At 48.2% G+C, this 62,337-nt stretch overlaps 3 protein-coding genes across 5 annotated transcripts; all 3 read left to right on the forward strand.

The window, feature by feature from the left end:
• The first annotated feature begins 14,504 nt into the window (after positions 1–14,504).
• On the forward strand, positions 14,505–22,862 carry LOC123623630 (plasma membrane calcium-transporting ATPase 2-like). Its single transcript, XM_045530960.1, is given in 8 exon segments — positions 14,505–14,639; positions 17,184–17,289; positions 17,292–17,396; positions 19,133–19,344; positions 19,457–19,564; positions 21,431–21,509; positions 22,349–22,407; positions 22,677–22,862. Coding segments are annotated over 8 exon segments (990 nt in total).
• On the forward strand, positions 22,792–43,847 carry SEC13 (SEC13 homolog, nuclear pore and COPII coat complex component). Of its 2 annotated transcripts, XM_045529725.1 has the most exons (9): positions 22,792–22,928; positions 26,092–26,136; positions 28,611–28,726; positions 31,180–31,331; positions 31,827–31,960; positions 39,040–39,173; positions 39,586–39,709; positions 40,962–41,108; positions 43,390–43,847. In XM_045529725.1, exons 1-9 carry the CDS (start codon positions 22,926–22,928, stop codon positions 43,501–43,503), a joined length of 969 nt encoding a protein of 322 aa, XP_045385681.1. In that variant the 5' UTR covers positions 22,792–22,925; the 3' UTR covers positions 43,504–43,847. The 2 variants fall into 2 exon arrangements, with proteins under 2 accessions (XP_045385681.1, XP_045385682.1); XM_045529726.1 differs by lacking the exon at positions 22,792–22,928 and having other exon boundaries at positions 28,577–28,726.
• Positions 43,848–52,561: 8,714 nt separating this feature from the next.
• GHRL (ghrelin and obestatin prepropeptide) lies at positions 52,562–60,496 on the forward strand. 2 transcript variants are annotated; one of them, XM_045529731.1, is made up of 6 exons: positions 52,562–53,707; positions 55,084–55,217; positions 55,736–55,872; positions 56,080–56,196; positions 59,435–59,543; positions 60,343–60,496. In XM_045529731.1, the coding sequence occupies exons 3-6, from the start codon at positions 55,765–55,767 to the stop codon at positions 60,360–60,362; spliced, it is 354 nt and encodes a 117-aa protein (XP_045385687.1). In that variant the 5' UTR covers positions 52,562–53,707; positions 55,084–55,217; positions 55,736–55,764; the 3' UTR covers positions 60,363–60,496. The 2 variants fall into 2 exon arrangements, with proteins under 2 accessions (XP_045385687.1, XP_045385688.1); XM_045529732.1 differs by lacking the exon at positions 52,562–53,707 and having other exon boundaries at positions 54,307–55,217.
• The last annotated feature ends 1,841 nt before the right edge of the window (positions 60,497–62,337 follow it).

Here is a 62,337-nt window from a genome sequence, read left to right on the forward strand (position 1 = left end):
AAGTTGTCAAAATCTGTGGGACATAGCTAAAGCCCTCTTGAGGGGAAAACTTATAACTGCCCACATCCAAAAGACAGAAAGATCACAGATCAACAATCTGATGAATCATCTCAAAGAACTAGAAGAGGATGAGCAAAGCAACCCCAAACCCAGCAGAAGAAAAGAAATAACAGATCAGAGCAGAACTAAATGAAATCAATAACAAGAAAAACTGTATGGAAGATTAATAAAAACAGAGGGTTGAGTCTTTGAAAAGATAAACAAAATTGACAGCCTCTCACTAGATTATTGAGAAGCAGAAAAGAAAGGATTCTAATCTCAATCAGAAATGAGAAAGGATAAATTACAACTATTGTCAAAGAAATACAAAATATCATCTATGAATACTATAAAAACCTCTATGCACATAAACTTGAAAATCTGTAGGAAATAGACAAACTGTTAGAAACACACAGCCTCCCTGGGTTCAATCAGGAAGAAATAGAATTCCTGAACAGACCAATATCAAGTATCCAAATGGAAGCAGCAATAGTAAACCTTCCTAAAAAGAAAATTCCTGGACCAGATGGTTTCACGCCCGAATTGTACCAGACCTACAGAAAAGAACTGGTGCCAATCCTACAGAAATTATTGCACAACATCAAGAAGGAAGGAATCCTCCCCAACATGTTTTCTGAAGCCAACATCACCCTGATACCAAAGCAAGGAAACAACTCAACAAAAGAAGAAAACTACAGATCAATATCTGTTATGAATATATATGCAAAAATTCCACAATAAGATCCTAGGAAATCAAATTCAGCTCATTAAAAAAATAATCCATCACATACAAATGGGCTTCATCCCACAGAAGCAGGTATGGTTCAACATACACAAATATAGAAATGTAAGTCACCACATAAATAGAAGTAAAAACAAAGACCGTACGATTCTCTCAATAGATGCAGAGAAAGCATTCAACAAAATTCAGCACCATTTTTTGATGAGAACGCTTAACAAAATAGGCATAGACAGAACCTACCTAAAAATGATAAAGGCAATATATAACAAACCCATAGCCAACATCATGCTGAGCTGGAAAAATTGAAAGCATTCCCACTTAGAACTGGAACCAGACAAAGTTGCTATCTATCACCACTTCTCTTCAACACTGTGCTGGAAGTCCTAGCCAGAGCAATCAGACAAGAGAAGGAAATCAATGGCATCCAAGTGGGGACACAAGAGGTCAAACTATCGCTCTTTGCTGATGATATGATCTTATATCTAGAAAACCCCAAAGATTCTGCCATGAGACTACAGGAATTGATAAATCAGCAAAATCTCAGGTTCAAAATCAATGGACAGGAATCAGTAGCATTCCTATACGCAAACAATAGTCAAACTGAGAACCAAATCAAAGACTCAAAATGCTTCACAACAGCAACAAAGAAAATAAAATATCTAGGAATATATATAACTAACAAGATAAAGGACCTCTACAAGGAGAACTACAAACACTGAGGAAGGTAATAACAGAGGATGTGAACAGGTGGAAAACCATACTCATGGGTCAGTAGAATCAACATTGTTAAAATGTCTATACTTCCCAAAGTGATCTACAGATTCAATGCAATCCCTATTAAAATACCAAGATCATTTTTCTCAGATATAGAAAAAATAATTCTATGCTTTGTATGGAACCAGAGAAGATCCTGTATAGGAAAAGCAATATTAATCAAAAAGAACAAATTGGGAGGCATCAATTTCCCAGACTTCAAGCTATACTACAAGGCTATAGTAACTAAAACAGCATGGTACTGGCACAAGAACAGAGACATAGATCAATGGAACAGAAGTGAGAACCCAGATATAAAACCACCATCATATAGCCATCTAATCTTTGACAAAGCAGACAAAAACATACACTGGGGAAAAGAATCCTTATTCAATAAATGGTGCTGGGAAAATTGGATAGCCACATGTAGAAGACTGAAACAGGATCTGCACCTCTCATCTCTCCCAAAAAACAACTCACAGTAGATAACAGACTTAAACCTAAGGAATGAAACTAAGAATTCCAGAAGAAAATGTTGGGAAAATTCATATGGACATTGGCCTAGGGAAAGAATTTATGAAGAAGACCCCAAAGGCAATCACAGCAACAACAGAAATAAATAAATGGGACCTGATCAAATTAAAAAGCTTCTGCACAGCCGAGGAAACTGTCATGAGGGAAAACTGACAATACACAGAATGGGACAAAATATTCCCGTGCTACACAGGTGATAAAGGGCTGGTAACTAGAATCTATATAGAACTCAGGAAAACCAGAAACAATGAAAACAATCAAGCAAGCCCTTTTATAAGTGGGGAAAGGATATGAACAGAAACTTTTTAAAAGAAGACAGAATAATGGTCAGAAAACATATGAAATAAGGCTCAACATCTCTAATCATCAGGAAATGCAAAACAAAACCAAAATGAGGTCTCAACTCCAGTGAGAATGGATTTTATCAAAAACTCTCAAAACAATAAATGTTGGTGTGGATGCAGAGAGATAGGAATGCTCATACACTGCTGGTGGGACTGCAAACTAGTACAGCCTCTGTGGAAAGTAACACATAGATACGTCAAAGAGCTCAAAGTAGAACTATCATTTGATCCAGCAATCCCACTACTGGGCATCTACCCAAAGGAAAAAAGGCACTCTGTAAAACAGACACCTGCACTCGAATGTTTATAGCAGCACAATTCACAATTGAAAAGATGTGGAAACAACCCAAGTGCCCGTCAAAACATGACCAGATTAATACAGTGTGGTATATGCATACCATGGAGTCCTACTCAGCCAGAAAAAAACAATGGTGATCTAGTACCTCTTGTATTATCCTGGATAGAGCTGGAGCCCATTCTACTAAGTGAAGTATCACAAGAGTGGAAAAACAAGCACCATGTGTACTCACCATCAAATTGGCATTACCTGATCAACACTCTTGTGCACATATTCATTGGGTGTTGGACATGTGGGAGAAGGGAGGAGAAGATGAGTATATTCAGAACTTTCAGGCGCAGTGGGTATCATCTGGGTGAGGGACATGCTTGAAACTCTGACTCGGGCAGAGCAAAAGCAACATATGTAACCTAAACATTGGTACCCCCATGATATGCTGAAATTAAAAAAAAAAAAAAAAAACCTAAGAGGCCAGAAGTCTGTGGGTTGAAATATTCAAAGTCATGGAATGAAAAAAAAAAAAAGCCCTGCAACTGAGAACTCTATATCCAACAAACTGTGCTTCAAAAATGATGGAGAAATTAAGACTAAGATATTGGCAGATAACCAAAAGCTGAGTACCACCAGCCCTGCCTGCAATGAAGCAATCTTTCCATTTGAAAAGAAAGGACACTAGACAGGAACTCAAAGCGTTATGAAGAAATAAAAACCTCTGGTAAAGGTAAATACACAGAAACTCATAAAAGCTTGTACTGTTTTTGTTTTGTACATGATTTAATAGACTAATGTATCAAAAAACCCTATGATTAGTTGATGTTTTCGGACACACAATGCAAACGCATGTAATGTGGTGATGTCAACAACTGAAAGAGCAATTAGGCAAGAGAAAGAAATAAAAGGCTCTCAAATTGAAAAGCAAGATGTAAAGTTAACCAGTTTGCAGATGACATGATCCCATATGTACAAAACACTTGAGACTCCACAAAAGAACTGTAAGAACTAAAGCAAATTTAGCAAAGTATCAGGCATGTGGAACCTCAGAGGACCCCAGACAAAACAATCTTGAAATGGAACAAATTTGGAGGTCTTTACACTTCCTGTTTTCAAAACTCTACAAGCTCCAGTAATCAAAACAGGGTGACCCTGGCATGGAAAGCCTTACAGAGCAATGGAGCAGAACACTGAGCCCAGAAATAACCATCATGGAAGGTTAAATGCTTTCTGAGAAGGGTGCCAGGACCATCCAGTGGGGAAAGATCCAGTCTCTTTAGCAAATGGTGCTGGGACAAGTGAACATCCACATGCAAGATAATGAAGTTAGACTCTGACATGACACCATACACAAAAATTAACTCACAGCAAATTGAAGATCTAAAGGTTAAGGACTAAAACTATAAAACCTCTAGAAGAAAATATAGGAGGAAAGCTTTAGACAATGGGTTTGCCATTGATTTTTTGAATATAACCCCAAAAGCACAAGCTACAAATTAAAAGTAGGTAAACTGGACTACATCAAAATCTAAAAGTCCTGTTTATCAAAGGACACAGCAGAGCCAAAGGCAACCTATGGAATGAGAGAAAATAACTGCAAATCATACACCTGATAAGGGGTTGACATCCAGAATATGTAGAGAACTCCTACATGTTGACAATAATAAAACACATAACCCAATAAACAATGGGGAAAGGACTTGCACAGATATTTCTGCAAAGGTGATAGGCAAATGGCCACATGCTCATGAAAGATGCTCAGCATCACTAGTCATCAGAGTAACGCAATCAAACCACAATGGAAACAGTTTTCCACTCCTTAGGATGCTACCATCCAAACAACAGAAAACAGTAAATGTCGGTGGCCAGAGTGGTGGCTCCCGTCTGTAATCCTAGCACTCTGGGAAGCTACGGCTGGAGCATCTCTAGAGGTGAGGAGTTCAAGACCAGCCTGAGCAAGAATGAGACCCTATCTCTACCGAAAAATAGAAAAAAATATTATCCAGGCAATTAAAGAGAAACAAACAAAATCAGCCGAGCACATGTAGTCCCAGCTGCTTGGGAGGCTGAGGCAGAAGGATCGCTTGAGCCCAGGAGTTTGAGGTGAGCTAGGCTAATAATGCCAGGACACTCTAGCCCTGTCAACAGGGTGGGACTCTGTCTCAAAACAAAACAAAACAAAACAAAACAAAAAACAATAAGCGTCGGTGAAGATATGGAGAAATTGGAACTCTCATGCACTAGTGGAGGGAACGTACAATGGTGTCACTGCTACTGAAGATAGTATAGTCATGCCTGAGAAAATTAAATAGAATTACTCTGTGATCCAGCAATCCCACCTCTGGGTACATACCTAAAGGTATTGAAAGCAAAATCTCAAAGAGGTATTGATGCTGACATCCATGTGACCACCCACAAGGTTGGCATCCCAGGACGATGGGAGCGGCTTCTTGGTGAGCAGGGTGGCGAGCCCGATGGCCCGGGGCAGGGGGACAGAGACCAGGGAGCCGTGGCCAGACAAGAAGTGTGCCAGGGCAGGCTGGTGCCCGTCAGGAGCTCAGCTATCTGGGACTCCCCTTTGTCCAGAAGTAAAACGTAGGGCACTCTGTGAGCTCGCTGCTCTTCAGTCCTACACGGACACTCTGCGAGGCAGCAGGGAGAGGCTCAGGCCCCACAGCAGGGGAGTCTCAGTGCCAGGATGTGCGGCAGATCTTTCCAGCTCCAACACCTGAGCTACTTTATGCCCAGGTACATCCGAAATCCCCAACAGCTGAAAGTTAAATCTCTTTCCCCCAACGCATCTCAGCTGCTCCATGAAGCCTTGCTCGGGGCTTGTTGACTCTCACAGTACACACAATTTCAACTGACTCAGTTACTGGATTTCGGATTCGAAACTGCAGATCAGAAGGAGGGAGGGGTTGCGTCAGCAGTTGCGATGGGGCAGACATCCAGCATCAGTTTCCCTCTTCTTGGACTCAGGTTTGCGGCCATTTCAGTCCATGAGGCATCGGAACCACAGCCGTCACTGCCACCGCGACTGGCTTCCAGCTGTCCCAGCTCAGCACGGCCAGAGTGAAGCAGCAGGTGTCTCCCAGGCCCAGCGGCGGGAGAGGCCGTGGGCAAGGCCAGGAGATCTCCTGGTGCTGTCTGAATTCTGCCCAAATTCCACCTGGTGTCCAAGTGTCCTGGACACCCTCACTGGCCACAGCCCTCAGTCCCCAACGTGCTCCCTGAACTGGGAGTGTGCTCACTGCCTCGGATGTCCCCTGCCCCACACCCCTTCCGTGTGGGCTCCTGGAGGGACCCACTGAAAACTCAGACGGACCCTGTCACCTCTGGGCTCCAGCATGCTCCTAGTGGCCCTCAGACCTTCAGAAGGAAGCTGTCCCCACGCCCCTGCCTTACAGACCACCCAGTGTGCCCGTGGGGGTCACACCATCAACGCAAGGTCCCTGCTGCCGGGAACGCCCCCTCCCTCCTCTAACTCTCCCCCCCAGGTAACCCTTTGTCCTTCCAGTCCCAGCTAAGATGTCAGCCCTCCGGGGAGTGTCCCTAAGCCCTGGACGCAGACTGGCTTTCTGCCCCAGATCCCAGAGCCCTTGTGCCTCCTGCTGTCACAGCACAGAGACACCCCCCAAACACGCTACACACACTGTTGCCACCATCTGTGCACCCCGATCACCACCCACTGGCCCACCCCGCTCAGCCCCGGCATCTCATGGGGGCCCCGAGCAGGGGCGCTGCTAGTGGGGCCCAAATGGGTGCATCCGAGGTAGGAGTGGGAAGGGTTCCCCACGAACGGTCCTGCCTGGATGACAGCCACCCTGTGGTGGTGGGTGTCAGTGACCTTGTGTTTTGGACAAGGTAGAGGCAGCAGAGAATGGCTGGAAAGGGAACGTGCGGGGTGATCCCTGGGACCCTGAGTGCTAGGATGAGGAGCTTCAGTTGTCACCTGGCTAGACAACTTGGGAAAAGTCCGGGGCCCCAGTGGGGGCAGCACTGAGGAGGCTGGCCTGGAGGGAGTGGCCGCGGACGGGGCTCACCTGCGCCTGTCTCTGGTGGCTGGGCCTCTTCTTCATGCATGCCTGCGCCAGGAATCCCTTGGCCAGAGCAGGGGCCTCCTGGCCTCCTGGCTGGGCCTAGACGCCCTGACAGGATCCCTCCAGGGCCTTTGCACTCACTCTGTGCCCTGGGGGCTCCCTGTCACTGGCGTGGCTCAGGTGTTCCTCAGCTTGAGGTCTGTGCTCCCTCTCAGACCCCTCCTTGCCTGTGGCACTCCTAATGCACCCGGCACCTTCCTGTCCTTTGCTCACTCTTCCCTGAGGGCAGCTGCTGCCCCCCCCCCCAGTGCCTTGCACATGCCTGGTGCACAGTGGGTGCTCAGTTAATCCGACTGTGGGCGAGTCAGATCTAGGCCGGGTCAGACAGCCTCCCTCAAATGACACGTGGCAGGAAGCAGAGCCATGCAGTGTGCCCCCAAGGTAGTGAGGACGGTCCTTGTAGTCTTGGGAGCCAGCTGTGAGGACTCTTCCACGGGACCCTCCCCCACAGCTCGGCCTGGCCAGTGGCTTTCCCGGTTGCCCAGCCCCACCCCACCCCCCACCCCCCACCATCCACTCCCCCAACGCAGGACCTGCCACGTGCTCTGAAGCTGGCCATCTGCTCTGCGGTCCCGAGGGTCGGGGTTGTGTGTGAGTCACCCACCCAGTGGGGCCTGGCAGGGTGGGCTGGGGCCGTCCTCTGGGCAGGACTGTTGCTCACCCAGCCTCTGTGTGGAGTGGAGGAGGCAGCAACTCCCTCCGCCTTGGGTGAGGGAGGCCTGAAAGGGGACGTGGCCATTTCGCAGGGCTCAGGAGCACCAGGGTTTTATCAGGGTTTGTGTCCCAGACGGAATGAGTGGCCAGGACCTGGGGCTTCTAGGCCTGCTCTTCCCCAGGGGCGGGCTGCAGGCAGGCATTGCATTGGCCCGCAGTTGGCCATGGCCTTGTAGATCTGATGATGTTAGCCTTGTCCCTTCAGCATGACCCTCCCATGCCCGTGTCGGCCTCCAAAGAGCTCATCCTGGTGGAGGACATGAGGGTGAGTCCAGAAGAGGTGGCCGCCTACAACCACCCTGGCATCCAGGTACGACTCTTGCCCTGCCACAGTCCTACCAGGGTGAGACCCACTGGTGGGACCCTCACCCTCCGACACGCAGCCCAACCCCTCCCTGCCTCTGCCCCCTGCAGGCGGAGCTGCACGCCAGAGAAGGCTCCGGATACTTCTTCCTCAACAGGAGCCCTGCAGACGTCGTCCATGTGGCCTACCAGGACGCCAGGGGAGTCACCGTGGTGAGTTGGCTTTAGTTCCTCCCCCAGGCCACTGTGTGGTTAGTGCATTGACTGATAAGCTGGCACCTAACCACACCAGCTAGAACTAGCAGGGTCTTTTGATTCTCCGCTGCATTCTGCAACTTTAGTCATCACCATGCTGCCTCTGTGGGTTTTATTCCACAGCCACACACTACTCATGCCATTAGTTACCTAATGGTTTCCTTCCAGTCACTCTTTTAATTAAGACTAAAATATTATTTCATAAGCGACACTGTAACAACCACAAAATCATTTTTAGAAGCTGCGTCAGCTTTTTCTATTAAGATTGTTCCCATGTTTCTTTCCTGGCCCTCTCCCTGTTCTCACTAGTACTGACTTAGCTATGCCCGTGGGTTGGAAGGATTCAGCATTCTGCCTTTTCCAATGATGCTATCTTGAGATTTTATATTTTTTCCTGCTGTGATATAGCCTAGGTGATAACTTTTATGCTGTCATTTGTACTTTAGCCATTCTCTTTTCGTAGAGCATGTGGGTGGTTTAAAACATTTTGTTTAAAAAAAAAAATAGCAAAGCATAGGATAAAAAGAGCAAAACAAATGCCAATAGCCTACATGTCTGCATATCTGCATGATGGATCACTAGGGAACCATGAAACTTGAACTCACCTCTAAAGGAATCTCTTACCACTGAATGTGCAGTGAAGCCACTCCCGTAAGTCACAAATGCCAAGGCTCAGCACTGGCACCCGCCGCATGATTTCAGTGTAGATTAGAGATGGGGACCAGGCTGCAGGATGATATGAGGGACACATTCTGTGCTGTACCGCAAAGTGCACAAAAGTGCTTGATGAATTTTACATAGGAAAGCACCGTGTGTAAACACAATCCAGATCAAAATGTTGAACATTTTCAGCATCCCAGAATATTCTACCATGCTTCTTCCTAGCCTCAGCCTCCCCACGCCCAAAAGTAATGATGGTGTTGATTTCTGCCCTCGTGGATTAGCTGTGCCGGCTCCTGAACTCTGTGTCCGTGGACCACACAACGTGTGCCTTCTTGTCTTTTCTGTGTGAGACTCACCCATGTTGTCACATGCAGCTGTAGTTGTTCTATTTCCTTGCTGTGCTGTGTTCCATTCCTTGCAAATGTTACCACTGATGTTTCTATTCCTTTGCTTTGGTGGTTACAAAGTGTCATTTTGTGGGCATGTGCACTTTTTTAAACCAACAGACTTTATTTCTTTAGAGCAGTTACAGGTTCACAGCAAAATCGAGCGGTGTGAAAGTGCACAGTTCCCGTGTCCCCCCCCCACAAACAGCCTCCCCCACTGCCCACATCCCCCACCAGACAGGCACATCGTTACACTCAGTGACCCTACACTGACACGGCATTGTCAGCCACACTCACTCCTTTAGCATTAGGGAGGGCTCTGTCATAAATCCCTGGTGACTTTTCTTGCTCCGAACTCTGCTGTGATCCCTGCTTTCTTTGATTAGTGTTAGCATGATGTGTTCTCCATCCATTTGCTTTTCATCTGACGTGTCTTTGTATTTAAAGTGGGGTCCTGGGCCGGGCGCGGTGGCTCACGCCTGTAATCCTAGCACTCTGGGAGGCAGAGGCGGGTGGATCGCTCAGGGTCAGGAGTTCAAGATCAGCCTGAGCAAGAGCGAGACCCCGTCTCTACTAAAAATAGAAAGAAATTATCTGGCCAACTAAAAATATATATAGAAAAAAAACTAGCCAGGCATGGTGGCGCATGCCTGTAGTCCCAGCTACTCGGAAGGCTGAGGCAGGAGGATCGCTTGAGCCCAGGAGTTTGAGGTTGCTGTGAGCTAGGCTGACGCCACGGCACTCACTCTGGCCTGGGCAACAAAGGGAGACTCTGTCTCAACAAAAATAAAATAAATAAATAAATAAAGTGGGGTCCTGGTAGGCAACCTATAGTCAGGTCTTGTTATTTGAGGCACTCTGACAGTCTTTGTGCTATATTTTAACCATTGACATTTAAAGTAATTATTGATAGAGTCAGATTATTGTCTACTACATTTGTTGCTGTTTTCTATTACTTGCCCTGGTTCTTTGTTCTTATTTGTGAATTCCCTTCCTTTTCCACCTTTTGAAGTTTTAATAATCATTTTTCGATTTTTCTCTTTCTTAAGTACTTCTTTTTAAAACTATTTTTAGTGGTGGCTTTAGAGTTTGCAACTGATCGAAGTCAACTTTCAAATAACACTGTACCCCTTCATGGGTGGTACAAGTACCTTATAATAAAAAAGAAAATCTTATTTCTTTCTTCCTGTCCCTTATATCATTGCTGTGCTTTCATTCATTTCATACAGACATAAGCACACACACACACGCACACACACACACATCTACTTACAGTGAATGTGTGTTGCTACTATTATTTTGAATAAACTTATCCATTAGATCAATTAAGAATAAGAAAAAAGTTTGTATTTTTCCTTTACTTATTCCTTTTCCAAAGCTTTTCTTTATATAGATCCCAGTCTCTGCCCTATATCATGTGCCTTCTCTCTGAGGAATTTCTAGTAACATTTCTTGCTAGCCAGGTCTACTGGCAACAAATTCCCTTGATTGTATATTCTGTCCTATTTTCTTCTCAGGGTTGGAAGTTTCTGCTGGCAAATCCTCAAGCCCAGAGATTCTTTCTCATCTATGTCCAGTCTAGAAATGAGCCAGTCAAAGGCATCCTTCATTTCTGTTACTCTGTTTCTGATTTCTAGCATTTCTTTCTTATTCTTTCTTAGAAGTTCCATGTTTCTTACATTACACATCTGTTCCTGCATGCTGCTGGCTTTTCTCATTAGACCCCTTAGCATATCTATCCTAGTAGCTTTAAATTTCCAGTCTGATAATTCCAACATTCCTGCCATATCTGAATCCAGAGCTGATGCTTCACCTATCTGTGAAAGTGTGATTTGATTTGATTTTACTTTTGCCTTTTAGTACGCCTCATAAATTTTGTTGAAAGCCAGACATCATGTCCTGGGTAACGGGAACCCCATTGAATGGGCCTTTAGTGGTGTGACCATATGGTGTTGGGGGAGGGGAGGCATTCTTTAGTCCCACAGTAGGTCTAAGTCTCTTGCAGAGCCTGTGCCCTGAGCTGTGACCTTCCCGTGTGCTCTCAGTCTCCTCCCCCACCCTCCTAGGTGGAACAGGATGGAAAGAGTGGCTGGAGTTGGAAATTCCTCTTCCCCTACGACACTCAGGCTCTGATAAAGCCCAGTGGGTCAGGCCTGGTTAAACAGTTTCTCATGGGGGGTCTTGCTAAGAAGAACATAGTGCTCTGGCTTATTTCCCAGCCCCCTGTGGGAGGCCCCAGGGAGATTTTTCTCCAATAGTCCCTATAAGAACCTGGTAGGATTCCTAGAGGTAAAACTCAGGAAAGTGTGGGGCCCCTCCGACTGGGCCTCCTTGGAGTGTGTCACTCTCAGACTTGTCCACACGGAGCCCCCAGCAGTATGTCAGCTGCAGGTTAGGATTCCTGACCCTGTGAGCATCTGGGTGATCCACTGAGCCTTATGTTTACCCTCCAAATATGCTGTGCCTTGACCTCCCACCCCCATCCCAGAGCCAGCTGCAGCCTTCGAGATCGGGTTGGGTTTGTGGGAGCCTCCAGCAGCTTTATTGAAATGGGGAAAAGAACGTGAGTCAGCAGCGGAGGGCCAGAGGCTGGTGGGGGAAGGTGGAGGAGGGGGTTTCTGCACCCTCTGCTGCAGCAGAGCAGCCACCACATCACCCAGAGCAGCAGGCGGAGGGAGGCAGAATTGACAAAGTGGGAAAGTAGGTTGGAGAATACATGCAGACAGTCAGAGAGAACCATGGGGTTGATAGAATGGACGATGTTTTTGTCTTCTTCCCCTATCCCCACCCGGATCTGGGAATCAAGGGATATCAAAGATGCTTTATTCTATTCCCCAGGCCTTCCTAAAATAACTTACATGCTCTTGACAATCTCATCCCACAGGCGTGGCAGAGAGGGGAACACGATGATTCCCAGAACGGGCTTCAGGTAATGAGGACAGCCACATGGGTGCAGCCCTTGGGGTGGGCTTGGATTGAGATGTATGTTATTCAGTTATAGTCAAGAGGAGTTCTTGGGATCTGCCAGTAAGGCTGCAGAAACATCTGTGCAGTGATAAGTCTCGATTAAGCAGTGCTTGGTCGCACTGGCAACAAGTTAAAATCTCATTTCCAGATGGTGGATTGAGCCTGTTCAGGTGGCATAAAGGACAGGGGTCAGCCAGCCCACCTGTTGAGCCTAGAGAGAGGCTGGGATCCTGGGAACTGGGGTCCTTGGTTTACAACCCAGGATGGTAGAGAGGGAAAGGGCAGTGCCTAACACCATACAGCCAATTAGCCTCAAAGCCAACCCTGAATACCCTAAAGCCAACGGCTGAGTCAGGTTGCCCAGGCCAGCTTCCTGGTCACCAAAACCAATCCTGCAGCACCTTTAGCTGGTCTTGGGAAGGAGGGCCTGGGTGCAGAGGCCAAGTCAGGGTTTGCCGGCAGCAGGGCAGGAGCACACGACACTGGGGCTGGGCCAGTAAGAGGGTGGAGCTGGGGGTGCAGGGCCCCAAGTTAGGGAATAGGCTGCTGCTAGCTGCCAGGCACAGGCCGGGAGCTGCGTGGATGGGGACACAGAGACCCCGTCAGACTCTCAGGGGGTCAGAAAGGCTTCCTGGGGAAAGTAGCTTCTGAGCTGAAAGTGCAGGACAGGCAGGTGACAGGTGTACATCTGGCCAAGGGAACACCCCATGCAGGGACCCGGCTGCAGGGCCAGCTCGGTGGGACCGCGATCACAGATTGCAAGTGCAGCAAGGGCTGAAAGCACAGAAGAGGTCAGGGAGGGGGTGAGGTCTGGTCACAGAGGACCGAGTAAGTAGAGCTAAGAACGTGGATGTTCTCCTGAGGCCAAGGGGACGTGGGAGAATGACATTCTTGTGGGCTGGTGGGGCAGGTCAGATGCGGGCAGGGGCTGCAGAGAGATCCTGGGCTTGCTGGCTGGAGGGGGCGCCCAGAGTTCATGAGAAGAGAAGTGAGATGCTGGTGGCAGAGGGGATGGGGACAGAGAGAAGAGGAGGGTTTCAGTGGGATTTTCGACCCAGAGTCGGCAGGCCTGGGTGATGCGTTCGACATGCAGTATGAGAGAGGGACATGTCAAAGTTGACACCCAAATTCCTGTCCTGCCCGTGGACATCTCCGTCTGGACACCCATGAGTGGCAAGTCCCACACACTGCGCAGGCCCCAGGGATGACATCCTTCACCCACCCTTCTCCACGGGCCCCAGCTCCATGCCTGGGCCGCACGTCATCCAGTCATGTTGTTATGCATTGAATATTTTATTGAAGGTGAATGTCTGGGGAGAGGTTGAGGCGACAACAGTGGGGCAGGGTCACTGGCAAGTGGCACAGCCAAGACCTCCTAGAGCAGGGCTGGCCTCCCCAAGGAGAAGGTGCTAGTGGGGCAGATGGTGGGACCCTGCTGAAGCCCTGGGAGCCCCAGAGCAGCAGAAGGGCCCCTGAGTACAGGCAGAGAGGACAGTGTTTCTGGTTAGGTGAGGCCAAGGGCTGCAGAGAGCAAGGAGGGAGGGGAGCAGAGCCCAGGCCCCAGAGGGGCTCAGGCCAGCCCGGGGCTAATAAGGTGCCCAGCACACCCTGCCATGCTGGCAGCTGTTCCCAGCCCAGAGCTGGGAAGAGCCATGCCAGGAGGAGGTGGCCAGGCAGGGCCCAGAGAGAAGGCGATGCCCAGCGCATGGCCCTCCTGGGGGTCACCGCTGGCCCAGGCTGCCCCGCACCGTGGTGGCCCAGGGCCCTGAGCACACTCCCGCCCCCACAGGCATCATCGACAGCACACACACTGAGCAGCGGCAGCTGGTGGCCGTGACAGGGGATGGGACCAATGGCGGGCCTGCACTCAAGAAGGCTGATGTGGGCTTCGCCATGGTAGGAGCGGCTCACAGGGGCCCTGGGGTGGTGTCTGGCAGGAGCTCATAGGCAGCGGCTCAGGTGGCTTGAACCGGTTATGCCGGCCCCCGGTTCACACTCGGCCTGCCTGCCACCAGCCTTGTGTGTGTCCAGCACTCTCGAGGCTCAGCCTGGCCCCCGGGTCTTCCTGGAAGGCTGCAGGGAGGCTCCTTGCTCGGGAGAGCTTTGGGAAGGGGGCACTTGCAGGCTGGAGGGAGAAAGGGCCCGGACGAGTCTTCCTGGAGGCAGAGGGTTGGCTCAGGGGGCTGGGTTTGTGGGGGGTGAAGGGAGGGGTGTCCTTGTGTGGCCTGGCTGTGCCGGGCCCACTGGATGTATGTACAGGGGGTTGTGCAAGACTGAGGATGTGGAAGGGGTGAGGACGGTGGTGCTAGAGTCATTCACATCCCCTAGCTGCCCCATCCAGGCTCCTGTCCCTGTCCCCACAGGGTATCGCAGACACTGACGTGGCCAAGGAGGCCTCAGACATCATCCTGACAGATGACAACTTCAGCAGCATCGTCAAGGCGGCGATGTGGGGCCGCCTACGACAGCAGCTCTAAGCTCTTGCAGTTCCAGCTGACAGTCAACATGGTAGCCGTGATTGTGGCCTTCACAGGAGCCTGCATCACGCAGGTGGGTCCTCAGAGGAGCATAACAAAGCCTGGAGGAGGGTGGAGACCCCATGGGGACCTGGGGTCTTGGGGCACCCCAGGTTGTCCGTGTCAGAACACCCAGGATGGGGCACCCGTGGACAGAGTGCCTGCTGGGGGGTGGGGGCTGCATCACAGACCTCAGGTGCAGGCACCAGCCCCGGTGGGGTCGAGGAAATGAGGTTCAGAGAGGTGGTGTGACTTGCCCAAGGTCACCCAACAAATGGGAGATGTCAGACTCACACGCCCATCTGCCTGGCCCAGGCACAGGCCTGGCCTTTGCTCCAGGAGGTGAGAGAAGGAAGGCAGGGCAGGAGGGTGGCAGGGGAGGGGCAGGGCCCAAGGGGGGTCAGGCGGCCAGCTGAGGGCACAGAGCAGTGGGCCTGGGTCCCTTGGTCCTGAGGTGGCGTCTGGAGTGGCCCAGGAGATGCCAGGTGGGGGCAGCCTGGGGTTCTGTCTCACGGGGAGTCAGGGAGGGTCCTGTTCAGATCACTGTGTCTGGGTCCCGAGCAGCCCTGTGCAGTCTGCAGACTCTCTGCCTCTTCACCCCAGCCCTGTGAGGCGGAAACTGTGATGACCCCATTTTACAGAAGCAGAAACTGAGGCTCAGAAGGTGGACTGGCCGGACACCTGCCATTGCTCCCTCAGCCTCCTGGTACCCGGCCAGCCTGCCTCCTGCAGGGGCTGACCAGCCTGGCCTGGGAGGAGAGGGTGGGCTCCCTTAGCCCCGAGGAACCTCCAAGGCCTGACCCCTCCCAGCAGCCACCTGGGCCGACCAGCCCCTGCCCCCAGGAGCCCTCAGAGGCCCAGAGTGCAGCCGTGCTCCGGAGCTGTGTGGCCCCAGAACGCTGCTCCCCTCTTTGCATCTGGAGCCTGGGGTGTACTGGCAGGTCCCTCCACCCCAGCCCTGAGAGCCAGCCCTGGGCTGTGGCTGAGTTCCCTTCTGCCCCAGGGCCCGCCCTCCTGGTCTGCGGAGAGCGGCTCCCTCTAGTGGCAGCTGGGGGGACACTCCCATGGCAGCAGCAACTCACAAGGCTTCTTGGAGACCGGGCCTTGATGCCCATAGGGAAACTGAGGTTCTGAGATGACTATCAGTTGCCTGAGGTCTCCAGTTGAGTTGGTGGCGTGGTTATGCAGGCACTGGTGGGGAAATAGGTGGATGTGCCCCTGAGGCACATGGAATCAGAGAAGGCCGAAGGGCAGGAAGAAGCCAAGGGCTGGGGAGGCTGCCTGGAGCCCCAGGCGTGGGCAGCAAGGCTGGTCCCACGAGAGGTAGGAGACGGCCGGGAGGAGGGCCGTGGTGAGCACGTGGGAGGTGAGTGAGGGCACGGGCTGCAGGCACAGGGCCTGGGGAGCTGCACTGAGAGACGACAGGGTGCCCCTGGGCTTACCGGGTCTGTGGGCTTCCTGGAGGAGGTGCTCCACAGGCCACCAGGTGGATGACAGCAAAGCCACAGAGAGAGGTCTGGGCTAGAGAGAGGCTACGTGGGGGACAGCTGGGTCCCCGAAGCCAGGGAGACAGGTGTGGGGGAGAGCAGGGCCACCAGGACACAGAGTCAGAAGGACGGAGGAGCCCAGAGAGGGAGGAGGGCCGGGAGAGCGGGGCTGGGAGTGCAGGGGCCAAGTGCGGCAGGGAGGCCGCGAGATGAGGCTGGGGAAGGGTTCCCTCAGTTTGTGACACAGAAGTCAATGATGACCTTGGAGAAAGGCATTTTGGAGGTGTGGAGGGGCCAAAATCTAGCTGCTGTGGACAAAGCACTCAGGGGTGTGAGGAGGGAGGAGTACAAGTGGATCCATGGATCCAGTTCCTTTGGGCAGTGTAGACCACGTGATATGATTGTGTGTGGAACAAAATAACAATAGTGCAATCCCCATCTCAGCCAAAGAGAAGGGTCTGGAGGGATCCCTGGCAGAAAGTGGATGGTGGTAACCTCTAAGTGGTGAGGTCCTTGGTGAGTTATAGCTTCTTCTGCTATTCCTTACTTGTCCAAATTTCCTATCATGAAAATGCATTATTTTTGGAATCATCGATGTACACAATAATTTTTTAAGGTAAGGTGGGGTGATAGGAGGCAAAGAGAAATTGAGGGACAGGAGAGACAGAAGGAGGCAGTGGGAGGTGGCGGGGGTGGGGCCTGTCCAAGACAGGGGCGGGGCCTTGCTGAGATAGGGGCGGGGCCTTGCTGAGATAGGGGCGGGTTCCTGTGGGGGTCGGGAGACCGTCTCATGGGGCGGGGGATTCGGCCTTACCCAGGAGAGACCCTGCCAAGGGGGCTGGAGGGGAGGGTGTGAGATGGGGACAGGAGGCTAACCTTACTGGAAGGCAGGGAGTTGGTGGCCACTGGGCCTGGGGGACTCAGTTTTCTCCTGAGGGCAAGACAAGGCTGGGGTGGGCAGGTCTGTGCTGTTCTCAGCCTGCTCGGGAACCCCAGGGGCCTGCTGCTCCCATGCGGAGCCCTGCATAGCTTCAGAGCAGCGGCGGGTGGGCTGCTGCCGTGACAGCCCTGTCCGTGGCCGCTGTCCCCAGGACTCCCCTCTGAAGGCCGTGCAGATGCCCTGGGTGAATCTGATCGTGGACACGTTAGCCTCCCTGGCGCTGGCCACCGAGCCGCCCACCCAGACCCTGCTTCTGAGGAGCCCTACGGCCGCAACAAGCCCCGCATCTCAAGGACCCTGATGAGGAAGATCCTGGGCCACGCCGTCTACCAGCTCACCCTCATCTTCACCCTGCTCTTTGTTGGTGAGTCCCCCCGGTCCGCCCGGCCCCCTGTGGCAGGGTCACCACCTTCTGGGTACACCGTGGCCCAGACCCAGCCTTCTGGAATCACATCTGCCTCCTGTTTTGCTAGTGGGGAAATTGAGGCCCAGGGAGCTCGAGGAAGTTGCTCAAGGCCATGCAGCCAGTCTTGGGCAGAGCCAGGCCGTGTCCCAGGTCTGGCTGACCCCACAGCCACCAGGGGCTTTTTCCACTGATGACAGCTCCCGACACCAAGCACACACTGTGCACCTCGTCACAGCCCGTGGGAGCCTGAGGCTGGGAGGGGGACGTCACTCACCCCCAGTCTGGCCCATTCCAGCACCTCATCCTCTGTCAAGGAAGGTATCCCGCCGAGACTTCCTTCGGGAAATGCCACACGTGCCCGAATAACCGCCACCTCTTTTCACAGCACTTCCACTTAGGCCCCCTTGTTTCTGTCTTCTAACCACTCGGCGGGCAGGCGCCTTGGCCTCCACCCCACATCACACACACTCAAGGGCACTGAGTCTCAGAGAGGTGAGGTGAATTGCCCAAGGGCACACAGCCTGTCTGAGGAGGAGCCTGGGCAGAGAACCAGGTCTGGCTGGGGCTGAGACTGGCCTGGTTTCCATGGGTGCTTCAGAGAGGATCCTGGCAAAGCCTGCCCCATGTCACAAATGGGGAAACAGAGGCCCAGAGAAGGGAAGGGTCTGGCCCACAGTCACACAGCAAGTCAAGGCCAGTGCAGCGTCCCCAGTCTGGGGCAGCTCCCTTTACATGAGCCTCCTGCAGCTGCACCTTCACTTGTCCTCGGGCCCGAGTACCAGGGAGGTGGGGCCTGGGGCCTGTTCCTCGGAGGACAGTCATCTTCTGTGAACTTGGAAGGTAACATGATGTTACCGCAGGAACCCGAGGGGCCTGAGGACACATTTCACTCCTGTAAAATTTATCTCAAAGAGCCTTAGAGGAGGCCGCGTATGTAAATGCCAAGCTAGAAGAGGCCCCGAGGCCGCTGCGGGGCAAGGAGAGGAGAAGGGTGGCGTCAGCTTGCTTGCGGCGTCCCCACCTGAGCGCGGCCTGCGCTGCGTGGTCCCGGGTCCAGCTAGAATCTCACAGCCAGGAAACTCCTCAAGCCCTCCCGGTACCGCTTCACTCAGCTCGGCAGAAGGATACAGGACTGTGTCAGACACCCCGTCAGTGGCGTCCACACAGCAGACCCCCGAGTCCCCACCTCCTGCAACAGCGCTGGTGTGAGAGAATGAGGCCACACGGGTGGGTTGGAGCCAGCTCGAGCTCCATATAGGATTGGCATCTCTTGTAACAGCCCCAGGAGCTTCCAGAGGTCTCAGCAAGGGACATGCTAAGTTACGAAAAGCAGCACTTTTAGGGGAGCCCAAAGCCATGGCCTCCCAGTCCAGAATGAGTTTGCCAATCTGTGCTCACTTTTTACAAGCACTGTCACCTGGTAACACAGCTGGCGTGCCACCTTTACCAGATTGCCACAGCAAAAGTGGAAGACAGTTCCCCCAAGGGCTTTCTCCCCTAGGGGAGAAAGGCTGCTGCCAACCTTTCCCTCGTGCTCGCCAACCAGCCAACAGCGCAGCCCCGCCTGCCCCCCACTGTCCGGATGTGCCTGCACGTCCGGGTGATTGACCTCACTGCTCAGAAGAGGACCCCAGGAGGGCCAGGCATGTCCCCCGCCACCACCCTCAGCCCAGCCCCCGCCCTCTCCTCGGCAGGTGAGAAGATGTTCCAGATCGACAGCGGGAGGAACGCGCCCCTGCACTGGCCACCCTCGGAGCACTACACCATCATCTTCAACACCTTCGTCATGATGCAGTTCTTCAACGAGATCAATGCCTACAAGATCCACGGCGAGCGCAATGTCTTTGATGGCATCTTCCAGAACCCCATTTTCTGCACCATCGTGGTGGGCACCTTTGCCATCCAGGTAGCCAGGCCCCTGACCCCAACCTGGCCTGGGGCGGGCAGTGAGAGAGCGCAGCCCTCCATGCCTACTCTGGAGGCCTGTCTCTGTCTTCTCTGCCCCCTGTGACCTCCAGATAGTGATCGTGCAGCTTGGAGGGAAGCCATTCACCCGCTCTCCGCGGCAGATGGACCAGTGGATGTGGTGCATATTCACTGGGTTAGGAGAGCTCATTTGGGGCCAGGTACATTCTGCGTAGGTTGCAGGAGGTGTCTCTTAGCAGGGGAATCCAGAGTCTGGCATTGGGAATGCAGGAGCCCCAGGAGTGGGTCCTAGGCTCTGCCATGATTCACTGCCTGACCCTGGGCAAGATCCTCCCCATCTCTGGGCATCTGAGCAATGGGCGTTGGCCTAGGTCCCAAATACTGGTCCTCTGGGTACCACCACTCTATATTTTGCCTTATATCTGTGTACCACTACACCCATTATTTACTAAATATTTTTTTTCGATTGTATCAGCTTTTTAAAACTTATATGTATTTGAAAAGGCGATGTTATATTACTAACATGACTAGAAAATCAGGATCACTTGTCATAAATAGAAGCTAACAAAAAATTAATGTAATGAGAATGATGTTACTAAACTCTTGGTAGATGCCACAGCCTGCCAGGGCTCAGAGCCTGAAGCCACCTTGTTAGAGAGGGACGTTAGTCAGTGGTCTGCTGGTGCTGTAGCCTGCTGGCACTGAGCAGAGTCCTTTAGAGGGCTGAGAGGGCAGATAAGAGAGACAAACTCTGCCACGTCGCAGTGTTACTCAGTGCCGTGCCTGTGGCCCTCTGAGATCCTCCCCAGCTTTGGGGGCTGAATGTTCTTCCAGCTTTAAACCCAGAACGTCTCCCACCAGTTCCCTTCCCTACGTTTGCCCAAGTTCCAGTTCACACACACACAGACACACACACACAAACACACACCCATCACAACTCTGACAGCTTGCAGCTGAAAGACTCCTGACCCAGGACACTGTGCTTGGGAGAGGGACCAGAACCAGTCCTGGGCCAAAGGGGCTTTATTCCCCAGGTGCTCGGACAGCCAGGCAGCGGGGACCCCAAGCAGTCAGAGACATCATTCTTGCCTTCATGCTGTCTCCAAGCTAGAGCGAGAAGCTAAAGTGGCAACAATTAACTAGAAATAAAGAAAGTTTAGTTTCATCCAAAAGGACCTTCTTTAAACTTTGAAGCTTCTTTGGAGAGTTAATAAACTAGATCTGACTAGCAACCCCATTCCCTGGGCACCCTCAGAGCTGGGCCATCTTTATCCCGTGGGGAGCTCTTGGTGTCTGGGGGAAGGGACTCGTAAGGACTAAGGTCGATGCCAGTGGGCAGTGCTGGCCTTAAGGTCCCACGGAGCCCCCAAGGCTGAGTGTTCAGGCCAGCACCTGCCTGTCCCTATGGGAGATTTAAGGGGCCACTGACATCTGCCACCTCAGCCTCCCTGCAGGGCCTGCCTCTCAGGCCTCAGCCCCGTGGACAAGCCCTCTGGGGCAGGAGTAAGAAGGAAGGCATATCCGCTTTCCGTGTAGCCTTCCCAGCCAAGGATTGGCCGCCCCCAGGGCACCCAGGCCCTGCACTCCTGTTCCTCAGGCTTGGGTGCCCCAGGACCCAATGTCCTCAGGTGGGATGAGCCCAAGACACCTGAGGACCAGCCACGGGCCAGGCTTTTGCAGGACAAGTCAGACATTCCACCTCACTCAATCCTCACCACTCCCAGAGCTGCCCCCAGCTCTACAGATGGGAAAACCAAAGCTCAGAGAGGTTAAATCACTAGCCCAAGGTCACAGGACCAGGACCCTGTGGGGAATTCCAAGGCACATCTGCCCAACTCCTAAAGACCAAGATTTTCCACTATGGCCCCCAACTCTGGATGAATGAGTCAATTAAAAAGCAAATTAGTAAGAAATTGTAAAAGACTGAGTTGAGGAGCAAGTGAGGCGGGTTAAGGAGTGAACTGGTCACATGACTAGGTATGTGGGTAAGAGGAGAGGAGGGAGGGAGGGGAGAAAACTATGCAGAAGGACGGCCCACTCGCCCTGACGGGCTGGTTCCCTTGCGCGTCATCGCCACCATCCCCACCAGCAGGCTCAAATTCCTCAAGGAGGCTGGCAGGCTCTCTGCAGTCCTCTGTATCTCTGGTTTGTGCTCTTTGTAATTAATGGGATTTGTCTGCGTTTTCAACACTATACTGAGCAATAACAATAAATGCACACGTGGAAACGCAGACACCATACTCATCAGAAGGCCTTTTTCCACAGGACAGCTGCGCCCCCGCCCTCCGTGGATTTGAACTGAGGGAAAGTGCATCCCTGGGAGGGAGGGCACTTTGCCCAAGGGTACACAGCTCAGGGGGTGACCTCTCTCCTTCCACCAGGTCACTCCTTTTGAACATCCACCATTTGAGGAAGACAGGCTTACCCTGCCATGAGCCATTAACCTATGAGGAATGGCTGGCCATCTCAGAGAGGAAGACTTTGGGGGAAGGGACCTCAGGAGGAAGAGGAGGAGATTCAGGGGCAAAGGGGCTGGGAGGTGGGGGGCACAAACTGGAGAAAGTTAAGAATGGCCTGATTTGGGGTCTGGATTAACCAGAGGAAGGAGATGGAAAATATGGACGGAGAATGTGTGTGACATCCCCTACTGGGGAGAGGCAAGGCAGAGGGAAGCCTGGCACCCTAGGAGTCTGAACCTTACAAACCTCTGCTGAGCACTGGCAGAGAAAGAGAATATGCCCAGACCAAGAAATCAATCTCTAAGGTTGGCCCAAAGGTTGAGGGTTACACACACAGCCCTCCCAGATCTTCTCACCTTGAAGCACTCCCAAGATCAAGCACCACAGGCCCATCCAACTTCCAAACACGCTTTCATATCCAAGGGTTCATTTAATCCCAACATCAACCTTCAGAGTCCGTTTTATCAAAATCCCCACTCAAAAGAGGAGGAGACAGCAGCTCAGAAGAGCATGTCCACCTAACAGGTCGGAGATCCAGTCCTGACGCCGGCATCCGCACTCTGAACCTCTATATCACAGCGCCTGTCAGTCCTACCAGAAAGACCTTAATGAGTAAGTTACAGTTCTGTTGCTTGTTCCTAAGAAAAAAGCAGGAGAGCTAATCTACTCATGCTCCCCCGCCCCGAGAAATCATCCCACAATGTTCATCATAAAGCCGGTCGCACCCCGAACCGCAGGGAGGCGTGTGAAGCTGTAGTTGGTAATCATTTCTTTCCTGGGTCTCAGGAAAAGGGTAGGCTTGCTCAGGACAGAAGACCCACCAGAGTTTCTGATTCCAAAGTCCCCGCGTCAGAGTCGCCATGGTAACCAGAGCCCCACCCCTTGGGGCGCGCGTTTCGGCAAGGACAAGGGGCGGGGCCACGGGAGGGCGGGCCGTGGCCTGGGGAAGGCTCGGAACTTTAGTGCTTGCGGGGCGCGATGCCGCCCGGAGGCTCTTGAGCCCCGGCCCGACGGCTTGCCAGCCCGGCGCCGGAAGTGAGCTGTTCGGAGGCGCACCCGGGAGCTGCCACGTCCGAGGCCCGGAGCCGCCACCGCCGCAGTCATGGTGAGTTTTGGAACTGGGAAGGCCAAGCAGGGTTTGGGCCACGGTCACGGCCCTCACGGGTTCCTCGGCCGCGCTGAGGTTCAAAGCCCTGGCTGGGGCCGTTCAGCTCCTCTCCACCGCTTTGAGGTTTGGGGGGCTCTGGCCTGTCCCTGCGGACCTTTCAGAGCGGAAGGCCAGGGGTGAGGCCGCGGAGCCTCCTGGAACTCCGACGACCGCGTCGCTGTCGCGTCTCCTGCTAACCTCTCCTGTCCTCTTCCGTCAACAATTCTCTTCTGTCAAAGCCAAAAACACCATAGGAGCTGCTGTATCTGATACCGACCTCTTAGTAAGTTCGAAGTATTGTTCGTAATCTCAGCCTGCTAACAGCCTTGTGAAGTAGGTGCCGTTATTATCAACACTTTACAGATGAGGAAACGAGGTTCAGCGAAGTGAACCTCACAGCTGGTAAATGGCAGAGCCGAGATTCGAACCCTCCTAACCATTCCGTTTTGCCATCTGCTACCTCTCACAGCAGAGATGATTGAACAGTTGCTCGGGTAGGGCCCTCGGGTATGGAGGACTCTTCAGGAAACTGATGTAAGGACGAGCTCAATGAATCTCTAAGGGCGGGGCTCAGTTTTTTTAATCTCTGTAGTATCCGCAATGTACATTCAGTCCACACTTACCCACTGAGTGAATGAATGAGAACTAATGGATGAAAGTATCTAGACTGAGCCTGGCACAGTCTAGCAAACGTGTGCTCTTAGGAAAATGGGTGTGCCTCAGCAGCAGGTTTGAGGGAACCTGCAGGAACCCAGAAATCAGAACACTGGGTTAGTTCTTGCTCTGCAGAGGGTTTAGGTGTTAAATCATTCACCTCTTTTGGCCTCTGGTTTTTTCGCTGTTGAACAGAATTGGGGGCTCTTACACTCCTGACAGTCAGCTCATTCTAAATGAATTTTTAACTCATCTGATTATGAAGAGGGGAATTGTTTTAAATGCTGCCTCTTACTACTTAACAAGGACCAGATAACAGTCAGTTGCTCAGGAGAAAGTACTCTAAGGTTTTCCTTGTTTAGAAGCATGGTTCACCAACCCTGGCTGGTGGGTGAGAGAGGTTAGAAATAAATGCTGATTATTTCTAAGGTCCTTTGGAAACCTGGGATGAAACTATCTCTTAGTAAACTTTCTTCCTGACTATTTATCCTTCAGCCATTGGATTTAGGGGATTCGGTGTAACAACTACTTTATGTTCTAGATAGGTAGCTTTCATTTGGATTGGAAAGCTTTGTGAGCCGAGAGGACGTTAGGGGGTGGGGCTTTTTTCCCAGCTCTGCCTTTAACTACCTCTCTGACTTTGGCAAGTGCTTTCTCTTCTATAGGCTCCTTCAGTTCCTTAGTCTATCAGGTGGCTCTGCCTTTGGTACCTCTCAGTGCACATGTGAAAGCACTTTGTAACCTGCATAGCTCGGCACATGGAGAAGACTCCTTATCTTCCTTACTTGCTTCTGCAGACCTTGGGGGCTCGCTTTTAAGGGAGTCTAGAATTTGTTGAGAGAAGCTGTGCTGACTTGGTGTGTACTTCTTGAACTGCTTTGTAGCCATCCTCTTCCCATGTCTACCTTTCTGAAAAGTCAAGTTAGACTTTATACCTATAGGGCTTGTGCTGGAAAAGATGAAATGGGGGAAATGGTAAAAATTGTCTGTTCCATTCTGATTCAAGCAGCAGAGAATTCAAGAATTTTTTTTTTTATTTTAAAAAATAAAAAGAAATGTCTGTTCCAAACTGAAACCTCCTTTTTAGTCTCCCTCTCTATCCCAAGAATTTAGAGCATAGTGGTTGAGCAAAGAAAAAAAAATAACGTTTTTGTTCGTTTATTTATTCATTCAGCAAATAGTTCCTGGGTTCCTTCTGTGAGTTTTTTCCATTTGCAAAGTTCTGTGCTGGATGATTTGAGGAGATTTAGGACTGAAGATGGCTCAGACCATGGCTCCAGGGAGCTCACCTTCTAGTGGGGAGAAGAAACAACATAAAGTGTTATAGACATTCCATGCCAAAGATAAGCATGGGAGTCCAGCCATTTGGGGATCTGAGAATCTTCAAAAGGGCGTGGGGCAGGGTGTGTAATTAGAACTGGACCTCAAAGAATGGGTAGGAGAGCAAAGACCATGACAGCTATGTTCCAGCCCTACAAACTGTTTAACCCAGAATCCCACCAGGTGACAGTCTAGGGTCTGTCACAAGGGGTGGACCAGGGAGCAGCCTCAGAAAAAACTTGAATCAAGTCTTAGGTAATAACTCTGTTATTCATATCATATCTACTGAATAGAATTGGGGGTTCTTATACTCTGACATTCTGCCTGAAACATCAGAGGATCTCTCATCCTGGAAGGGAACACCAGCTTAGCTCCCTTGGGGTTCCTCCTCATCCTCAAAGGTAGCCAGGACTGCTTGCCATTCCCCCACGCACTTCAAGCTCTCCCAGACCTGTGTGTCTTTGCTTGTGTTATTCCCTCTGCGTGGTCCGTACTTTTCCCCTGTGCACCTGCCAAATTCCTACTCATCATCTGAGGCTCAATTCATATCTACCACCACCACCCACCTCAGGCTCCTACAGCATATGTAAATCACTGTAAAGGATTTATCTTGAGCAGGCCCAGTGGCTCGTGCCTGTAATCCTAGCACTTTGGAAGTCTGAGGTGGGAGGATCGCTTGAAGCCAGGAATTCAAGACCAGCCTGGGCAATGTAAGAAGATCCTGTCCCTAGAAAAAAAAAAATTTTAAATCAGCCAGGCGTGGTGGCATGCATCTGTATCTGTAGTCCCAGCTACTCGGGAGGCTGAGATGGGAGGATTGCTTGAGCCCAGGAGTTGGAGGCTGCATTGAGCTATGATGATGGCACTGCACTCTAGCTCAGGCAACAGAGCAAGAACCTGTCTCAAAAAAAGAAAAAAAAAAGGATTTATCCTGCCATGTTAGGGTTATTTATGTGCAAGCTTCTCAAGGGCAAATAGTACCTCTTATTCATGTCTATCTCCAGAGCTTGGTGAAAAAGAAGGTACTTTGTTCACTGAATGAAGGAACAGACATAGTCAAGAGCTTCAGAAATAATTGTTGGATTTATTGAGATGATTGTATTCTAACTGCCATCGGTTACTTTACCAGCAATATCTTTGGTTCTAGGTGTCAGTAATTAACACTGTGGACACCTCCCATGAGGACATGATTGTAAGTATTCATTTAGCCTTCCCTCCTAGGCTGTGGACATGGGCGTTTCTGTGGGGGTGGGGGGCAGTTTGGGTTTTTTATTGCCCCTCTTTGTTGCTCATTCATGAATCCAGCTGTGGCTTTGCAGCAGTTGCCAGTTAGGCTGTACCCTCAGGGGTACACTTAGTCTCCCCAGCAGTTCCCTCTGAGTTGGCAGGGCTATGGCAGTCTGGTCACTCTCTGCTGGGAGGAATCTGGGAATGGCCTGTCACTTAAGTCTCTCAGTCTTGTGGTCAACACAGTACCCTGCTCTGGGATGGAGGCTGAATGGGTACAAAGGTTTGACAATAGTGTTCCCTCCTGTCTTCCTCCTGGTATCACTTCTTAGCCCATTGGAAAGGGGCTTAAAGGAAGAAAGAAGGCAATATAAAGACAGGCTGAAAGCCCAAGGCAGAGGCAGGTGAAATCACCACAGGCAATAGGCTGGACAAGGCCCTTTGAACCGGAAGTCATTACTCAGGGCACTTCCTGAGAGAAAAACACATGGCTCAGTATAGGACAGGGCTGCAGGAGAAGGTACAGAGGTTAAAGTCTCCACCAGGAAAAATGTAGACTCTGCTTCATTCAGGGCCACATAGTCCAAGCAGCCTTTGAGCAAGATTCAGGTCAGTCTTGGAGCGTTTCATGCTGGGCATCTTGCCTTCACAACCTGTCCACCAGCAGTTGCTGTAAGACCACACCTCCTCAGAGATAGGGTGGCATCAGGGGCAAGAAGATCCGACCTGAGACTCCCTAGCCAACCAATGTCTTCTCTGAGCCAGCCTTAGTTTCCTCAAAATAATGGATATGCTATCGACTTGTGTGAATTTGGTTTGAGGAACAGATGAGGCACAGTAGTAATGACGAGCATTTGCATGCTGTCAGACCCCCTGCTAAGTACCTTTCATTCAGTATCTCATTTAACCTTTATAACAACCCTTGAAGCAGATGCTATTATTGGCCCCATTTAAAGATAAGGAAACGGCCAGGCGCGGTGGCTCACGCCTGTAATCCGAGCACTCTGGGAGGCCGAGGCGGGTGGATCGCTTGAGGTCAGGAGTTCGAGACCAGCCTGAGTAAGAGCGAGACCCCGTCTCTACTAAAAAATAGAAAGAAATTATCTGGCCAACTAAAATATATATAGAAAAAATTAGCCGGGCATGGTGGCACATGCCTGTAGTCCCAGCTACTCGGGAGGCTGAGGGAGTAAGCCCAGGAGTTTGAGGTTGCTGTGAGCTAGGCTGATGCCATGGCACTCACTCTAGCCCGGGCGACAAAGTGAGACTCTGTCTCAAAAAAAAAAAAAAAAAGATAAGGAAACTGGAACTCAAGGAGATTATGTATTTTTCAAGGGTTGCACAGCAGATAAGCTTAGGAGATAGGATTTAAATCCCTTTAGGCACTATGTCTTATTTCCTCCCACTGTGCGACAGCACTCTGCAGAAGTGCTTCAGAAACACACCTGCACTGCATGCCTTCCAAGAAACCAAGACCTAATATAGTGGAGAGGGTTGACTTCCAAAGAAGAATCCAGATGCTTTCTTTGGGTGGAGAGGTGAGAAAGGAATGTTGAGGCAGATAGAGTGAATGCCTCCTTTGAAAGGGTATAATTGCTCCTGATCACCACAGGAGTAACAACTGATATTCCCAGAAACCTCAGGCTGGACAGCTGAGGAAAGTGGCATCCATTGGAATAGGCAGAGCCAGCAAGTGAGGAGGGACCAGGGTATTCAGCAGGGCAGTAGGCAAAATGCCTCAGAGGAACCATCACCCAGATGGACAAGGAACCATAGGCAGGGACCAGCCCTAGCTCTGGGTGGTTATTCAGCATCAAGGAATTCAGTTCATGAGTGGTAGGACCAGCGACACTTAAGGTATTGTGTTGGGTGGGGAGTCTGGGGTAATGGGCTCCCTAGGAAAAAGGTCCACTAAGGACCCGGGGCCAGGGGTGAAGCAGAAGAGCCCAAATATCTGAGTGGAACTCTGTGTCTAGGCCAGAGGGACATCGTAGAGAACCTGGTTGGGACCTACAGGTGGAGGCCTGCTCCCTTGGCCTGCTCACAAGCATTAGCTTTGGATTCTGGGGCTGAGCTGAACCTGCGGTTCTCTTCCCCAGTGGCCCTTGGAGCCTAAGACCAGGGTGAGGACCAAGAGGAGGAAGAAGAACAGCTAGGCCAGCATTTTGCTCCCATACCTACCCTACGTAACAGGATTGGGACCTTCCCCAGCGTAGGTAAAGAGTTCGAACGACCAGCTGGGTATGACTTGTTTTGTCCCTTAAGACACTGCCTATCAGAGAATTGAGAATGTCCACATTCTAGCTTCCTGCCTGATGGTGATGAGTCTTTAGATTAATTTCAGGTGGATTCTGGTACAAACTAGACTCTCTGTGTGGTGACCACCCCCGCCCCCACCCACCCAGCCTACAGGCTTTCCGAGCTGTCCTCCCTTTGCAGCACGATGCCCAGATGGACTACTATGGCACCCGCCTGGCAACCTGCTCATCAGATAGGTCTGTCAAAATCTTCGACGTGCGCAATGGAGGGCAGATCCTCATCGCCGACCTCAGGGGGTAAGTGTTGCTGGCAAGCTTAAGGAAGGCCTCACCGAATGGTTTTGTGCCCAGCTTCAAGCATGGGAAGAAAGGGTGAGAACCCAGATTCAGAGCAGGCCCAAAGTGTGTTTAGCATGGAGGATGCTTGGATCCCAGCCAGCCTGGCTGCCCTCAGCAGATGTCCCTAGGGGTGATATGATTAAGGGCACAGATGGATCGGGGTGTGAATCTTGGTTCTGTCACCCATATGTATACCCACTAGAAGACCTTGGGCAAGTGAGGCAGTTTATCTCTCAGAGCCTTCATCTGCTCACCCTCAAAATGGGACTCATGCTGCCTCCTTCCCAGTAGCACATGTGAGGTCCTGCCACAGGGCACAGCACACAGGAAGTCTTCAGGCAGCTGCTGCTACTTTTAAAAGGGGTAAACAATACCATTTTGCATAAGACAGTATGATCTAAACTGTCCCTGTCACTTAAGAGCATTACTATAAGAATAAGGTACAGATGTGATAATAATTTTACAAATTCCATTGTTCTGCCTCTTTGCCCATGGCAGGTGTTCAGTGAATATTTACAAAAGTTTGATTTAACCCTTCTCCCTACTAAGATCCTTGAGGAAGTCCTGGCTCGTTTTTATGGCCACATGTCTACTGCTTTCCCTCTGTTCACTGCCTTTCTTACTTGGGTTCTGTGGATAGAATTCAGGAATTGGTGGATTTGGGCAGGGGGAAAACCAATCAACATCTTTATTTTCAGGGACTCTGATATTTAGCATTTTCTTCAATTATGTATGTAGGCCTGAAACCTCTGTGGTATTTCTAGTACCTGTCACTTTGTCACCAATAGAAGTCACAGATATTTTCATCTCATGTTATAGTTTAGCCATCACAGATTATCATTTTTGTTCATCACAACTTTGAAATTACAGTGGTTATTAGTCTTGCCACTGGAATTTGTTCCTGGAAGTGTTAACAAAGAAGCACATGTATCTCGTAAGTTTTTTTCACTTTGGTAACTGCATTTCAATCTAATTGGGTTTTCTTTATAAGCCTAGTTCTGTGTATTTTGTGCTTTATTTTGAAAAGTGATCCATAACCATCAGACTGCACAAGAGAGATAAAGAGCTCTGACGAGTAGATTCTCAGAATGTATCTGTTAACTGACTTAAAGAGAAGTAAACTCAGTCATCGTCCATTTAGGGAAACAGGCTTTAGAAGTTCCTGTCTCCTGAGCACCAAGGATCAAATGACTGGTGAGCCAGATGCCAACTCCTCTGAGCGGAAGCCCCCAGCTGAACAGAGCTGCTAGGGTGCGGATGGGTTGCCAGCACTGGCAGAGATGGTCACATTTGCTGTGACTTGGTACTTTCTGCTCTCTGTTTTCCTCATGCTCAAAGGATGTGAAATATTTGGGGATAAAAAAATTCACATCTCCATCACCTCCATTCTTTTTTGCCTCCATTAAAACTGCGCTGGTTGTTGGAAATTTGAGTCTACTCACAGTTTCATTAGCAGCTCCTTTGTAGAGACTGGGAATGTACCGTTGTCCCAGCCAGAGAGAGGAGTAGATTTGGGTGTCTGAGGCCCTAGGGTGAAGGAGTGCATGAGGAGCAACACTGATAGCTAACAGGTATTGAGTGGTTTTTTTCTTTTCTTGTACCAAGCATTTTTCTAAGCTCTGTACCTGAGTTATCACAAATATTTAACCATTGTGACCACCTATGAAAGATGGCTCATCGATACCTCCATTTTCAGATAGAGAGGATATGATCCTCGCCTAAAGTCAATAGCTAGTGAATGGGGGAGTGGATTGGCAAGAGCCTGGGCTCACAACCACTAACTACACCATGCTACCTCCTGTGTGCTGAGGTGCACACCCCTCCCTGCAGCAGAGAAATGGTCCCTGTACAAAGCCTCAGACGGTACCTGTTATCAGGCGAATGGATAAAGATCAGAAGAGAAGGGATAGACATGCCTTTTGGACAAATGAAAAAACAAGTGGAAAATATTGCAGTGAAACAGATACTGGCTGCTCAAGAAGTTGACTGTCTGCAAGGATGAAGTGATTAAATCTACTGATATTTACTGAGCACTTCTGGGTATAAACCCTAGACGGATTAATAATTATGTTGATGATGGTAGACATAAGCAGTGCTGGCTATAGTCTGGGGCAAGTGAGGTTGCTGCCTGGCCGGGATAGAGAGGCAGACCCAGAGTCTTGACTCTTTCAAAGGCTCTGTGACCTTAAGTTGCTTAACTTCTCTGGGCCTTGTGATCCTCACTGTCCAGTGAGCATTCCTTTTGGCTCACTGGACAGTGAGCCTTTTTGAAGTTCTTAGGCAGTTCTGTCCTGAGACATTGTGTCAGCCCACCAAGGAAGCCACTTGGTTCTGTCCAGAGTAGTGCCTGGCAGAGGCACTGTGGGTTCCTCTGGCCCATCTGAGCAGCTTCTGACCCCTTCCCTTTGCAGTCATGAGGGTCCCGTGTGGCAAGTGGCCTGGGCCCACCCCATGTACGGCAATATCCTGGCATCCTGCTCCTATGACCGGAAAGTCATTATCTGGAAAGAGGAAAACGGCACCTGGGAGAAGACCCACGAGCACTCAGGACACGACTCCTCAGGTACGCCGAGTGTGGCAGGAGGGGCAGGCGAGGGGGCCCCTTGTGAGGAAGGCCGCTGTCCTGCTGAAGCCTTGGCTCCCTTCCCCTCGTGGTGCTTCTCGTCTGTCCCTTGGGTTCTGGTTGGCATTCCTGTCAGTCTGTCCACAGGATAGAGGCCCTAAGACCTAAAGCCAGTCCAACACAAAATGAGAAAAGCAAGGACAACACAGTGAGTTCTTAAGGTTTATTCGTTTTAGGTACTGGCCTTTATTATTCTCAGATTGTTGTCCTTCATACTTGTTTGTCAAGACAGACTTTAATTTATGAAATGATGATATAGGTGATAGTTTTTTTTAATGTCCTTAGTTAACCAAATTACAACTTCCCCCAGTGATCCCTATAGTTTTTTTTCTTTTGTTTTTTTAGAAATTTAATAAAACAGTAAATCTGGGAAATCAAAGTCTAAACTCTGGGGCCATGCGCTCTCTGCTCACGTCACCTTCCTCCTTCCTACAGTAAACTCTGTGTGCTGGTCCCCCCACGACTATGGCCTGATCCTGGCCTGTGGGAGCTCGGATGGGGCCATCTCCCTGCTGACCTACACCGGGGAAGGCCAGTGGGAAGTGAAGAAGATCAACAACGCTCACGCTGTAAGTCCAGCCCCTGCCTTTGTGTAGAGGGTAGGTCTGTTGCCTTGCCGTGTGTCTGTCTGACTCCCTAGAGAGTGGCGGGGTAGAGTCCCTGCAGTGCAGTGGGTTGGGCACGGGGGCTGCTGACCACACATGCTTGGTATAGAACCTCCTTCAGCTTCTTTGCTCTGAAACCAGACCAGGCTGTGGCAGCCTCATTCAGTCCAGGACAGGGATTGGCACTGGCTGCTTGTATGCCCCCAAGTCAGGGAGGGCTGGACACCGGGAAGGAGCAGCACAGCCTGCCTACCTACCTAGCTGTGGCTTCCTCAGGTTGACACGTTCTGCAGTAGCCATTTTATAACACCACTCAGTCACACCCTAGAATTGAGTAGTGTTAATAAAAAGCATCAGAGGGATTTAGTTCCGTGCGCTCCTGGTCTTCAGACCTTAAGGTTGAAACAGTCAAGAAAGCATTGTGGGCCGGGCGCGGTGGCTCACGCCTGTGATCCTAGCTCTGGGAGGCCAAGGCGGGTGGATCGCTCGAGGTCAGGAGTTCGAGACCAGCCTGAGCGAGACCCGGTCTCTACTAAAAATAGAAAGAAATTATCTGGCCAACTAAAAATATATATAGCAAAAAAAATTAGCCGGGCATGGTGGCGCATGCCTGTAGTCCCAGCTACTCGGGAGGCTGAGGCAGTAGGATCGCTTAAGCCCAGGAGTGTGAGGTTGCTGTGAGCTAGGCTGACGCCATGGCACTCACTCTAGCCCGGGCAACAAAGGGAGACTCTGTCTCAAAAAAAAAAAAAAAAGAAAGCATTGTGCATAGTGAGAAAAATTTCATATTTCTTGAGCCCTACTATGTGTCAAATAATTCTCACGAACATTTGTGAATGAAAAAAGGAACTAACAGATGTGTAGATTTTCAACGTAAGTAGCCCTGATCCCATTTTATGATGAGGCAAGTGAGGCTCAGCAAAAGTATGTGACTTAGAGAAGGCACTGTGCCAGGATTAGAACCCTGGAATCTGTGTGCCTTCTTTTTATATAGCAGTCCTGGCTTTGGTGGCCCCCAAATACTTCTGATATCTACCTGATGGAAACTTAAAGTTAGTAGCCGCAAAGCATGGCACTGTGCTTTGCAATTCTCAAATACAGCGGATCCAGAAGAGCCCACAGCCTGCGCAGCCCTCAAGGCCCCAGGAGCCTGTCTCAGGGCCTTGTTACTTGGGGCTCTGTGTTCCCTATCTGTGACTAACTTGCAAAAATGAATAGGTCAAGAGAGGCTTGTGGGAATACGGTAGTGAGGGTAGCATTTTTCAGTCTCTCCAAATCTCTACATAAAAACCAACAGAGCCAACTAGGTAGCAAAACCAAAACCTCATGAACATTTCCAACAAAACTGGGTAAAGGGCTTCCTGCCAACTCCAAAATAGCAGCAGGTCGGAATAAACCACCAACAGCCATAAGAGCTGTATGACATTGGTATCTGAGCAGAAGGAAGCGACGAGATGCCTTCTGACAGAGCTGAGTGCCCAGCAGATACTCAGCTAGAAAGCATGGCCAGCCGGTTTGAGAAGGGCAGCTGAAACTAGAAGGTTTATGGTTTGGTTTGGTTTGTAACGTTTTTAAAAACTGAAATACAAGTTACGTACCATAAAATTTACCCTTTTAATATATCTTTCCATAGATTTTAGTATATTCACGAAGTTGTACAACTGTCACCACTATCTAATTTCCAGAACACTTTCACCACTTCAGAAAAGAAACCCTGATAGCTGTAACTCTCCACCTCACCGACCCCTAGCCCTAGGCAACCACTAATCTACTTTCTGTCTCTGGTTTTCCTATTCTGCATATTTCATATGTAGTAAGTCCTCAATATTGTTGATAGGTTCTTAGAAACTGCAATTTTAAACAAAACCAATTTTCCCTTAGGCTAATTGATATAAACAAGAGTTAAGTTCCTATGGCATATTTCTGGTCACAAAAACATCACCAAATTTCTAAATAAAGACCCCAAACACTTCTGATATTAAACATTGAAATAAATGTGAGCACTGTAGTGCACACCTGTAGTCCCAGCTCCTCGGAGGCTGAGGCAGGAGGATCACTTGAGCCCAAGAGTATGAGGTTGCAGTGAGCTATGTGAATAGCCACTGTGCTCCAGCCAGGGCAACATAGCAAGATCCCATCTCTTTTTCAAAAAAAAAAAAACAGTGAGCTATACATTCATTTAAGAAAGATTGGCCTGATGCAGTAGCTCACGCCTGTATTCCTGGCACTCTGGGAGACCAGGGTGGGAGGACTGCTTTTGAGGTCAGGAGTTCAAGACAAGCCTGAGCAAGAGCGAAACCCTGTCTCTACTAAAAATAGAAAAATTAGCTGGGCATGGTGGCTCATGCCTGTAGTCCCAGGTACTCGGGAGGCTGAGGCAGGAGGATCGCTTTAGCCTAGGAGTTTGAGGTTGCTGTGAGGTTGCTATGATGATGCCACGGTACTCTACCTGGGGTGACAGAGCAAGACTCAGTCTCAAAAAAAAAAATTAAGAAAAAAAAGAGGCCGGGCGAGGTGGCTCACACCTGTAATCCTAGCACTCTGGGAGGCCGAGGCGGGTGGATCACTCGAGGTCAGGAGTTTGAGACCAGCCTGAGCAAGAGTGAGACCCTGTCTCTACTAAAAATAGAAAGAAATTATCTGGCCAACTAAAAATATATATAGAAAAAATTAGCCAGGCATGGTGGCACATGCCTGTAGTCTCAGCTACTTGGGAATCTGAGGCAGTAGGATCGCTTAAGCCCAGGAGTTTGAGGTTGCTGTGAGCTAGGCTGACGCCACCGTACTCACTCCAACCCAGGCAACAGAGCGAGACTCTGTCTAAAAAAAAAAAAAAAGATAAATCTTTTGGTGAATCAGTGAGTGACAGTGGTAGTTGTAGTGGTGGTGGGTTATCCAGGGGCCTGTTGTACATAGAATCAGAACAACATATGGTCTTTAGTGATTGGCTGCTTCTGCTTAGCATAATGTTTTCAAGGTTCATCCATGTCATCGCATGTGTTGGCACTTCATTTTTGTGGCTGAATAGTATTCCATTGTAAATATACACATTTTGTTTATCCTTTCACCAGTTGATTGACATTTTCAGCTGTAATGAATAATACTGCTGTGAACATTCATGGATAAGTTTTTGCATGAACATATGTTTTTAATTCTCTGGGATATGTACCTCGTGAAATTTCTGAGTAATATAGTAATTCTATGTTTAACTTTCTGAGAAACTATTAAACTGTTTTGCAAAGTAACTGCACCATTTTACATTCCTGCCAGCAGAGTACAAGGGTTCTAATTTCCCTACATTTTCACCAATACTTGTCTGTCTTTTTGATTATAGCTGTCCCAATGAGTGTGAAGTAGTACGTTATTGTGGTTTTGATTTGCATTTTGCTAATCAGAGATGATGGTGAACATCCTTTCTATGCTTATTGGCCATGTGTACATCTTCTTTGAAGAAATGGCTGGGAGGGATTTTGCACTCTGTGACAGCAGGTAGATGCAAGGGGCCCAAGGTAAGAAAGATTAAAGGGCTTGGAGAAATCCGACCTCTGTGATTCTTCAGGGCTTGCTTCTGGGACAGGGCCCCTCTGGAAAAGAGACTACTGGGAGTGAAATCAAAATTGAGCTGGGTTAGGGACACAGGAAAGGAAAGAGAAGATGTAGCTCAACATGGGGGGAGAGAGCAGAGCTAGGAACTCCTAAAGCTAGCTCCCACATTTTTAAACACCACACAAAAACAAAAGAGAGAGTTCTCAACTTTCCTGAACTTTATCAGGAAAACTAATCTCACATAAAAACAACAGGAAATTATTTGAGGTAAAATTGCATACAAAGTTACTATATAAGAAAAACGAGAATACGCAAAGTAACAGCCCTATAGAACGACAAGAACATGCTGGAAAGACATACCCGCACAACAAAACCAAACTGCAACCCACTATTTCAAATCCAGCAAGAGAAATTTTAAAAATATAAAACATGAGAGAATAGCATAAGTCAAAATTAGAAAAACTCAGAAATAAGATGACAGAACTCAGGAAAGAATTAGAAATAAAAAATTATTTCACAAGGAAAGACTAAATTAGAAGAAACACAAGAGCAAATAAATGCAACAGATAATGCCTGAAGAGAAATTGAGTATGAAAAGGAAAATTTTCAAGAGGAAAAAATGAAAGGATAAAAAGGTTTTGAGAAAAAGCCAAAAAAAGACTAAACATAGGAATAATAGGCTCTCTGAAGAAGAAAACAGAAAAAATACTAAAAAGTAATTCAAGAAAACTTAAAAACCACAGATTTAAAATTTGAGGTTGAAAAATCATACCCTATACGTAAGAATATCAACCCAGAATCACCAACAAAAAGACATAATTCTAGTAAAAGTACTGAACTTTAAAGAAAAAGAAAACCTTTGGGGATCTAGGAAAAAAGAGCCATGTGACTGAAAAGGGAAGAAAATTAGATTATCATCAAACTTCTCAACAGTAATGATTCATGCAAAAGAAAAAGGAATAACATATTTAAAATATTCAAGGAAAGAAAGTGTGAGCCAAGAATTTATAACCAGGAAAATTGACTTTCAAATTCACACAGAGACTTACACAAAAGTTCATAGCAGCTACAGTAGCCAAAAACTGGAAATAATCCACATGTCCATCGACACGTAAATGGATAAACAAACTGTGACATATCCACATTTTAGAAATACTGCTTAGCAGTAAAAAGAAATGACTATTGATACACAAAGATGAATAAATTTTAAAATAATTATACTGAGTGAAAAAAGACCTCAAAAAACTATTCTAAAATTCTAGAAAATGCAAATTACAGTGAGCAGCCGGTCTGCGCTGCTAAGTTTGAGGGCTGCAAGGTGGGAGATGGATTACAAGGGAGCCCAAGGAAACTGTGGGAGTGATGGATACACATAGTGACTGTGGTGATGGTTTTACAGGGTATACATGTCAAAATTTCATCAAACTGTGTACTTTGTGTGCAGTTAATGTCAATTATACTGTATTAAGGCTGTTTTTAAAAAGAGTATAAAGAACACAAATCGTTATCAATATGTAAGAACTCAGGGACTGTTTCCAGGAGCCCTTCCTGAGGTACCCACTAGAGAATAAGCTGCAGACAACAAAAATGACTAGAGAGACTTCAACGTAAATGTCCAGTTACTTGTAGAGAGTTAAGACTAAATGACAATTAAGAGGCTGAGCATAGTATGTAAAGGCCAGAAGCTCTGCTAAGGTAGATATAGTACAACTGTCACAGCAGTGTGGGGAGAATGGGAAGAGCATTTGCAAAAACTTGTATAAATGTTTTCAGTAATCATATTGGCAATAGTATTCTGAGACCATTGTGTATGAAATGAGATGAAATAAGTGTGTGGCAGTGAGCATCCCTAGCACTCAGCTTGTAGTTTTGAAATACAGTTTCTCACTATAAGAAACCAGAGAAATGGCCAAGCCCAGGTCTGAGGCAGGAAATGTACAAGGTGAGCCTAGAACATCTTGCCACACCAGAGAAGAAAGAAATGATCAAAGCTATACTTTCACATACTAGGGTTATGTCAAAGGAGCCAACCTGAAACATGCTCACGCTGCCAAGATGGGCAGTTTGAATGTCAAAAATGAGAATAATTGCAATGAACTGAAATCTATCAAATATGCTTAAATCCACAAATTCATGATGGTATGTAAAAGAGAACTGGTCGGTCATCTTTGGAGAATGATGGAACCAGGTCAGAAAGAATCAAGCATTTATCCAGCCTTTCCTCTCTGTCCTCTATCCCTGGGTAACCAAATAGTTAATGATAAGAATTGCCCCATCTGGAGCATTCCGTGTAATAAATGACAAATGACAGAATTAGCGTATCACCATTTGCAACCCCCAGTGAATTCAGAGAGGCATGTTATTGACATGTAGAAGAGAAGACAGCCTGACATCTGACATGTGCCTCCTGATGAGCGAATACATCACCACCTGTAGTCTTGCCAAGGGTCATACCTGAGTCTGATCAAGGCTTGGCTCCTGCTGCCAATTTTCAGAAATTCAGAGGAATATAATTAACTCATTAACTGCCATGTGAGTTGTACTTAACTCATGCTAGTTTTGAGCCCAGGGCCTCATGAAGCATATGTAACTCACACGTCTCTTCACCTTGGGAGCCTCAAGAACTATTTCTCAAGTTGCATATAACTCAAGCACAGAAAACAATAACAGATAGCATTTTCTACTAAATTCAAAAGGATCATTTTGTTTTCAAAGTTTTTATTCTGTTTGTAACAGAACAGTGGTTCCAGGAAAAGTTTTTTTTTTTTTCCTAGTGTGGCAGTCAGTGTGTTAACTGAGTATGCAACAGCAAAATCCAGATTGAGACTAGACTCTGGTTCTTCAACAGAAAAACTGTAAGGGGGAAAAAATCAGGAGGAATCTACAAATTAGGAGATGTAAAAAGTATAAAAAACAAATTTTAATAGGAAAGACTGTAGTGTTTAGGGATGCATATTTGGGTAACAAACTGCAAAAAAAAGGAACATATTGAGAAGTCAGGGTAATGGTTACTTACTGGGGGAGAGGAGCTGTGATTAGGATGCGACACAATGACCAGCCTTCTCAGGTAGGCAGCAGAGTTTTATTTCTTGACCTGATGGTGGTTACAGGTCATCACTAACTCATTACATAAACTAACTCATTAAGCCATGTATTTTGTGTGTTTCTCCAAATCTTACTTTATAATATTTTTTTAATTAAAAAAATAGACCCCAATGTGCCCTCCTTTCATGTATTTGAAAAATGTCCTGCTTATTAAATTTCTGAGAGCTCCTAATTCCTACTTTAAATGCATCCTTCAGAAAAATGCCCGCATTGTTAGGAATCCTTGAGGGAGAGTTGCGGCTAATCCTTCTTGTTCATCACGTCTGCTGTCCTACAGAACCCAGTCCTGAGAATTGGAGGGGAAATGAATCGCGGCTTTGGGTCTGCAGAAGGCTGGTCTGTTCTGTTGCAGGGCAAAAGGACAAAGTCACCACATGTCCCCATCTTTACAGATTGGCTGCAATGCTGTCAGCTGGGCCCCTGCTGTTGTACCTGGAAGCCTCATAGACCAGCCGTCAGGACAGAAACCCAATTACATCAAGAAGTTTGCATCAGGTGGCTGTGACAACCTCATCAAGCTGTGGAAGTAAGTGGGGTTGCATGCTTCTCTTTAGAGGGACCCTCTACCTCTACCCTCTACCCTACCTACCATGACTCAGCCATAGCTCCCAAGAAACAAGGTCACCTTTCTTTCTCCCTCTGGCCAGTAAAATACTGTTTTCAGCCTGTCAGAAGATATCCTTTTTTTTCACACACTTTTACTATTCACGTAATTCCCAACTGTTGGAGCCACTTTTTGTCTGTGGAGAAACAAAGCATTTCCTGCAGGGTTTCTTTACAGTGAACTGAATGAAATTCTACAGGCTCAATAAATGAAATCAGAAAGGTGGAATCACTTCTGTACCCCTGGGAGCCTGTGGGTTGGGGGAGGAATGAGGGTGGGGGAAAGGCCCATGGGCCACTGCCTGCTGGATTCTCCCTCTGGTCTGCCCTGCTAGGGAGGAGGAGGACGGCCAGTGGAAGGAGGAGCAGAAGCTGGAAGCGCACAGTGACTGGGTCCGAGACGTGGCCTGGGCCCCCTCCATTGGCCTGCCCACCAGCACCATCGCCAGCTGTTCCCAGGTCAGCTCAGATCCCTGAGAGCATCCCATGCCGTGTAATCTTGAGTAAGGACCATCAGCCCTTATGGTCTCCTTAGTAGAAAACCCTCATGGAAGGCAAAGGGAGAGCAACAGGCACCTTTGGACCAATGCAGAGATAGGAAGGAACATGTGGATTCAGGTCATCATTCAGCAAAGTCTTGGTCAGAAGCCACAGGTCACCCGCCTCCACTGAGAGAAAATGATTACATTGGAACCAATGCCAAGGGTGGGGCCAAATTCAGGACCGATTTTCCCTCCTGACCCTTGTGTGAATGGGGGATGGAGGTGCCCAGGTGCAGTTCTGAGAGTGGTCTCAAGCAAGGATCAGGCAGGATGGGAAATTCTAAGACCTTGGACTCATCTACGTAGCCACCCTGCCCAGACAGATCATAAAAGTAAATTAAGACCAAGGACAAGCCTTTAATTGTATACTTCCACCACCCCACAGAGAGTGAAGCCAGGCCTTTTACTTTTTTGTTTCCTTCTAAGAGACAAGGTCTTCCTCTGTTACCCAGGCTAGCGTGCAGTAGCCCGATCACAGCTCACTGTAACCTTGAACTCCTGGGCTTCAGTGATCCTCCCACTTCAGCCTCCCAAGTGGCTGGGACTACAGGCATGCGCCTCCACGGCTGGCTAATTTTTTTTTTTTTTTAATCTCTTGTAGAGACAAGGTCTTGCTAAGTTGCCTAGGCTGGTCTTGAACGGGCCTCAAAGGATCATCACACTTCAACCTCCCAAAGTGCTGAGATTACAGGCATAAGCCACCATGCCCGGCCTACATCATTTGAGCCTGTTTTGTTTAGCTCTAAATTTGAGAGATCTTTGGGATTTCTTTTTTGTCCCTTCTCATTTTCTTGAGTTTGGTTTTTAGACAGCTGTACTCATTCACTTGAGAAAGTACAGACAGCCAGAGAGGAAAGTGACTCACCAGGCAGAAGAAAACTCCAGAGAAAATTGAGAGTTAGCAATGCAGACAAAGTCCAGATCTGGATATGAAACCAGGATGAGAAAAGGAACCTGGGAGACTCTTGTGTCAGGGTGAAGGGACAGAAGCAAAGGTGCTGGGCTAGAAATTGGTCTTCAAAGCTGTGGACAAAGAGGTCCTTGGCCACCCTTTGCTTTAAATGCCTGCCCTATTCCTACAGAAAGGTCCAATATGGCTCCAGGCTGGGAGGATATCATAAATGCAAGATTCCTGCCCCCCATCTCCTGACTCTAACCTGTCTTCCTAGGATGGTCGTGTGTTTATTTGGACCTGTGATGATGCCTCGGGCAATACGTGGTCCCCCAAATTGCTGCACAAGTTCAATGACGTCGTGTGGCATGTGAGCTGGTCCATCACAGCCAACATTCTGGCCGTCTCCGGCGGAGACAATAAGGTACACCCATTTCCAGTGGCGTAGTGGGCAGAGCTCTGCTGGTCTCCACCTTGCCCACTAGAGAGCGCAAGGATGTTCCCGTCTCCCAGGCTCGGAAGGAACCTTAGTGAGGACTGCATTTTGAGCATGTCCCTTAAGTACATCATTAAATTTCACAACCCTCTGAGGTAATATGTTCCCCTTTCACAGATGAGGAAAGAAGCTGACAGAGGCAGTTTGATTTGCATGGGGGTCACAAAGCTGTTAGGTGGCAGAGCCAGTCAGATGTGTCACCCTAACCGTTTGGTCACTTCATCTTCATGGGGATGTTCAGTTAGCTTTGCCACAAAAGTATGTAAGAAAAAGAAATGATAAACAAAAGTGAGAAGGTTGGGTTTTTTTGCCAAAACACTTAAAAAGCATATTTTTAAAAATCAGTACAGTTTATGGGTATTTATTATGTACCCATTGTGTACCTACCTCTTACTGCTGTGCCATGAGCCACACAAAGGAAGGATGAGATGTGGAGCCAAAGTGGCCACTGGAAAACTTAGTAAAACAAAGACCAACACAGGGCAGGGTAGCAAAAGAGCAGTGAGGGCTGGCAGGATCCTAACCCAGTCGCACTCGGAAGCAGAGCAAATGTACTTACTTCCGGTGTGACTGTTCCATGTGGAACCCACCCTGTGAAGTTAGGGATCATCTGCCTCACAGGAGAATTCAGCCGGGCAGATGGCAGTGGCTTGTTCCTTCTTCCTCTCTGCAGGCACCTTTTTTTTAATTGTGGTAAAATATACATAAAATTTATCATCTTGACCATTTTTAAGTATACAGTTCAGTGGTGTTAAGTACATTCACATTGTTGCGTAACTAATCTCCAGAACTCTTTTCAGCTTCCAAAACGAAACTGTACCCATTAAGTAACCCTCCATTTCCCCTCCCCACAGCCCTTGGCAACCACCATTCTACTGTCTGTGTTTATGAATTTGATTATTCTAGGTACGTCATCTAAGTGAAATCACACAATATTGTCCTTCTGTGACTGGCTCATTTCACGTAGCATAATGTCCTCAACTTTCATCCATATGGTACCATGTGTCAGAGTTTCCTTCTTTCTTAAAGCTAATACACCACTGCATGTACAGACCACATTTTAGCCGTTCAGCCATCGATGAACACTTGGGTCGCTTCTACTTCCCAACTATTGTGGATAGTGCTGCTGTGAACATGGGTGTGCAGATGTCTCTTTGAGACCCTCTGTAGGCAACTTTTGTCTGGCCTAGGGTCCCATTTATCTAAAGTGGTCCCAGAAATACCTAGCAGGCTCCATCTCAAAGCTATAGAATTCTGGAGCTAGAATGCCCCGGAGAGGACAACTAATCCAACCTCCTTTATTTAGTGAGTGCCAGAGTCAGGACTAGAACCCAGGTCTGATGGGATCCAGGACAGACCAAGGGACCCACTGCCTCGGCCTTCAGTGGTTTTGACTAAGCAGCAAGCCTGCGTCTGGTTGTGCGTTCCAGTCTGCTGTCACTGTGCTTGCGGGCTTTTCCTACTCTTTCCTTCTTGATAAGCCTGTTTCCTACAGGGAGCTCAACCCTACTGCTGTCTCCATAGCACCCCTTAGTGTGTTTTCAGACCCAGAGCATTCTACACAGTGCGTGTTTAGTGAATAAGGTCTGTCCCTAAAGCAGTTATTAAAGTCGTTTTCTTTTTTTATCAAATTAATACATGTACATAGCTTTAGGTAGTTTTTATTAGATTTTTTTTAATGCAGTCTCCTAGTTTTTACTCTCCAGGGGCAGGCCTTTTCAGCTCTCAGCTATTTCTTCCACAGCTTCCTTCAGTGTAGCAACAGTGTACTTAGTGGTATGTTGTCTTCCTCTACCATGGTTCTCAAACTCTAGTGTTAACTTGTTAAAACACAGATTGCGAGCCCCACCCTCAGGGCTTATGCATCAGTTGGTCCGGAGCCCAGGAATCTGCAGTTGTAACAAGCTCCCAGGTGATAATGCGATGCTCTGGTCGGGGACCACACTGCCTCTCACTGCAGCGTCATCAGCTTGGTTAAAATAGCATCCCTTGTTTACATCATCATTCACAGCTACTGTTATTCCTACTCCTTTTTTCTTTGTGACTTTTTATTCCTTTCATTTGATGGGATTTCAGTGGAAGAACCAAGATAAGTGCTCAGTGGTTCTTGACAGGGGTGTTGCTCTCATTTAGGGGACCCAGTAAGAAGAGGACAGTGGAGGGAAGGGGGCGCAGACCTGTGACAGTCTGTGTGTGCACTGACTTGCAGGTGACCCTGTGGAAAGAGTCGGTTGACGGGCAGTGGGTGTGCATCAGTGATGTCAACAAGGGCCAGGGCTCCGTGTCAGCTTCAGTCACAGAAGGCCAGCAGAACGAGCAGTGACCAGATGGTTGGGGCATGGCTCCCCCACCCGCCAGCTCCAGGACTGCCCCTTCCTGGGCAACTGACTGAACAACTGGGAAGAGCTCCCAACTCCAACAAGATTATTTTCCCAGCAGTAGTTACAAGTGCGACCACAGGTTGATCATCTGCCTTAACATGATTTGATATGGTTTGTAATTTACTGTCCAGTTGAAAGCATTCATGTTATAAAGAAGAAACTACAAGTGATCTTCAAATCTATTATTTTAAATATTTTTGGCCATTTTTATGTACCTTTGGGTGCAGGCATTATTTGGGGGGGGTTTTGTTTCCAAAGTAATTAAATAAAGTCATATTGATTTTAATTCTTGCTGCAATATCCTAACCACACACACATACCCACCCCCAAAAGCTGTTTGACTCTCGTTGGTCATTGTACTAGAACAACATTCACAAGGCGCAGAGCCAAGCTGGCCTGGCTAAACCCTACCTACACAGCTGGCCTGTCACTGTGTAAGCATCTTTGTGACTCGGTTTATACTAAAGACACCATTAAAAAGAGCTCTGGACTTGGCCTTCAGTGATGAGGACTGTAGCCCTGGCTCTGCTCCTTAGCCTCGGTGGCTACACGTCCTCTTCTGTAGAATGAGACTAATAACGTCTGCCCAATGGTTGTAAGACTCAAATGAGCTAACGCACGTGGTCACCCACAGGATGCCATGCAAGTGCAAGGTAGTATTACCCGAACACTAATAGCTAGGAGGCTGGCCCAGAAAGTGGGCCCTATTCATTCAGTTTATTGACCCTGTCAGGAAAAGGTGGGCTGTGGGAGACCACAGTTCTGGTCCTAACTGACCCTGAACCAGGAAGAATCTCTCAGCAGAGGCCCTGCAACCCTCACCTGAACCAAAAGTCACAATAGCTGCCACTTACTGAGACAGCTGTGAGCCAGGCACTACACCTGGATATTTCAAACATTAACTCATTTAAGCAACATAACAAGCCTGTCTAGGTCTATATCCCCGATTCACTGATGAGGAAACTGGCACAGAAGCCCTGCCCAGGATTTGGTAAGGCCCGTGTTTGCGTCCTGATCCATCTCCAGAATCTGTACTTCCCACTACAGAACCAGGGAGGGGCTGTTGGGGCCCCTCAGCTACACTCCAAGGGTGGTGCTCACACCAAACCTTTGTATGAACGTACCAGATAGAGGGGCAGGCCGCTCGCCTCAGGGAGCTACGTGCACAGGTCAGTATGGACCCTCATTGTACCTACTTGTCTTTTTCAGCAGCAAAACCCTTTTTAGAAATAAATCTTTGCTCATACTACATAAAATGGATAAAAGTTAAACTGCTTTGGTTGAAGTAAGAGAAGCCATGCATGGCCCAGCCCACTCAGCCTCCTAAGTCATTCCACAAAATCCAAGCCTTCAGAGAACAATATGGAAACTGCTGCTCGCTTGCTTCCTTCTTTGTTATTCAGATGAGAAAAGAAAGGCCCAGGAAGGCACCTTTGCATGCACTTCTCAGTGTACACAGGCTGTACTAAATTCTGGTTAGCCACATACGTACGTCTGCCTTCCCTAATAAGCTCTGTGCTCCTCAAGGTCAGGCCTGGGCATTCTATAGTGCTGGCTACTGTCACCAAATGAATACTGAGAGGGGACTAGTCCCATGTCACATGGGTTGGTGGCAGGTCAGTGAGTTCTTGGCCATGTCTCTATTTGTAATTCACACAACTTAGAATCAATTAGGATTATTGGAGGGGGACGGTAAATGAAAATTACCACCATAACAGTTTAGGCTTGGAGTGGTAACACATTAACCATTCCTGAGGTGAGAGGAATCCCTGAAATTTACCAAAAAATAGGCTAGTCCTGTGGAAATACCATGTTGTCAATCTTCCAAGGCAGTTGCCAAGCCCAAGTAAGATAAGGGAAGTTTTTAAAGTTTAGAGAGTTCTGGTTAGAGCAAGATTGCAGGAACAGCCACAGTGCCTTTTAATCCTTTCACAAAAACAAAACTAGGATAGCAAAAGAAAGCCACAGACAATATTTTCATTAAGGTGGTCACTCAGGCCCTAGAACATGGAGTAGGACCAAAGACTTCGTAGCCACCATACCTCTCTGAGATCCACAGAGCAAAGAAAAAAGAGAGTTTTTATGGTCCTATAAGCCAGGAAGCCAAAAAATTGCCATCAAATACTCATCTATTCTGAATACTCAGCAAGCCAATGTGAGAACTGGCAAAACGATTAATAGAAGACTTACAGGCTTTTATTTCAAAGTGAACTCAAAACACAAAGTAGAGACTTCCACTTCTGCACATGAAAGACTAAGATTTATAAAAATTTCCCTCACACTGTAAACAACTAGAAAACCATGTAAAATACATGAAACAACTACTTTCATACATAGGACAAGAGGCAGTATTTGAGAAAAGGGAAACAAATTAGATGGGCAGCACAAATGCCCCAAATTACTGCCCAGGTCAAAGGGTAGGGAGGTAGACTCCAGAGTCTAGTGGTCTCATGGAGTTGAGGAGATTGGAGTTCAGAAAGAACAAGGCAGCTAGAACTTATGGGGCAGAGTACTAGAGGGGAGGAAGCTGCACAGGCAGAGCAAGCTCCTGAGAACTGTAGAAGGGTCTGCTGGAGTCTTTGGCCAAGTACCAATCTGCATCTATGAAGGATGAAACTCTACATAGCCAGAAACCAATGGACCAGACAACTCCTGGAGCTCACGTAAGGGTAGGAATAGTCATGTTCCCAACAACCAGAATGGAACAACTTCATAATACACAAGGAATTAGGTAGAGTCCTAAGAAAGATTATGCCTTAATAGTACATCTTAAATTAACTCTAGAGTAAAGGCTGATCTGGACCTTAAAAGCAAGCCTCAAAAAGATCAAACTGATATATAAGTTACTTTGACGCTGTGCCAGATCAGAATCGAACATGCTTTAAAGGAATATAACAAAATCCAGCATTTGACAACACAGAATTTACAATGTCTAGCAACAAACCCAAAATCACAAAGCAGGCATTGAAATAAGAAAATGAGACTCATAACCAGGAGAGAAAAAAAATAGACCCAGAAATGGAAGACAACATGGGATTAGCAGATAAAGACTTTGAAAACAGCTATTATAAATATACTTAAGAATATAAAGGACAATAAATAATGAGCGAAATGAGAGATTTTTTTAAAGCTGCAAGTGGAATTTTTAGAAATGAAAACTTCAATATCTGAAAGGAAAGATACCCTGGATAAGAGTAAGAGGAGATTAGGCACTTGTAGTAGAAAAGTTCAGTGACTTTGAAGACATACCAATAGAAACTATACAAACTGAAGCACAGAGAAAAAGGCACTGAAAAAACGAACCAAGCAACTGTGACCTGTGGGACAATATCAAGTAGTCTAAAATATGTGAGTTTGAGTCCCAGGGTGTAGGGGAAGAAGGGAGGAAGACAAAAAATACTTGAAAAAACAGCCATAATTTTTCCAAATTGGATTAAAAGTATAACCATACAGATCCAAGACAGAGAGCCCCAAACAGAAGAAACACTAAAACACACACACACCATAATAAAATTGCTGAAATTAAAAAAAATTATAAAAGCAGCCAGAGAAAAAGAGACATACTACATACAGAGGAACAAATATAAGAATGGCAGCCAATTTCTCATCAGAAATTGTGCATACTATGAGAAAATTAACATTTTTAAAGTGCTGAAAGAATTAAAAAAAAAAAAACCCGTCAGCCTAGAATTCTATACATACTAAAAATGTTTTTTAAAAAAGAAAGATAAAATAAAGACTTTTTCAAATGAAAGTTGAAAGAATTAATCACCAGCAGAACTGCATTACAAGATATGTCAAAGGAAGTTTCCTTCAGGCAGAAAGAAAATAATACCAGATGAAAAACTGGATCTATACCATGGAATAAGGAACACCAGAAATAGCAAACATCTGAGTAAATATAAGACTTTTTTTTCCATTTCTTTAATCTCTCTAAAAATATCAACTATTTAAAGTGCACTTTGCTAACAGATACAATGCACACTATCTGGATGATGGGCACACTTATAACTTTGACTCAAACTGTACAAAAGCAATTCATATAACCAAAACATTTGTACACCCATAATACTCTGAAATAAAATAAAAATAAACTGCACTGTGGGGCTTATAACTTAAGTAGAAATAAAATGTGTCACAAAATCACAAAGAATGGAATTGGGCAAATCAAATGAAAGTAGTCTGTTGTGAAGTTTTTTTTTTTTTTTTTTTAAACAGAGTCTTGCTCTGTTGCCCAGGCTAGAGTGCCGTGGTGTCAGCCTAGCTCACAGCAACCTCAAACTCCTGGGCTCAAGCAATCCTCCCACCTCAGCCTCCCAGAGTGCTAGGATTACAGGCATAGTGAGCCACCGCGCCTGGCCTGTTGTGAAGTTCTTACACTTTATGTGAAGGGGTATCATATTTGTTGAAGATATTCTGCAGTATGTTGAAGTTGTATTCATAAAACCTAGAGCAACCACTAAAACAATAAAACACAGTATAGCTAATAAGCCAATGAAGACAAATGATATTTAAAAAAATCTAAAAGTGGGCATGAAAAGAGGAAAAAAGGAATAAAGAACAGATGAGACAATGGAAAACTGGTGATATACAAGTAAAGTCTGGGGTTTAATAGTAATGTGCCAATGTTGGTATCTTAGTTTTGATAAATCTATGGTCATATAGGATACTAACATTAGTGGAAACTGAGGGGTATTCAGGAGTATTCAGAGAGTGAGTTCCCTATGTTCAAATTTTCTGCTGGGAACAAGCATTATTTTATCATTGGGAAAGAACTACCTGAGATACTTGTCAAAACACAGATTCTGGGGACCCACTCTAGACCTACTAGATCACAATCTGAGGATGAGGCCTTAAAACTCTGCGTTCTTGTAACAGCTTTCCCCATGAATCCAGTGCAACCCAACACAGGTCTGTACCCAGCAATTGAGACTGGGTGGCACTAAAGGCCTCACCCAACTCAGATCCTATGGCTCTTAGTGGGCCCTAGACTAAAAGGCTGGATTATCAGCAACTCTGTGAGAACAGTTTCAGTACAGTGATGGAAATGAGGGTTGAGTCAAAGAGCTTTGAGGGACCAGTACACAGTAAAGATGACACAGAGAAAGGGGAAGGAAACTAAGCTTGGCGATGGGAATGTGAGGGGAAGGTGGGACAGGTGCACAGTAGACTTTTCCAGGATCAGGGACTTGGGCGTGTTTTAAGGCTGAGAGCAGAAGCTGTTAGAGAGAAGGACAAATTGAAGATAGGAAAGAGGCAAATTGTTGCAAGATGGCACGAGGCTAGGGAAGCCCCAGTGGGAGCTGCTTGGCATGGACAGGAGGAGGGATGGGAGAGCACAGGGCTACGGTTAGGGAAGATTTAAGAGTGACGCCCATGACTATCTAGAACGGGACTGTCCAGTGCAGTAGCCATGAACCGCATGGAGCTACTGAGCATTTGAAATATGGCTCATCCAAATTGAAATGTACTATAAGAATAAAATACACACTGGGCTTCAAAAACTATTTTTTAAAATGTCAAATATCTCAGTTTATCAATTACATGCTAAACTGATGGTATTTCAGATATGCTGGGTTAAATATAGTATTAAAATTGCTTTCACGTGTTTCTTTTTGTATTTTTTAATGTGGCTCTTAGAAAATTTTAAATTACATGAGGATCTTATTTCAGACTAGCATAACAGGCATACCTCGTTTTATTACGTTTCACTTTACTGCACTTTGCAGATATTGCATTTTTTACAAATTGAAGGTTTGTGGCAACCTTGCATTGAACAAATCTGTCAGCACCATTTTTCCAACAGCACGTGCTCACTTTGTGTCTGCATCACATTTTGGTAATTCCTGCAGTATTTCAACCTTTTTCATTATTATTACATCTGTTATGGTGATCTGTGATCAATGATCTTTGACATCACTATTGTAATGGTTTTGGGGCACTACAAACCACGTCAATATGAGATGTCAAACTTAATCAACAAATATATGTGCTGACTGCTCCACCAACCAGCTGTCCCCCCATCTCTCTCCTTCTCCTCTGGCCTCCCTATTCCCTCAGACACAATATTCAAATTAGGCAATTAATAGCCCTACAATGGCCTCTGTTCAAGTGAAAGGAAGAGTTGCACATCTCTCTTTTTAAATCAAAAGCTAGAAATGATGAAGCTTAGTGAAGAAGGCATGTCGACAGCCTACATAGGTCAAAAGCTAGGCCTCTAATGCCAAACAGTTAGCCAAATTGTGAATGCAGAGAAAAAGTTCTTAAAGGGAAAGTTCTACTCCAGTGACATATATATGAATTACAAGAAAGTGAAACAGCCTTATTGCCGACATGGAATAAGTCTGAGTGGTCTGGATAGAAGATCAAACTAGCCACAGCATTCCCTTAAGCCAAAACCAGAGCAAGGTCTTCACTCTTCAATTCCATGAAGGTTGAGAGAGATGTGGAAGCTGCAGAAAAAACGTTTAAAGCTAGCAGAGGTTGATTCATGAGGTTTAAGGGAAGAAGCTGTCTCCACAACATAAACATGCAAGGTGAAGCAACAGGTACTGATGGAGCAGGTGCAGGAAGTTATCCAGAAGGGCTAGCTAAGAACACTGATGAGGGTGGCTACACACTAAATAGATTTTTTTTTTTTTTTTTTTTTGAGACAGAGTCTCACTCTGTTGCCCAGGTAGAGTGCTGTGGCGTCAGCCTAGCTCACAGCAACCTCAAACTCCTGGGCTCAAGCAATCCTTCTGCCTCAGCCTCCCGAGTAGCTGGGACTACAGGCATGTGCCACCATGCCCGGCTAATTTTTTCTATATATTTTTAGTTGTCTGGTTAATTTCTTTCTATGTTTTAGTAGAGACAGGGTCTCGCTCTTGCTCAGGCTGGTATCGAACTCCTGACCTTGAGCGATCCTTCCGCCTTGGCCTCCCAGAGTGCTAGGGTTATAGGTGTGAGCCACCATGTCCGGCCTAAATAGATTTTCAATGTAGATGAAACAGCCTTCTACTGAAAGAAGATGACATCTAGGACTTTCATTGCTAAAGAGGAGAAGTCAATGCCTGGCTTCAAAGTTTCAAAGGTCAGGCTGACTCTCTTATTAGGGGTTAATGCAGCTGGTGACTTTAAGTTGAAGCCAATGCTCATTTACCATTCTGAAAATCTAGGGCCCTTTAATATGATGCTAAATCTACTCTGTGCTCTATAAATGAAACAAGAAAGCCTGGATGACAGTACATCTGTTTACAGCATGGTTTACTGAATATTTTAAACCCACTTTTGAGACCTACTCCTCGGAAAAAAAGAATCCTTTCCAAATATTACTGCTCATTGACAGCACACCTAGTCACCTATTCAGGAGCTCTGATGGAGATGTACAAGGAGATTAATGTTGTTTTCACGCCTGCTGACACAACATCCATTCTGCAGCCCACAGATCAAAGAATAATTTTGACTTTCAAGTCATATTTCAGAAATACTTTTCATTTATAACTGCCACAGATAGTTATTCCTCTGATGGATCTGGGCAAAGTAAATCAAAAACCTTCTGGAAAGGATTCACCATTCTATATGCCATTAAGAACACTGGTGATTCATGAGAGGAAGTCAAAATATCAACATTAGCAGTAATTTGGGAGAAGTTGATTCCAACCCTCATGGATGACTTAGAGGACTTCAAAACTTCAGTAGAAGAAGTAACTGCAGATGTGGTAGAAACAGCAAGAGAACTAGAATCGGAAGTGGAACCTGAACATATGCCTGAATTGCCGCAATCTCATGATAAAACTTTAACGATGAGGAGTTGCTTCTTATGGATGAGCAAAGAAAGTGGTTTCTTGAGATGAAACCTACTGCTGGTGAAGGTGCTGTGAATATTGTTGAAATGACAACAAAGGATTTAGAATATTACATAAACCTAGTTGATTCAGCAGTGGCAGGGTTTAAGAGGACTGACTCCCATTTCGAAAGAAATGCTGTGGGTACAATGCAATCAAACATCATTGCACGCTACAGAGAAATCTTTCACGAAAGGAAGTCAATCAATGTGGCAAACTTCATTTTCTTTTCTTTTGAACCTGCATATCTAGCAATATTGTTGTCCTATTTTAAGAAATTGCTGCAGCCACCCCAACCATCAGCATCCACCACCCTGATTAGTCAGCAGCCATCGACATTGAGGAAAAGCCCTGCACCCCCAGAAAAGATTATGACTCACTAGGCCGGGCGCGGTGGCTCACGCCTGTAATCCTAGCACTCTGGGAGGCCGAGGCGGGTGGATTGTTTGAGCTCAGGAGTTCGAGACCAGCCTGAGCAAGAGTGAGACCCCATCTCTACTAAAAATAGAAAGAAATTATCTGACCAACTAAAAAACATATATAGAAAAAATTAGCCGGGCATGGTGGCGCATGCCTGTAGTCCCAGCTACTCGGGAGGCTGAGGCAGGAGGATCGTTTAAGCCCAGGAGTTTGAGGTTTCTGTGAGCTAGGCTGACGCCATGGCACTCACTCTAGCCCGGGCAACAGAGCGAGACTCTGTCTCAAAAAAAAAAAAAAAAAAAGATTATGACTCACTGAAGGCTTAGATGATCATTAGCATTTTTTAGCAATAAAGTAGTTTTAAAATTAAAGGTATCTGTTTTTTAAAAAATAAAATGCTATTGCACACTCAGTAGACCACAGTATAATATAAACATAACTTTTATCTACACTGGGAAACCAAAAAATTCGTGACTCACTTTATGGCAATATTTGTTCTATCGTGGTATCTGGAATCGAACCCACAACATCTACAAGGTATGCTTGTACATTTCTACTCGAAAATGCTGATCTGGAAGCTACGGAAGCCAAAACTAGGAGAAAAAAGAAACCCCACTAAAAAGCCCTCTCTCAAAGAATAAAACCTCTTTCTACAACCCCAGAATCTTTCTCAGACTGAAGTTTAGCCAAATTGATGAAAAAAGTGCTTGCTAAACCAACAAATTATCACTACAAATGAAATTATAATGAAAAGTGTATAAAGCGAATTTGTTCTCAGATACCATTTACCTACAGCAGTTAATTCACTAATGAGTCATTCTTTTCCATTCACTGAGGCAGGCCCTTAAGAGACCAGCAACTAGAAGAAAGTCTGCCGGCCAACAAGCAATGGGGAGACCTGCTCACTGAGCCCCAACGAAGTCCCAAGGAGGAGGAAGACAGGGTTTCATCCCCCACCCTCGGAGAATTCCAAACTCGTCCTGGTTCTTATTGAGACGTGAAAGGAATGAGGAGGAGAGTAAGCCAGTCCTTTCCCCAGTCACTGGTCTTCGAAACTCTTCTTGGTTCGGATTTGCTTGTGTTTCCCAGCCCGCACCAGCCGCCTTCCACAACTCCGAGTGGGCAGCGAGGTACTTGCTGGCGCCTCCTCCCTCAACGGTTCCATGTCCATCAGATCTCCCTCCTTTGACTCTGTGGTATGTGGTTAGGGGGGTTTCCAACTCCCAGGTGACATTTCTGTTCCCCAAAGATAACAGCCAGCGTGGGTGTTTACTTGCTGGTGGTGTTATCTAAGATCAACACGGGCTGCTCCGGCCTCCAGAGGCCCCTGGGAGGCTTCATGTCTCAGTAGCTGCCTGGCTACCGTAGTTGGGGTTTTTCTATTTTGGGGTGTTTTTTGGGCAGGGGAAATTGGTGGCTCTGAAAAAGTTGCAACTCCACACCAAGGGTTCCAGTTTTTTCTCCACCCTTACCACCTTCAGCCCCTTTGGGTCCCAGGGCCAAAGCGGGTCTGTGCTCAGGTGGCAAAAGGGCTGTGAAGGCCTCCTGGTGACACATTCACATTCTGCTGGGGCTAAATGTGGCGTTTCAGCCACCACAGTGGGCTGGTGATGAGGTTAACTTTCAACTGGAGGTATTTAGTCCCCCACTGTCTGTTGAAGGATTCAGTCCAGCCCAGCGTGTGCCTCCACTGTCCCAGGAGCTTCTCTGAGGATCCAGTCCCCCCTGAAGTTGGTCTTTAAGTTAGGGTGGTCATTTGGCCATCAGCTGTTCTACTGCTTCGTATCTTCCCATCTGGCTATCCTGCCCCAGCTCCATCTCGCTCAGAGCAGACTGATGTTCCTGGAACGCCATGTTCATTGTGGAGGCAGATGGCATCTCAGAAAGAACACCGTACTAGGTAGGAGTCAAGAGACTGGGGTGAAGTCCAAGCATCACCCCTGATGGCTGTGTGGCTCTGGGGAAAGTGTGGCCCTATTGGAGTTCAGTTTTCCTTCCAATAAAATAAAGCGTTCAGCCTCCCAGGGCTTAAAAGTCTTCTCAACTCTTTCATTAATTCTCTGGCCTGTCTCTCCTCTGTTCAAGAATCTTCAGGGGCCTCCCTCCTACAGATAAAACCCAAACTTCTTAGGCCAACATAACCTGACCCAGACCACCTTCTAAGCCCTTTTGCTATGACCTCCCCATTGCCACCCTCCTCCAAGCCACCCAGCCTCGCACTCACACCACTCTGCTTGCTATGACGCGCTCCCTTCACGGCCCTGCCCCAAGTCCCCCACCTGCCTCTTTCACGGAGCCTTTTCTAGCATCCCAGCCCCAAGCCCCACCCTGAAGTACGTTCCTCCTCTCAACTGCTAGGACTCCTGCTCACACACCTCATTTGGCCCTCAGGAGTCACTGCCTGGGCATCTAACTAAATGAAGTACTCCAGGAAGTAAAGAATTCCTGAGGCTACAGGAACTCGAGGCAATTGCCGTGGTACATTCTTGCAAGTCCTGTGGGCTTGGTATAAAATAGCTTCATCTGCAGGTTATGAAGAATTTTTATACCCATCACTTCATTTGCCCTCTGAGAGGCAGACTCTGAAGCAAGGGGGATGATTAGTGATCTGCCTAAAGCCAATCAACTGGCGAAAACTGTGCCAGTACTAGGCCCGGATCTGCCTCCAGGTCCGATCTGCTTCCCTCTCAGAACAGGCATCCATTAAACTAGGGACCAAAACCTGCCGGGGGAAGCGAGCCAAGCCACTGGGGTAAGAAACACCAGGCCAAGCAGAGTCGTCCAGCACCCAAAAGAAGTGACTGAAGTTTAGCCACTGGTTGAAATTATCCCCACACTTGTTCCTTGGAGAGGACAGTTAGCAGCACGTGCTACCACACCTCCCGCAAGTTCCTCATCTGTGAAACGGGACCTTCCTCCCTGGGGAGGTGGGAGAACCACATGAACCCGGCTCCCAGTGTGCTCCAGAGGTTTGTGGAAGCCAGACCAGCACCAGTCCACAGAAAACAATGGAGCACCAGGACTGGAAAGGTCGTGGAGACCACCTAGTGACAATAACCTCATTTTAACGAGGGAGAAAAGGGGGAGTAAGCTGAGATCACATGGCAGCAAAGCCAGACCCAGACCCACTCTCCTCCCTCCCTCCTAAACCAGGGCCATGCCCACTTGGGGCACTGCCCTACACTGTCGTCCAGGGACACCTGGAGCAGATGCATCATCCCAAGCCAACCCAGCAATCTCTCAGGGCATTTGACCTCCACTCTTGAACATTTCTAGTTCCCAAGGAATGCACATCAGCGCCACAGAAGCGAGGCCACCTCTGAGATGGAGCTGCTGGTTTAAAACAAACACCAGGCTTCCTATATAAGGACCAGACATCCCCCAGGCACCAACTCTGCCAGGAATCCCAGGTAGGCACTCTCTCTACTCTTTGCATGTGCGTTTCCTCACGGGTTTAACTTACTGTGTGACTGCTGGCCATTCATTTAACTTTTCTGGGTCTCAGCAGGCCCATCTGAACAAAGGGGATGCTGGACAACCTAGGTTCCCCAGGCTGCTCAGAGACAAAGCTTGGCTTAGGAGCTGGTCCCAATACCCCATGTCCCCAAAGGACCTTGCTAGTTCAGCTCCATCATCCCATGTTTAAGAACTTGGCACAAGCTCCTCGGGGCCTGGGCAAATGACACTGGGGTGGATACTCCAACCCCCCACCACATCAAGTCCTACTGCCAAGCATTCTGCCCTGAATGGCCTTGGCAAAGACAGAACACACCTCCTTCAATTCTCTTCCACAATGGAGAAGGGGTCGTGCTCAGCAGTCATGACCCAGGTCGACCCTCCTCACCCTGTCTGCTGGGCTTCTACCCAGCGAATTCTGAGGCAAATTGAGAGACTGAGGCATGCTGCCTGGAGACCTTCTCTCCCCCAGGCCCATCTGTCCCCAACCCACTTGCAGCCATGCTCTCCCTGGGGACCATCTGCAGCCTACTGCTCCTCAGTGTGCTCTGGGTAGACATAGCCACAGCAGGCTCGAGCTTCCTGAGCCCCGAACATCAGAAGATCCAGGTGAGACCTCTCCCCACAAAACCGTACGTACTACTGGGGTATCTTGGTCCAGCCCTGCCACTTAGCAACCATCTATGTGACAGTGGCTCAACCTCTCTGGGCTTCAGCCTTCTCCTAGAGCACAAAGGGGGACTCTGGGTCTGACCTCACTGTTTCTAGAAGGATATGGGGGGTTAGGGTCCTAAAGACAGTATCTTCCCTTTCCAGCAGAGAAAGGAGTCCAGGAAGCCACCAGCCAAACTGCAGCCCCGAGCTCTAGAAGGCTGGCTCCGCCCAGAAGACGGAAGCCAGGCTGAAGGGGCAGAGGATGAACTGGAAATCCGGGTCAGTATCTCTGCGATTTTATGCTTTTGGGGCAGTTAAAGGAATGAGGTACTGGGAGGAGGAGGGCAGGGAGATGGCTATGAACAAGAACCCATCTACAAGCTACTCAAGGTTATAAAATAGCACTGAAATAGCTGAGCTCTGGGCTGTTTTGCCCATTAAGAGAAAACTGGGAGAATTAACTCTGCCTCAACAGAATGGGGTGCAGGAGCCGTGGGCTGAGGAGAGAGGGCGCTAGCAGACTCTAGGTGATTTCAAAGGGAGCAGCAACAAAGACATCCAGGAATAAACAGCCAGAGATTGAAGATGTTTCTCCGCAGAAAACTTTGTTTTACTCAGGGGCGTCAGTGCTTTGAGACGGAACCCTGGCCTGGTGAGCTGCCGCCAGCGCTCACCGCCCTCTGTGGACAAGGAGGGGGCAGATCAGACTGATTTTTGCTCTGACAAATCTTGCATGGGGCAAGGAGAAACTTTAGAGATAACTCAAGGATTGGGAGGAGGAAGTAAAGGTATCTTACAGGGTTGTCCATGTGACCTTCCTGAAAGGTTGGCTGTGGTTTAGGGGACAGTTTCTACAGGTGATATTTTTGTACAGCTAAACCAGGAGTCTCCTGGGCTAGTACCTAATAATGGCAATTACTATAAGCTTTGCTTGCGTATAACGATTGCAGCTATAACCATTCCACCCTTACTGCGTATCACATAATCTCTACAACAACCTGTGAGGTAAGCAGGGCTGATGATATTATTACCATTTTATAGACAAGGAACAGAAGTTGAGAGGTGAGCTCACTTGCCCGAGGTACCACAGCCAGTGAGTGTGTGGCAGAGATGGACACCATGTCAGGGCTGACTCGAGCCCCAAGCCCTCTCCTCCTCCTCACCGGTCTGGTGAGCAGAGTGCACGGTGGCCCAGGAGTGGTCTCTTCCTCCCTGAGAAACAGCTAAAGTGTGTCCCACCTTGGCTTCCCTGTACCTATTTACTGGCCTCTCCTCTGGTCAAGGATGAATGCCAACCTCAAGCTCCCCAGCGCCCTGCCCGCCGACACTCACCAGAGCCTAAAAGTCTTCTCAGACCCTTCCTCCCCTCAACTCACTAGGTACCATCTGAACGGCCTGCAAATCTTTTTTTTTTTTTTTTTTTGAGGCAGAGTCCCACTCTGTCACCCTGGCTAGAGTGAGTGCCATGGCATCAGCCTAGCTCACAGCAACCTCAAACTCCTGGGCTCAAGCGATCCTCCTGCCTCAGCCTCCCGAGTAGCTGGGACTACAGGCATGTGCCACCATGCCCGGCTAATTTTTTCTATATATATTTTAGTTGGCCAGATAATTTCTTTCTATTTTCAGTAGAGACGGGGTCTCGCTCTTGCTCAGGCTGGTCTTGAACTCCTGACCTCGAGTGATCCGCCCGCCTCGGCCTCCCAAAGTGCTAGGATTACAGGCGTGCGCCACCGCGCCCGGCCATGGGCTGCAAATCTTCACACCTACAGCAGGCACCGTCTTGGTGGGATTGCCAGCTACCGCGCTGGGCCAGACGGGCTCCGCGCTAGCCCAGATGGGGCGGTCCTGGTGGCTGACGATGCAAGACAGGGCTGGGGTAACGGGAAGCTTCCAGTGTCCATGCCAGCTAGCCTTGGAAGAGATGACCCACACCGCGCCAACTAGAAGCAGGCACCTGAAACGCCTGGGAGGTGCCGGGGCTGCCGGAGACGGGTGAGGTAGCTACCAAAACCCTCCCCTCCTAGGGCTCCCCCTCTCTTATTCCAGGCCCTCCACTTCCCTCCAAACGCTTTCCCCCAAAATCGAGTTTCAGAGCAGAAGACTTGTGAGACCAAGTCCCGTCTCCCGTCCAGCTGTCCCCACGCTGCCTCTCACTAGCCCGCGGCGCAGACCCGCCGGCAGGTTCCCGAGGCGCTCTCGCTGCGCCCGCCACCGGCGTCTGTCAGGCGATCCGACCACGGCACTAACCGCAGGGGTGGAAGAAGAAAAACGTGTACTTACTTCAGGCAGCAATCGGAGGCTCCAAGTTCCCTAAAGTGACCAAGCCTGTCACTCCCCACCACACTCCACCTTCATAGTGGAGATGAGGGCAGGGAGCAAACTGTAAAAAGGGAGCGAGCAGCTATCTGTCATCGAGGTGTTTCCTCACCTGTACGATGGGAATCGTGGGGAGGCGCCGAGGGGACTGAAAGGGGCCAGGCTGGGTGGATTCAGTCCTTGGCCACCAAGTCCCTGGGCTTCTGCTGTGAGGACCAGCCGACCTAGAGCTCCCCTCCAGCACTAAGATTCCTTCGCTGGCTCCTTCAGACCTCTCAGTGACCAACACAGCCAGGCACCGACGTGCCACTGGCAAAACAGATGTCTCTGCTCTCGGGGAGGGAAAAACCTGCGACGGGGCAGCAAACAGAGCTCTCCCCGTTGACCCAAAACTCTGCGCTCCAATAAACCACCTCAGAGGATGCCTGGAGAGCAGGACAGACAGGCGCTCCCTGTAGGAGGGAAGAAACAGGCACAGCAAGAAAGGACTTGGCCCAGAGCATCTTCCCGGGAAAAAGTCAGCGTCCTTTTGATTTTCCACAGAACGAGGAAAGGCCTAAGCATGTAAGAGGAAAAATACCTAGAAAAGGAGAAAGGGGAGAGGAAAAACAAAAAAGTAAAAAGAGGCAGGGGGCAGAGGACGGGGAGAAACGGCCACAGGCCACTGCTCTGCATGCCACGCAGAGCCACCCCCCCCAAAAACCTCCCTGCCAGGGCCTGCTACCATTGGTGATTCCACCCTTTGTCTTCAAAACTACAAGGGAGAAAAAACTTGTACTAGGGCACCCTACAGCTTTTATTAGCAATCCCCTAAGGGCTGAGGCTAGGATACAAGGAATGAGACCGCAAGGTGGGTGCATCCTAGAGATGGTGAGAGGGGCTGGGCACGGTGCCTTACGCCTGCACTCTCAGCACTTTGAAAGGCCAAGGCGGGCGGATCACTTGAGCCCAGGAGTTCATGCCACTTCACTCCGGCCTGGGCAACACAACAAGACTCTATCTCAAAAAAAAAAAAAAAAATAGTGAGACAGGAGGTAAGACATGGGCCTAAGAAGGCAGAGTAACACCTGGCTGAGATTGGGACTGTCACTCAGTGGGACCCTACTCCTTTGAGGAGAGAGTGGGAGAGCCCAGAACCTCCTTTGTGATACGGGTGTGTGATGTCTGACACCTCTTGGGTCCTTCCTGTCCCACCTCCTAGTTCAACGCCCCCTTTGATGTTGGAATCAAGCTATCGGGGGCTCAGTACCAGCAGCACAGCCAGGCCCTGGGGAAGTTTCTTCAGGACATCCTGTGGGAAGAGGCCAAAGGTAAGTCCTTGCCTGGGTTGGGTTAATTCAGTTTCCTTGGGAGTCTCAAACATGGGCAATTTTTTTCCCCAACCCCTGCCTCTAAAAAAGAGCTTCTAATTCCTCTTTCCCAGATATCTGTAGGAGAAGGGTGGAGCTGGTATCGGTGAGCATAAAGTCTCTGTATTCAAAGGACACTAGGTTCCAAAACCTAGCCTATTAACTAGCTTTCAGACCCAGCTGAACCCCAATTTTCATAACTGTAAAACGGAGCTAACACTATTGTGTGTATAAAATCATTGGTGTTAAAACACCTTTAATGTATAACTTTACACCACAAACAAAAGGAATCATTGCCACAATAGCATTCAGAACAGGCTCCACAGTTGGTTAAACAAAAGATTTTTGGTTTTGTTTTGAATGCCCTCTGTCTTGAAAAAAAAAAAAATGAAATGAAATAAAACCACCCAGCTTGTTCCTGATTGAGGTGACAGAAATACCTGCCTCTTGGAAGCTCACACTACAACCTGCAAAGCACTGTCCTCGCTAACATGGAGACCCACTCCACCCCTCAACCCTGGGGTAGCTGGGGGCAGCACCCAGCCTCCTGCGCAGACAAGGAAACAAGAGCTCTGCTGTGCCTTGCCCAAGGTCACAACAGTCCACTCTCTGGCTCCAAGGCCAATGCTTTCCCCCCCACCTGCCCCCCACCCCCATTACAACCTGGCACCTCCAAAGTCACCATTGTGGAAGCAAAGCCATCTTTGATGGCACTGGCAGGATGGTGGACCCAGAACTGACTTGACCTCTTGCTTTTCAGAGGCCCCCGCTGACAGATGATCACCTACAAGACTGGCTCACCTCCCTGTTGTCCTCCCAGGCTTGGAAGCTCTCATCTGGCTTTTAGATTGCTTCTGCAACAACTCCCAGTACTACTGTACTAGCTCAGGAGGTGAATAAATGTTCAAACTGTATGCCGAATTCTCAAAATGGGAATTTATTTAACCAAAAAGGAAAATTTCACATTTCACTTGAAAAAAAATCCAAAACACCCCCAAAATAAAACAATTCTTGGTCTATGGTCAATGGGAAGAGACATGGAGCAAGGCAGGAATTCATGCTTAGAAAACCAAAGTGAACCGACTCATTCAAGCAGAGTAACTATTTCATGCATGTATTGTATTGGATGTACAACAGGTTTCTTAAGGAGGAAGAGGAAGAGAGAAAGTGGGGAAAGAGGGAAGCGGGAAGAGAGGAAGAACAAAGACACAGTTCCTTTAAATATCAGCTTCCTGAGTGCAAGGCTGCATTGAGAGTTCACTAACAACCAGCAAGGGCTATGTGGACAAAGAAACTCCAGGTGACATTATCAGAGCCAGTATCCACTCAAGATCAACAAGAGGAAGAAGGGAATGCCAAAAAATAAATTTGGGGACATAAGTGAAGTGCCCGATAATAGCTCTCAGCCACTAGTAGGCAGGGTCGAAATAACTACCTTCTCTTTCCTCCCTGTCCACTACTGAAAAGTGGGCAAGGCCGGCCATTGCCTCAATCACTTCACTGATGCAGCACAGGTATCCCAAAACACTTCCCCAACTCCAGCTCACACGTGAGATGAGCCTTGACCCTTAAATTTCACAATGTAATTCCAGTCAAGACACCAATCTTCCTGGGAGGAGGGCCAGTCATGTCCCCCTTAGTGTAAATGTGAGGATTAACACTGGTTTCTCAGTGCCTGTGATGATGGACGGGACACATCACTGAGGGGAGGGAAAGCCAAAGAGCAGGGAGGCTCAGACATGACCACTACCAACCTGCCAATTCACACATCTGAACACGTACAAAAACAAAAGGAAACCCTCTGCAGAGGTGGGGTAATGTCCTCACTCTGGAAAACCCTATCACAGGCGGCTCCAGGAGCCCAATGTCTCCTCTAGTAAAACTCTGGCCACCTACCAAGCACAGCACTAACCACTGATGAGACTTGGCATGCTCACCAAAACCCAACCGCCATCTCTCGTGCAGGAACTGTGTGCCGTCTGCGGAACGTCTCCCAAGTGCAGAACCCTGGGCGCCAGCCCTACTCTACCAGGATGTGCATTTTAACAAGATCCCCAGGCTAGTAAATGGAGCACAGCACACTGCAGAGCCAGGCGGCTCCACCTAGCATGGAACAGGTGTTAACTATCATAAAACTCTTAGGACGATTCAGACCTGGCCAGGTAGGGTCCTGGACAAAGCTGGGAACACATGATAAAGGTGCCCCATTTGCTCACTTACCTTCCCCCACTCTCTCTAGTGCAGCTCTGTTAACTCCATGTCTGTCCCTTGGGCAGACACCACACATATATACAAATTCCATTTCTAAGACAACTATATAGATAGCTAACTTTATGACTATAATAGTGACTTAGTTCACTGTCCTTGCTCCCAAAAGCACCTGCATCTAAGCCTCAGTAATAACCATGGATGGAAAGATTTTGTCATCACTAAAAGAATTTAAGGTATTGAAGAGTAGGTAAAGCAAGGGAAAAGACAGAAAGGAAGCAGAAGTGAATTTCCTCTGCTCCTCTAGATAGCCAGCGCCCTCCCTCCCCAGGCACCCAGCCAAGTGAATGCAGGGATCAACACACTTGTCCTGGAACTTAACCGTATCTCAGCTCTGCCACTTAGTAGGGGCGCAACCCTGATCATCACTAACCGTGCCCACAGCCCTCTTCTCAACAGCTACAGAAGAGCATCCAAGGCCCAGGTGTGGTCACAGGGGCCCAGGAAACCAGCTCCTGACCTGGGGAAAAAGAATCCACTAATCAGT

This window comes from Lemur catta, chromosome 18 (assembly GCF_020740605.2).
Source record: "Lemur catta isolate mLemCat1 chromosome 18, mLemCat1.pri, whole genome shotgun sequence".
Classification (NCBI taxonomy): domain Eukaryota; kingdom Metazoa; phylum Chordata; class Mammalia; order Primates; family Lemuridae; genus Lemur; species Lemur catta.

What these genes read in the sequence shown, in the direction of transcription:
- GHRL (XM_045529731.1), top strand. Translation starts at nt 55,765, where the DNA reads ATGCTCTCCCTGGGGACCATCTGCAGCCTACTGCTCCTCAGTGTGCTC. An exon ending in CCGAACATCAGAAGATCCAG is followed by an intron (nt 55,873 to 56,079) that starts GTGAGACCTCTC and finishes TTCCCTTTCCAG; the next exon opens with CAGAGAAAGGAGTCCAGGAA. An exon ending in CCTGTGGGAAGAGGCCAAAG is followed by an intron (nt 59,544 to 60,342) that starts GTAAGTCCTTGC and finishes CTTGCTTTTCAG; the next exon opens with AGGCCCCCGCTGACAGATGA.
- SEC13 (XM_045529725.1), top strand. An exon ending in CTCAGGACACGACTCCTCAG is followed by an intron (nt 31,332 to 31,826) that starts GTACGCCGAGTG and finishes TCCTTCCTACAG; the next exon opens with TAAACTCTGTGTGCTGGTCC. An exon ending in CCATCGCCAGCTGTTCCCAG is followed by an intron (nt 39,710 to 40,961) that starts GTCAGCTCAGAT and finishes CTGTCTTCCTAG; the next exon opens with GATGGTCGTGTGTTTATTTG.